Here is a 70467-nt window from a genome sequence, read left to right as displayed (position 1 = left end):
TTCCTGCACACCTGAAAATGACTTTGAACTTGTCCTTCTCCAGCCTTCTGCCTCGGTGTTCACAGAGCAGCCAGAGTAGACGAGTGGAAGAGAAACAAGCTCAGCCTTGAACTCCAGAGCACACTCACAGGTATGCCAATAATAATTTCAGCTCATTTTCTTTTCTTTTTCTTTTTTTGTCTATTATCAGGACACAGATAAACCCTTAACTGACTCCTACTCAGAACAATGTGCAGAATGCAGGAACAAAATTCAGTCAACTGAAGGAAGGACGAGGCAGCAAGATTTTTTTTTTTTTTTTGGTTTTTTGAGACAGGGTTTCTCTGTAGCTTTGGAGCCTGTCCTGGAACTCCCTTTGTAAACCAGGCTGGCCTCGAACTCACAGAGATCTGCCTGCTTCTGCCTCGAAGAGAGTGCTGAGGCTAAAGGCGTGCTCCACCGCCGCCCGGCTGCTAGATTGCTGGGGGCCTTAAACAAGATTATCCACAGCTGGGCGGTGGTGGCACATGCCTTTAACCTCAGCACTCTCTTGGAGTTCAAGGCCAGGACAGGTCTCAAAGCTTCAGTGAAATCCTGTTTTGAAAAAAAAAAGTGAGTTCATTGCAGAAGTAAATTATGAGCCAAGTGCATAAATAAGCAAATAAATGAATGAGTTTTAAAAAGTAAACGGATTCAGTGTTGTGAAATGAATTCACACATGGGTTTCTGATACTCACTCTAGGGTCAGAATTTTCTTTTCTTTTTTTTTTTTTTTTTTAGTTTTTCGAGACAGGGTTTCTCTGTGGCTTTGGAGCCTGTCCTGGAACTAGCTCTGTAGACCAGGCTGGTCTCGAACTCACAGAGATCCGCCTGCCTCTGCCTCCCGAGTGCTGGGATTAAAGGCGTGCGCCACCAGCTCCCGGCCTAGGGTCAGAATTTTCTTTGGTTCCCTCCCCCACCCCCCACCCCCCGTGGAGCTTTGGTTCTGTGTGTCTTGAGAAAGAAGTTCCACGGAAGATTAAATGGGTGGAGCAAAATCATCCAATCAGATGGCAGCTTTTGTTGGTGGTACAGCTAGCTGCTCAAGAGAGGAGAAAGGTGTTTGTTTGTTTGTTTGTTTGTTTTTTAAGACAAGGTTTCTCTGTAGCTTTTGGAGCCTGTCCCAGAACTAGCTTTTGTAGATCAGGCTGGCCTCGAACTCACAGAGATCTCCCTGCCTCTGCCTCCCGAGTGCTGGGATTAAAGGACACTGGAGCCAGAGAGGATACTCAGAACTCTGGAGCCTGTCACCACTGTCCAGATCAGGTAAGTCCTTCACCTCCATCAGGACAGCCAAACTGGTTCAGAGACCATTTTAGACACAAGACACACAGGGCATCCTGGAATCTGTCTCTTCATAGACAGATAGAAGACACTGGGCTTGAAAACCCAGGCCGGCTTTCTTCCCCGCTGTCCTCTGTGTTTCTTTGGTTTAGTTGTGGGGTTTAAACAGTGCTTCCCTTTGCTGCACAGACCCTCCTAGACCTGCCCAGGTAGTTGTGTTGGGATGGGAATAAATGTCCTCCTGCCTCAGCCTCCTGAGCGCTAGGATGACCTGCATGATCTACCATACTCTGATTTGTATCTAACAGTTCTTGTGTTTGGTTGGTTTAGAGACAAGGTCTCACTCGGTAAACCGTGTGCTTCAGTCTTCCAACATCTGGGATTCCTGTTGGGAGATATCAGTGTCTTGACTTAAGCTTTGCTCAGTGAACATAGAAAACTTGTGTTTCTTTGCTTTTTGAAATAGTCTGGTTCGATGGTCCATGTTAGACTCAGATCTACAGAAATACACTGGCCTGATCATCCTCAATGTGGAGGTCAAAACCTTAAATGTCCTTTAAAATTCTTTGTGGCTTTTGGAGACAAGAGAGCAACATTGACTATATTGGCCTGCAGATCATATGCAACACAGGATGACCTTGAACTGTCTTCCTGCCTCCCCTTCCCGATTTTGGAACAAACTCCTGGTAGCTACTGGCTGTGGCACAAGCCTTTAATCCCAGGATGTGGGAGGCAGGCAGGTAGATCTCTGTGAGGTAGAGGTAAATCTCATCTACAGACCTACTTTTCCTAATAACTTGTTTTTATTTTATGTTCACTGGTGTACTGCCTGAATGTGTGTCTGTGTGCAGGTGTCAGATACCCTCAAACTGAAGTTTACAGACAGTTGATGGCTGCCATGTGTGTGCTGGGGATTTAACCTTGGGCCTCTGAAAGAGCAGCCAGTACTCTTAACTGCTGAGCCATCTCTAGCCCCCAGAGCTATTTCTTAAAAAGTTATGAATTTTATTGGATGGAATCTCATTAGGTCATGAACTCTCTGTAACTCAGGCTGACTGGGAACTGGAAATCTGCCTCTTTGCACCTCACAAGAGGTGGGATGTAGGTCACCGGCCTGTTTCTTCATATCTAGCTCTAAAAGTTGTATTTTTGAGACTTGGTCTCAGGTAGCCCAGGCTGCCCTTGAATGTATGATCTTTTTGATTACAACTCCTCACTGTTGGGATTCTAGGTGCTTTTCAGGTTAATACAGTGCTGGGAATAGAAGCCAGGACCTCTTGCACCTCCATGTTAAGACCTTGGCTTTAAAATTATCTCCAGGGGCTGAAGAGATAGCCCAGCACATGAGACACCACACTGACTGCTCTTCTGGAAATCCTAGGATTCATTCCCAGCACCTACGTCACAGATCACAGTCATGTAAAGTCCTCTGCTGGCCCGGCACTGCATGTAAATAGTGCACATACATACATGCAGTCCCAATAACCATACACACAAAATCAGCAATATTTTTAATAATTGAAATAAAATTCCTTCAAGAGGCAGGCTGGAAATTTAGCTTTGTGTGTTAGTCTTGATTTGGTTAGGGCTTCATGCTTGTTTGAGTTTTTGAGCTGTAGTTTCTTTGTGTCTCCCTGGCTGTCCTGGAGCTCATTCTGTAGACCACGGTGGCCTGGAACTCGCTGGGCTCTGCCTGCCTTAGTCTCCAGAGCGCTGAGATTAAAGGTGTGTACTACCACCATGCAGCGAATTAGTTGGGTATTAATGAGCAATGACTGAGAGACTGTAATTAATCTCTATGTAAATTTTGCCCAGTTTTTTGAGGGTCTTTGGGACAAGACAAGAGTTCACAGAACCCACGATGGTCTTGTACTTCTGGCCTTCTAGCTCTGCCCCTGCTTCTCTGCTACACTGGTTTCAGTTATTATCTCATTGCTATTTAATGTGTTTGTAATCCCTGATATTATACTTCATGAGTTGCACTTATGTGCATTAATTTAAAAAAATTAGTTTTGTTTTATTTTCCAAGACAGGGATTTTCTGTGTAGGCCTGGATGTTGTAGAACTATGTAAACCAGGTTGGTCTGCCTCTGCCTCTCAATAATTGGGGTTAAAGGCATGTGCCACCCCTCTCCCCTAGCCGGCTTGTTGAAATAATTTGTACCAGTATCTTAAAAACAAGCCTGGGATCTACGGCCTTACCACCCTGAACGCTTAGCTTCTCGGAAGCTAAGCAGGGTCGGGCCTGGTTAGTACTTGGATGGGAGACCACCTGGGAATACCAGGTGCTGTAGGCTTAAAAATAAATAAATAAATAAATAAATAAATAAATAAATAAATAAATAAAATAAAAAACAAGCCTGGGGATGGTTTTATTAAGAAGGGACAGTGCCTGTTGAGGTGCAGTTGCTTCATCCTGGTCAGTTTAACAAGTTCACTCCTCAAACGGACATAAAATGAAGTCAGGTAGGCTGCTTGCACAATGCTGGAATCCTAGCACTAGAGATGTGAGGGAAACCAAATTCTTGCTCTAGGATGGCCTGTGTACATGAAGTGACTTTGTCTCTATGTAAAATAAAAGGAAATGATTGAGTTGAATGCAGCTCAGAGGTAGAATATTTGTCTAACACAGGCCAGGACCTGAATCAAACCCCAGCACCAAACAACCTCAGTCAAAATCACAGGGACTCATCAATCCATACCATTCCTGCTTATTTTTGGTTTTATAACCTCTACTACTGGCCTGGCCTCAAACTCAAAGTATAGACTAGACTATGTGGCCGTGCGGTGGTGGCGCACGCCTTTAATCCCAGCACTCGTGAGGCAGAGGCAGGCGGATCTCTGTGAGTTTGAGGCCAGCCTGGTCTACAAGAGCTAGTTCCAGGACAGGAACCAAAAGCTACGGAGAAACCCTGTCTCGAAAAATCCAAAAAATAAAAAAATAAGATAAAAAAATAAAAAATAGACTAGACTATGTGGAATCTTCCTGCATCTGCCTGTTTAAATGACACCACACTGAGCAATAAGGTCGCACGAGATTGGCGAGTGTCCAGCTCGAGGATCTTAGGGTAAGCTGAGTTCAGCCTGGCCTATATAGCTGGCTCTGGGCTGGTTACATAATGAGCAAAACCAAGTTGCTAGAAAGACATGAACCGCCACTGCCATCCTCCCAAACACATACCCAGTACACTCTATACCCCAAAGTAGTATGAAATAGCTAGTGTCGCCACACCAGATGCTCAATCTTTGAAAATTAAAGGCAGTGACCCCATTTCACAGATTCTCCTCAGTCCCTGCCAGGCAGGATCAGTTTGTTGAAATCAGAACATGAGTATGGTGGGCATGTCACATCTCCATTGTCTCTGAAAGGTGGTTAGAATCCTTTCTGCCGCGAGGAAAGGAGCTCAGATTTTTCCTTCCTGGATTCCTTCTTCCAAAGGGCTATGGACTTGAGAGTAGCAGATGGACTGGATGGGACAATGGTGAATGTGATTGTGAGAGGCTCCACAAGCTGCCAGTGTAGCGAGTTTGCCTTTGAGACCGCCAAATAGTGACTAATGAGCAAAGCCAGTCTCTATCAAGGCCAGAGTGGTGACAGGTGCTCACTGTGAGGGGAAAGAGCTTCATAAGAAAGGCTCTGAAAATATATTTTCTCCTAAATTCTTCCTCAGGACCATCTCCCTAAACATCCGTCAGAATGACCCTCCAGGCCCCACCCACACTCCTACAGCTGGGAGTGCAGAGCCTGGTGAGGAATGAGGCCTTGACCATCTCTACTCTGCAGAACCTGCCAATGGTGCTCTTTCCCCCACTGTTCAAGGAGGCCAACACTCAGAGACGAAAAAAGATAATCAAGGCTCTGGTGACAGACTGGCCCTACCCCTGCCTTCCTGCTGGGTTTCTGATGAACAACCCCAACCTGGAGATCTATCAGGCTATGCTAGATGGAGTAGACACATGGCTGCGACGGAGGTTTCGCCCCAGGTAAACAGTAACAACAGAATGCCAAATGGCACACTGGAATATATGGAAGGGAGGGACATCTGGGCTCAGGGAGTATGGGGTCAAAGATGGATCAGAAGCTTTGGCCAGTATAGAGGGGCTGCTGAGGCTTTAGCTCCTGTTGAATACTTGTAGCAGATGTCAATTTAGAAGAAGATACCTCTTGGAACAGATGCAGCCACAGAATGACCCTGTGCCTGTGTCTTCCCTGGGTAGTAGAAATAGGAGCCGACAGAAGTCCAGAGCAACTGAATGGAAGAACAGGATGGGCCTTCAGGTGCAGCTCAGGCAAAGTATTCATGCTTGACAAGCCTGAGGCTCTGGACTGGGAACACAGCACTGAAAAAAACACGAATATGAAGCAGACAAAACAGAGTAGGGAAAATCCCCCTCCAAAAGGGAGAAAACAGCTTTGGGTCTCGATTTACCTCCTGGCACTTCTCTTTTATCCACAGAGGACAGAAGCTTCGGGTGGTGGACTTGAGGAATGTCTGCCATGATTTCTGGGAAGTGTGGACAGGAAGAAAGAGCGTAGAGCCCTCAGCAGAAACCTTGCCTGAGAGGCAAGGAGTGAAGGGCCTCTCTAGCCCCACACTGAGGCGGCATTTGAAGATTGTCACTGAACTTCAGCTCCCCCAGGACGAACAGCAAGCACGGCTGTTGCTGTGGGCTGAGAAGAGAAGGGGTTCCCTGCAGGTGTGCTGTATGAAGCTGACAATTGGAACACTACCATTCTACAAGGTCAGGGGTGTCTTAAAATTTTTACAGCCAGAGTTCATCAAGGAGTTGGAACTGAATACAGTGTGCAATCTCTCCACCCTGGCACATTTTGTTCCTTACATCAGCAAGATGAGCCATCTTCACAAAGTCATGGTCATCCGCATCTTCAGAGGAAGGATTACCACTGCCATGGAAGACAAGTGGGTCACCAAGATCATGTCTGTGTTCTCCAAGCTCAGCTGTCTCCAACATCTTAGCCTGGATGATGTCTATTTCGTCAATGACCACATGAAACTCTTGCTTAGGTAAGAAAGGATGAAGAGCAGTTTCAGCTACCAGAGTAAACTTTTCTTTTTCCACATTAGAAAGTGTGGGCCCCTGGAATCTGTAGGCCCCTGAGCGTTTCACAGTGAATATGGAGGGGTGGTCTTCTTCCACGTTAACTGATTCAAGGGTCCACATGATGACACTCAGAAAGCCGAGCAATGAAGTGCGGTGGATTGTATGGTCTGAGCTGCCAGGGTTAGATTTAGTGAGGGTGGGTTGCAGTTTCCTCCACGCAATGCTGTCAGATCTAATGTGATGGAACAGGAAAAAGAGCGCACAGCATGGGGAGGACACAGAGCTGCATGGTTTCCCAGGTGAGCTCTGTGTTTAGATCTGGGGGAATACATCCCAGCTTGCCCCTAATTCCCAAATAGTGTAAAGGCTCTGTTGAGAGCAGGAGGGGGCTAAGTGGACAGGAAATGGAAAAGCTGGGGTTGAGAGTCAAAGTCACGGCTGAATAGTGAACAGGTGCAGACACTGGGGCAGAGTCCGTCAGTCATTCTTCAGGAGGCAACCTGATGTGGCCTTGTGGGCCCCATTTTCTCTGTCCTGTAGGCCCTTTAGCCTAATGGCCTTCTTGCAATTCTGGGTCCCTGCTTGTCACTGAAGATTAGAAAAGGTAGCTGTGGAATAAGCCAGTCCCACCATGAAGGTGACACCCTAGGGTGAAAGTGGTGTGTCCTGAGTGATTAGAATCGAATGGGCTGTAGTGTGTGCTCATTGCCATCCCATGGTCACATTGACCCTGGCTATGTGGTCTCTTCTCCCTCTGGGACAAACCCACCGCTGTGTTTCAGATTAACCCCTTGGTCTCTCTTTAGGTGTCTGAAGATGCCCTTGGAGTCCCTGTCCATCTCCCTCTGCCAGTTCTCACAGTCAGACTTGGATTCCTTTGCCCAGTGGACTCACTGTCAACTTAAACATCTGTACTTGAGGGGGGTCATTTTAAGTGATTTGAATTTCTTGCCTCTCAAATTTTTCTTAGAGAGTGTTGCGTGCACTCTGAAGACCCTGAAACTGGAAGATTGTAGGATGAAGGACCCTGACCTCAGGGTCCTTCTCCCTGCCATGAGCCAATGTTCCCAGCTCACCAGCATCAACTTCTATGATAATGACTTCTCAATTGACGTCCTGAAAGAACTTCTCCACCACACTGCCAACCTAAGCCAGCTGACCAAGGAGCTATACCCTGCTCCCAAGGAGGTCTACAATCACTTGGGTTATATCAATGTAGAGGAATTTTCCCAGTGTTGTGCTGAGCTGAAGAACACAATCGTCACAGAAAGGCAGTTCACGTCTATCCGCTTTGGTAGCAGTGTCTGTTATGACTGTGGTAAGCGTTACATCTTTGAACTGGAGACCACACTTTGCGATTGCTGACTGTAAATTCCTTCCTGACTGAGAAATGAGACATAGGGACAGGCCTCTCATCCAGGGGACACGAGAACACAGCTTTAAACATTACTTCGTGTGATGGAAATAGAATTATGTGCTGTGGGGATACAACACAAGGGTTGACATTGATGAGCATGTTGGATGGGGAGGTTAAGTGTCTTGTGGCGTGAGAAAGAGAGTTCTACATTTCCAAATGTAGCTTCCGTCAGGACTCTTCAGAGGCCTCCTCCTGCATACAAAGGAAAACAATAGACAGATCCTGAGAACCTGATATTCTCTCTGTATTGTACTGTTTAGTCATTAAATCTCACTCTGAAAGATGATGGTCGGGACAGTCTTTTGGACAGAGAAATGGAAAGATTCTGTCTTGTCTAAGCTCTAGTTGACTAAGACCTCTCAACAACCAAGTGAATTGAAGCAAATCTGCCAGTGTCTTCGCATATGGGTTATATGTAAGGTTTCAATGTAGCAATGCATGCAAAGTCAAAGTTTGAGGAAGGGAGTTTTGATGAATGAGCATCAGACTGCAATCCAGGGTACTCAGGCTAGGAGGAGCTGGGGGACAAAAGATGACTGAAGCAGAACAGAACCCAACAAAAAGCAAAGGAAGAGGCGATAAGCATCATTCTTTTCCATTCCTTTTAATGAAGCCCAGAGTGGCCTCGGACCCCTTGTTATGTATGCCCAGATCCATGAAGTCCCCCAAAAACCAACAAGGAGACCGAGTCCTGTGTAAAAGCAAAGAGCCTTTATTTTATGCAAATTTGCAAACTCAGTCTCTCCGCACGTCCAACATATTGGAATAAACAGAGCCCCCAGCTCAGTTTTTATAGCAGTAAAGGTGGAGGTGAGGGGTTTCTAAGGTTCAGGGCTCCTGATTGGCTGGCATTTGTCTAGATGTCCTGGTGAGTGTGCTCACGACAGGTGATCCTATCTACAACAGTTGGAATCTTAGGCCTTTTTCTTTGGATGGTCTGTTCTTGGGTGGTGCTCAGGTAATCTCAGTTTGTGGTTGTTCCCCGCAACCTGGTATTGTGTCAGAATACACTACTGAGACATCTGTGACTGAGTTCTACTCTGGCAGGTGATAATGGTTGGAAGTAAAGAACTTCCTTTGGGTGGTCTGTTTCTGTTTAGCTTATCATGACTGGCCCCTACACCCTCATCCCCTCCCCCCTCCCAGTTAAAGACTAGTGGGATCTCTAATAAATACCACCAAACTCAGCTTGTAAGTCACCTAACTGTGGGGCCCTATATTTCAAGGCCCCCAACTCTGACTGGTCAGCTGCACATGAAGACCTCTAGGAGATGAACAAAGGTTCCTGTGCTTTTCTAAAGTATTGCCAGTCCCTAAGTTTATATAATGCCCAGTGGACAACTGTCTTTTTAATTTTTTAAAATCTTTTTTTTTTTCTTTCGAGACAGGGGTTTCTCTGTAGCTTTGGAACATGTCCTGGAACTCCCTTTGTAGACCAGGCTGGCCTCGAACTCACAGAGATCCGAACTCACAGAGATCCGCCTGCCTCTACCTCCCGAGTGCGTGTGCCACCACCGCCCGGCCAATTTTTTAAAATCTTTATCATTGGGCTGGAGAGATGGCTCAGAGGTTAAGAGCATTGCCTGCTCTTCCAAAGGTCCTGAGTTCAATTCCCAGCAACCACATGGTGGCTCACAACCATCTATAATGGGGTCTGGTGCCTTCTTCTGGCCTGCAGGCATACACACAGAATATTGTATACATAATAAATAAATAAATTTTTAAAAAAATCTTTATCGTTTATACAGCATTCTGTCTGCATGTTTGACTGCACACCAGAAGAAGGCACCAGATCTCATCTTAGTGCTTGTGAACCACCATGTGGTTGTGGGAATTGAACTCAGGACCTCTGGAAGAGGAGCCAATGCTCTGAGCCATCTCTCTAGCCCAAACTGTCTTTAGTTTGTTAATGAGTCTCTGAGCCCAACCATTGTGTGTCCTTATGTCTGTATAATCAGATATCTGTAAAGAATTTCCTGTGGCACCTTTTGTTTTTTCTCCATTAGTTTTATGAAAATATGGGGTCAAGATTGCGTAGGTAAAGGGTAACTAGGGCCAACCTGGGCAATCTGAGTTTGATCCTGGATACCCACATAATGGAAGGGGTTGGCTGACTCCAACTCTACCCTCCACAAACAGGTAATGGCAAGAATGTTATGTCATGTGCAAGCACACACAAAATAAAATAAAGACACTGTAATAATCCCAAAATTGAATTTTTTATGAATGATTACTGAATACCATAAATCCTAACTGTAAAGATCCTTTGCCAATTATATGTATTTTTTCTTTTTAGATTCTAATAAAAATGATATATTTCTATCATTTATTTCCTAAAAACCCTGCCGTATATCCCTCATTGCTGTTCAAAAACATGACCACTTTCTCTCATTAATTGGTATTGCATGCATATATGTATATGTACATATACGAATATTCCTAAGTAAATCCTGCTGCGTCTGTTTAGTGTCACTTGTATGTTACATTTCAGGGCCACCTCTTGCATTCTGAACAAAAGCAGAAATGTCAAGAGAAGAGGGCTAGAGAGACAGCTGAGAAGTTGAAAGCACTTGTTCTTTTCAGGGACCAAGTCAGGTTCCCAATATCCACGTGGATGCTCAGAACCCTCTTTAACTCCAGTTCCAATGGATCAGACACTATAGGGCCCAGGCATTACAAGTCCAATAGAGGCCTGAGTCTCAGTATATTACCCTAAGGCAATACCTAGTTCCAAGAAAACACAAACTGAGACCAACCAGGCACCACCCAGGGACATACCTTCTTAAGGAAATTCCTAACATTCTAACCTTTGTAGATAAGATTACCTGCCAACACACACCCATTACTTTTCACCAGGACACCCCTAGACAAATGTCAGCTCTTCAGTGGTCCTGAGCCTTAGAAATTCCTCACCCCAACCTCTGCTATTGTAAAAACCCAACCCCGACTGAGCTCAAGGCTCCCCCACCACTCCAATACTTTGGTCACAGGAAGAGTCTGAGTTTGCAAACTTGTGCAAGAATAAAGGTTCTTGGCTTTTATATACAGTTCAAGGTCACCTAGTTGGTTTTGAAGGGACTCCGTGATCTAGGCATAGCAATACCTCTTAGTACCTCCATAGGTAGACAGAAGAGGCCTAGAGAGTTGGGAACTGTTAAGTTCCCAGAAACCAGGTCAGGTGAGTTCACAAATATTTGTATTCCTAGCTCCAGGGTATTCATGTATTCTGGCTTCCTTAGCCACCTGTACTCAGGGGCTACACCCAGTCACAGACAAACACATAACCAGTATTAAAATTCTAATTAAAAAATTAAGTCTTGGCCGGGCGGTGGTGGCGCACGCCTTTAATCCCAGCACTCGGGAGGCAGAGGCAGGCGGATCTCTGGGAGTTCGAGACCAGCCTGGTCTACAAGAGCTAGTTCCAGGACAGGCTCCAAAACCACAGAGAAACCCTGTCTCGAAAAACCAAAAAAAAAAAAAAATTAAGTCTTTCCAGGCTGTGGTAGCTCAGACCTTTAATCCCACCACTTGGTAGGCAGTGGAAGGTGGATCTTTGTGAGTTTGAGGCCAGTCTCGTCTACAGGAGCAAGTTCCAGGACAGGCCCCAAAGCTACAGAGAAACCCTGTCTTGAAAAAAAAAAAACAAAAACAAAATAAATAAAAAGTCTTGAAAAAAGCCTGACCATTAGACTAACAGCATAGGATTCTCAGACACAGTCCCCTTGCAGTGAGTACTTGCTAGAAAATGGTACACATTGTTTACAACACAAAAGCCCTCAGAGGCCAAATACCACAGACAGGCATGCGCTTTGCTATGTGACATATTTTGACACTGCCCAAGTAGCTTTATATTTTAGCTATGAGAGTCAGGTGTCCCAGCCCAGCATGTTCTCAGGAACTGTACTGTGTCAGGTGCACCGTGAGGCATAGGTAGATTGAAGAAAGCAGGCACTCCAAGATGAAATTGCAAGGTAGCAGGAAGATCCATTCTGTCTGATGACCTGAACCCAGAAGAGCCACGCAAAGGCATATTTATTGATGGTTACACAAAGGATTTCCTCATACCAAGGTCTCTAACCTAATTTACAAGTCTTCCTAAAGGAGAGCATCTCATGCCCCCAGGACTCTAGTCCTGTATTATGTATTGTTTTCAATACACAATAATACAAGAGCCTCAAAAGTGCCAGAGGTGTCTTGTGACCAAACTCATGGGATGGTGGCAATGCCCCTTCAGCAAAACAATCACTGTTTCCCACAAGAATTCTTCAAGGTCCAGGTACTTCTAGAAAACAGCTGTTCATTCTAATGCTTACCCCAGACAGAGTGCTAAACTTCTGATAAATTCTTACACCTCTAGAGAATCTCATATGTAGTCAAGCAGAGTCTTGGGCCTTTTGGGGGGGGGGGCTAATTCACCTGTAGAGAGATAATGGTCTTCATGCCAAGCTCTAACCTGGGACCCCACCTTCATGTGCTACCAAGGTTTTCAGGATAATAGTGATTCAAGTAGAACCATAGCCATGAGGACATTCTCCTCAGAGGGGCTATTGTCCTCAACATCTGTTTCATCTTTTCCGGGTCCAGCTCGGGCTAATGGTGCTGGATCTGAGACGTGAGCCTCTCTCTACCTCAGCTGATTGGAGCTGCTGAATTTTGCTCTGTAGTCTAATAGATAAAATGAAGTAATTAATATCTGTGAAACACGGTTTTGTGTAGCCCAGTCAGGTCTTTCTCCTCCCAAACTGTGGTACTATGGCTAAGTGTCAGCAACCCCCAGTTACTGCTCATGGGGAGGGACGTGAATGGGCTCCTGCCTTCACCCTGTCTCTAATCCTTCCACCTCTGAATGGCACTTTTAATGCAGTCAGTCCCAGACTATGTAGAACACCTGGAGGACGAGCTGGGCAGGGATTCCGGAATCTGATCGAAGCCGCTTTCAGAAAAGGTTTGTCGAGACCAAAGATTCTTGGGCGTAGATTGATTCATGGTGGCAAATACCTGCAATTCCCGCCTTTGCAAGGCTGGAGATAAAAGTCAAGGTCACCTTCAGTTACACTGTCTGTTAACTACGCGCGGGTAAACGTGACAGCCAGTCTTACTTCAAAACTATAAACACAAAATCAAGCAGGCAAGTGAGCAGAAATAAGCTTCAGAGAAGGAAATGGAGAATCTCAGAGTCCTAGAGGCTGGAGCCCCTGCTTCAACTCCTGAACATTTGTCACCCCATACAGACACCAAAGGAATCCAAAACTATGTACACAAATAGAAACTAGCTAAGTAAAATAAAACTGTGGGCTGGAGAGATGGCTCAGAGGTTAAGAGCACTGACTGTGCTTCCAGAGGTCCTGAGTTCAAATCCCAGCAGCCACATGATCTGGCGCCCTCTTCAGATGCAGGCTATCTACATAATAAATAAATCCTTAAAATAAAATAAAACGGGCTGGAGAGATGGCTCAGTGGTTAAGAGCATTGCCTGTTCTTCCAAAGGTCCTGAGTTCAGTTCCCAGCAACCACATGATGGCTCACAACCATCTGTAATGAGGTCTGGTGCCCTCTTCTGGCCTGCAGGAATACAGAATATTGTATACATAATAAATAAATAAATAAATAAATAAATAAATAAATAAATAAATAAAAAATAAAATAAAACTGTTGGGGAGTGATCCAGTGTATAGATTAGTGACTTTCAGGCTTATCTGGGTTTTTCACAAAAGGAAGTCTGTCAATCTAGACACTGATAAAAATGGATGTATTACCAGGGCTTTGTTGGTACACACCTTTAATCCCAGCACTCAGAAGGCAGAGGTGGACCTCTGTGAGTTCAAGGCCATCCTGGTCCATAGAGCGATTTCCAGGAAGGCTCCAAAGCTACAGAAAAACCCTGTCTTGAAAAACAAATAATATATATATATATATATATAATCTGTTGGGCCTCTAGCATCCAATCAGATGGCAGTTACTGGTTCTGAGGTACAGCTGCGGGGGGGGGGGGGGGGGGGGGGAGTTGTGAGGAAAAGGACCTAAGAGTCAGAAAAGACCCTGAGGGTCCTGAAGGCCAGAGTCGCTGTCTGCCCTGCCAGGTTCAGTGCCTTTTTATCAGGCCTCCTAAGCAGACAGTAACTTCCCTCCATTGTGCCATTCCACCACGTATAGAGACATAGACACTCGATGGCACACGGAATTGTGATCTGTGTGTCTTCGGGGGAACTAACTAAAGACATTGGTCCTGATTCTAAATAAAAATATTTTGATTCCTTGGTATGCTGTTTTTGAGACATAGTCTCATTGTGTTAGCCACAGCTGGCCTTCGACTCTCTATGTAGACCAGGCTGCCTCAAATTCATTAAGATCAGCCTGTTTCTTCCCCTGCAGTGATGGAATTAAAGTCATGTGATACCATTGCATGGTCAACATTACTTCTCCACCTAAGCTTTTCTGTGAACCTGCTCCTTTGGGTAGACTGACTGGCCAGCAGTCTCCCGGATTCTGTCTCTTCTCCCCCATGTCCTTCCCTCAGCACAGGGTTTGCAGATCCTCACCCTCATCACAGGTTCTAGTGTTTACCAGGATGCTGAAGAATCTGAACTCAAGTCCTCATGTTTGTGCAGGAGTCATGTTATGTGCTGAGTCATTATCAGCCTCAGTAATAACTTTATATATCTATAAATATAGATGTGTATCTATATCATATAGAGTGATAGGTATTGAATCCCTAGTTGCTGGGTTCCTCTGTCACCGATGCAATAAGCCAAATCAAACCTAATTAATAAATCCAGATTTAATAAACAGGGCAATGCAAAGGAGAGCGCCACCCCCCCTCCCCCCCGGGTGACTCTCAGGCAGGCAGAACATGAGAGCACACGTGACAGCTTTGTGAGCCTGGTCTTAAAGAGCCAGCAGGTGTGATCCCGAGCATCTCCAGGAGAGGAGCCAGCAATGGCAGATTTTCTCAGGGGCAGAGTCTGGAATGAGACTTCCTCCCACAGGAGATTCCAATCATATAGTTATATAGATTTATATCTATTTATGCGTATGTTTTTCCGTATGAGTATATATGCACCACATGGGTTTCATGCTCCTACAGAGGCAAGAAGAGGGATTTGATTCCCCTGGAACTGGAGTTAGATACAGGTGAGCCCCCGTGTGGGTGCTGAGAATGAAACCCAGGTCCTCTGGAAGAGCCCCCAGTGCTCTTAATCCCTGGGCCATCTCTCCAGCCTCCACAGTTCACTGGTGATGATGGATGTCTGATCTGGTGTTGATACTGTTATGCTGGCTTGATGTGGGAACTATCTGAGAAGCAAGAAATGGGGTCTGAATATTTGTTCAGTCTGTTTTCTTCAGGGCTTACAGGCATTCTGCACCCATGCTGCTGTCGTCTTCTGCAAATGGAGTTTCACGAATTGCTGCTGAGCCGGCCACCTTTAGAGAGATACTCAGGACTTTTGAAAAAATGGTCACTTGCCTTCCACTCAAGGTAAGGGGTGTTGAGACCACGCTTCCCGCCTCATGAGTGCAGTGCCTTGTGTGTGTTCCCTGTACTGTGAATGCACTGTGTGTGGAGGTCAGAGGACAACTTTGGGGAATTGTTTCTGTTTTTCCACAGTGGGTTCCAGGGACCAAACTTGGATCCTTCAGGCTTGTAAGGCAAGTGCATTCTCAACCCAAACAACTCTCTCGACCCTTTCTTATCCTTTGGTGATCATTTTGAACAGGAGTATTGAGATAATTGTAAAAGCTAGACAAAGCAGTTCTTGAGATCCCCGGCCAGGCAGTGGTGGTGCACACCTTTAATCCCAGCACTCGGGAGGCAGAGGCAGGTGGATCTCTGTGAGTTCCAGGACAGGCTCCAAAGCTACAGAGAAACCCTGTCTCGAAAAACAAAACAAACAAACAAACAAACAAAACACAAATGACAGCTCATCCTGGGGAGAATGTGGAGCAAGGACTCTCTTCCATTCTTGTCAAAAGAACAAACTTGTACAGTTACTTTAGAAATCAACATGGTGATTTCTAAGAAAATTGAGAATCAGTCGACCTCAAGCTCCAGCTACACCACTACTCCATCCTACCACAAGGACACTTGTTCAGATGCTTTTTGTTTGTTTGTTTGTTTGTTTATTTTCAAGACAGTGTTTCTCTGTAGCTTTTGGTTCCTGTCCTGGAACTAGCTCTTGTAGACCAGGCTGGCCTCGAACTCACAGAGATCCGCCTGCCTCTGCCTCCCGAGTGCTGGGATTAAAGGCGTGCGCCACCGCCCGGCTAAGCTGTTTTCATAATTGCCAGGAAATAGAAATAACATAAATGTCTGTCAATAAAAAGAATGATAAAGAAAATGTGGTATACTTACACAATGGAGTTAGAAAATCACCTATTAGATAAAAGATCAACTGGGTGATGTTGGCACACACCTTTAATCCCAGGACTCCGCAAAGAGAGTCACGAAGAGAGGTGTGGAGCTCTTGGATTCAAGGCCAGTCTGGTCTACTGAGCCACTTCCAGAACAGCCAAGGCTATACAAACAAACCCATCTCAAAAAAAACAAACCCATCTCAAAAAAAAAAAGGCATGGTGGTGCACGCCTTTAATCCCAGCACTCGGGAGGCAGAGGCAGGGGGATCTCTGTGAGTCTGAGGCCAGCCTGGTCTACAAGAGCTAGTTCCAGGACAGGAACCAAAAGCTATGGAGAAACCCTGTCTCAAAAAATCAAAAAAAAAAAAAACCAAGTCGGGCGATAGTGGTGCAGGCCTTTAATCCCAGCACTCGGGAGGCAGAGGCAGGCGGATCTCTGTGAGTTCGAGGCCAGCCTGGTCTAAAAGAGCTAGTTCTAGGACAGGCTCCAAAGCTACAGAGGAAACCCTGTCTCTAAAAAACAAAACAACAACAACAAAAAAAAAACCCAAACCAAGCAAACAGAAAACACAAGAAAAAGAAACATATAAATAAAAGTATGGGGGCTGGAGAAATAGCCCCATGGTTGAGAGCATTGGCTGCTCTTCCAAAGACCCGGGTTCAATTCCCAGAACCCATATGGCAGCTCACACCTGTCTGTAACTCCAGTTACAGGATATCTGATGCCAGTGCATATAACGTTAAATAAGTGTTTTTTTTTTTAAGAAAAAAAAAGTATGACATCATGAAGTTTTCAGGCAAATGGACGGAACTAGAAAAATATCATCCTGAGCAAGACAACCCAGACCCAGAAAGACAAATATGATATGTACTCACTTATAAGTGGATGTTCACTGTCGAGTAAAGGATTATCACACTATAATCCACACACCAGAGAAGCTAAGTAAGGAGACTCTAGGGGGAGATGGGGGACACATCGATTGATTTCCCTGGGAAGGAGAAATAGAATAAACTTTTTGGGTGGGCAGAGAACTGGAGGGGATGGGGACAGGAAGGATCAGGTGGGAGAGGAAGGGAGGAGGGAGACAGTATGGGAAAAGAAGCCTGGAATGGAGGGGCTTTTAAGGGGCAATGTGGCAACCCAGAGCACTGGTTAATTCAAATTAAAAAGCATCTTTTTTTACTTAAGAAAAAGAAAAACTCCGGCCTTTCCTGGATGGGATCTCTGTAAACTCAATGCTAAGACTGTGAGTTAACAAGGTGCATGTACTAGAAACTGGCTGTAGGGAGTACTGAGATCTGCCACTGCTCAGGCTAGCCCAGAACTCCTGGGCTCAAGAAGTGATATTTCAGCCTACAGAAGGCAGAAGTCGATTCTAGCCTAGTACCACCAAGAGCTTAAACTGGGGGGAAGAGAGCAGAGGTGTGTCAATCGAGGTTAGAGACTTACCAGATGTGACAGTCCTGACTCCAAGCTCCTAAACAGTTGTTACCTCTGGCTCCTCTGAGGCTTTCATACCCTGTCACTACACACACACACACACACACACACACACACACACACACACACCTTCACAGCTGGAGCTCCTAATACAAACTGCTGCAATCTGGTTAGACTTTTGAAATTCCACCCAGAAATCCTGCTACAGGATTTTGTTTTTCCTTGTATTAAGTGGTTGAAAGGGAAATACTCGGTGAAATTCAAGGGCCGTTTGTGAATTCACTCCACAAACACGGACACCTCCCACTGAATAAACACCATAGGTCAGAGAAATAGCACAGGGTTTGTTCTGTTTCTCTGCATAGACTGAAAAACAAAACAAAACAAAGCAAAGCAACAACAAAAAACACCAGACATGAAGGCACAGGCCTGTAGTCCCAATACTTGGCCTGTGAAAGTTAGAGGCCTTGGAGTTTGAGGCCAGGCTAAACTACATTGTGAGAGGCCAGCCTGGGTTACACAAAACTCTGTCTCAAACAACAGGGCCAGGAAGATGGCACAGCAGGTAAAGGTACTTTTTTTTGTTTGTTTGTTTTGTTTTTTTGTTTTTTTTGATTTTTCGAGACAGGGTTTCTCCGTAGCTTTTGGTTCCTGTCCTGGAACTAGCTCTTGTAGACCAGGCTGGCCTCAAACTCACAGAGATCCGCCTGCCTCTGCCTCCCGAGTGCTGGGATTAAAGGCGTGCGCCACCACCGCCCAGCTCAGGTAAAGGTACTTTATGCCAAGCCTGATTACCTGAGTTGGAATCATTTGATAGAAAAAAAAGAAAACAATTCCTTTAAATAGAAATAGGTACTGAGAAATGGCTTAGTAAGGAGCACTTTATGCTCTTCCAAGAGGACCCAGGTTCAGTTCCCGCCACTCACATGGCAGCTCGCAACCTTTCATAGCTCCAGTTCCAGGGGATCTGACTTCCTCTTCTGTCTTCTGCAGGTAGCAGACACACCATACATACATACATACATACATACATACATACATACATACATACATAATGCAGGCAAAACACTTATACACAAAAAGTAATAAATAAGAAAATCCCCAAACTTTATTTTTTTAAAAAAGATTTATTTATTTATTATGGGTACAGTATTCTGTCTGCATGTATGCCTATAGGCCAGAAGAGGGCACCAGACCTCATGACAGATGGTTGTGAGCCACCATGTGGTTGCTGGGAATTGAACTCAGGACCTTTGGAAGAGCAGGTAATGCTCTTAATCACTGAGCCATCCAATCCCCAAACTTTAAATTAACACTCTTTGACATCAAAATACTAAAAATATTCCACAGAGAAACAGTTTTATGAAGATAGCCATATCCACACTACAGAATGGCAATCCATGTAGCCACTATCAACTTTATGGTGTCTTGGTTTGTTTCAGACAGGGCATTGTTTACTAATTAATTTACTTTTGGTGTTTTGAGACAGGGTTTCTCTGTAGCTTTGGAGCCTGTCTGGAACTCACTCTGTAGACCAGGCTGGCCTCAAACTCACAGAGATCCGCCTGTCCCTGCCTCCCGAGTGCTGGGATTAAAGGCATGCGCCCACCACTTGCCCAGCTCAGACAGGGCATTGTTATATTCAGATTCGCATTCTGTTGGAAGTCAGCAGCTGCTACTGGATAAAGACTGTCTAAAGGTCAGACTTGAATGGTACAGCCTCCTTGTCTTCTGAGATTCAGCTCGCAGCTTGACCGGAACAACCGTTCCTATTTATCTGTTATCCCCACGCATACAAGAGTCACACGGACAGCGTCTGAGCCTGAATGGGCAAGCGGGAGTTACCTTTAACATCTGACTTAGTTATTGCAGTTTCTGATTCTCTTTCTTCTCTTTAAATGCCCAGTGTTGCGGCACAAGCACCCCAGTTCCAGCCCTCAGGAAGCAGAGGCCAGTGGATCTGTAAATGCAAGGCCATCTTTGTTTACATAGTGAGATCCTATCTCAAACATCACCTGTGTGTGCTGTGTGAGGTGTAAGACTGTAGGGTGGGGGTGGCAAGAGTGTCATTGCACATGAATAGAGCTCACAGGATATCCCGCACCTTCTGCCTTTGCACGGTTTCCTGAGCTCAAACTCCAGTTGCCAGGCTGCTCGTTTTACCTGCCAAATCATTTTGACAGCCCTCAGTTTCCCTGGACCAATTTTGTCATCTCTTAGCTTTTTAGAAGTTGATCCTTTTCGACTTGGTTTTAGATTTTAGAATGACAAAGGCAGGGATGGGGTGTGGCTCTGGGGCTGAATTTCTGCCAGCACACCTGAGGCCCTGGGCTCCATCCCAAGCTTTGCAAGGGAAATATTCCAATAAGATATCTCATGATGACACGCGTCCAAGTGAAAGCCCTTGTGTAACACGGTCACTTTCACAATTGGGCAATCTGTATACAGTTGAGGAAAACAGTGAAACGGAGGCTGGAGAGAAGGCTCAGCACCGACTGTTCTTGCAGTAACTGGGTTTGGTTCCCAGCATCCACATGATGGCTCACAACTGTCAGGAACTCCAGTTCCAGGGGATCTGATGCCTCCTTCTGTCTGTACACATGGTACACATACTTACACTCAGGTACACACATAGAAAAACAAATAATAAATATTTTAAAAATAGTAAAGTGTATTTACCCACCCCGTGGCCAATGGTGTCTTCATTCTTCTCCTGCCAACCCCATATTCCTATATTTCTTTTTCTTTCTTGTTTTTTGCTTTTATTTGTTCAAGACAGGGTTTCACTGTGTAGCTCTGGCTATACTGTATCTGACTCCTTAGATCAGGCTATCCTCAAACTCAGAGACTCACTTGCTTCTACTTCCAAATGTTGGGATTAAAGGCAGGCACCAGCACACCCAGTGATCTTTTCTAACCAGTTCTATAAATGACAAACAAGAATTCAAGATAGGATTAAGGGCTAAATGTCCACCAGGAATGCAAGATTGGCTTAACATCTGAACATCTACTGATAGCCAGCCAGATATGCTAGGGCTCATTGTAATCCCAGAACTCCAGAGGCAAGGCAGAGGGTTCAAAAGAATTTAATGCCAATACTCAGCAACTTTTCTTTTTATTGTTTTGAGACAGGGTCTCTCAATGTAGTGGGGGCTGTCCAGGAACTTGCTATGTACACTAGGCTAGTGTAGAGATATTTTGTTTGTACTCTAACAAATAAAGCTTGCCTGAAGATCAGAGTGCAGAGCTAAGCGACTAGTTAGCCATAGAGGCCAGGCAGTGGTGGCACATACCTTTAGTCCCAATACTCAGAAGACAGAGGCAGACAGATCTCTATGAGTTCAAGGCCAGCCTGGGCTACACAAGATTGGATTTGTCTAAAAGAGAAATAGAGCTCACACAAAGGTGATTCCAACACTTGGGATCACATGCCTTTAATCCCAGCACTAGGGAGGTGGAGATAGGAGAGATATGGCTGGGTGGAGAGAGGAACATAAGGTGGGAGGAGAAAAGCATGCAGATGCAGTCTGAGGATGCAGTCTGAGGTTCAGTAGAAATGGCATCCAGTCTTAGGTTTGGTAGAGATGGCATGCAGTCTGAAAATTCATAGAGATAGGTTCGCCCCTTCAGTCTGAGCATTGGTAGAACTCTCTAGTGACTGGCTGTTCTGCTTCTCTGATCTCTCAGCTTTCACCCCCTAATATATGACTCTGGGTCTTTATTATTAGCACCAGTTAAAATTTGTGCTACAGGTTAGCTTCAAACCTGCAAAGACCCACCTGCCTCTGCCTCCTGAGTGACGGGATTTTAAAGGCGTGCGCCATTATACCGGGCCTAATAAGAATAGACATTTTTGAAAAAAGGAAACAAGCAAGTGAGCTTGACTTGACTTGAAAATCAATTGTTCCTGAGCACAGTGGCAGTTCATACATGCAATTCAGGAAATGAAGGCAAGAAGATTGCCATCAGTTTGAGGCCAGCTGGGGCTATGTGTATGTTCCAGACCATCTGGGACCGTAGTATAAAATCTTGTCTCAGAACACAAACAAAAGAAATCACTTACTACACTTACCCATACCAATGAAAATAAATGTAACCTCACCTAGTCCAAGAACAGAATTTGGCAAGCTTCATTTGCCCGTTCGTGACTTTCTTTTCATTCCCCCGCCCCATGTTGTGTGTCAGGTAGTTCAGACTAGCTTCAAATTGGCCGGCTGGCCAAGGATGACCTTGAATTCCTGATCCTCGCACCCACCTCCTAAACGCTGGCATTAGATACTAGACTGCTATGCCTAGTTAAGTTGGTGCATGGAATTGAACCAGGATAGCATGCATGCTAGGCAAATGCTTTATCACTGGGCAATGTTTGTCATGCTCTCGTGTAGCCCAGGCTGGCCCAGAGCTTTCTGTGTAGCAGAGGATGACTTTTTTTTAATTTATTTATTTATTAAGGATTTCTGCCTCCTCCCCGCAACCGCTTCCCATTTCCCTCCCCCTCCCCCGATCAAGTCCCCCTCCCTCATCTGCTCAGAGCAATCAGGGTTCCCTGACCTATGGGAAGCCCAAGGACCGCCCACCTCTATCCAGGTCTAGTAAGGTGAGCATCCAAACTGCCTAGGCTCCCCCAAAGCCAGTACGTGCAGTAGAATCAAAAACCCACTGCGATTGTTCTTGAGTTCTCAGTATTCCTCATTGTCCGCTATGTTCAGCTAGTCCGGATTTATCCCATGCTTTTTCAGACCCAGGCCAGCTGGCCTTGGTGAGTTCCCGATAGAACATCCCCATTGTCTCAGTGTGTGGGTGCACCCCTCGTGGTCCTGAGTTCCTTGCTCGTGCTCCGTCTCCTTCTGCTCCTGATTTGGACCTTGAAATTTCTGTCTGGTGCTCCAATGTGGGTCTCTGTCTCTGTCTCTGTCTCCTTTCATCGCCTGATGAAGGTTAATATTCATGAGGATGCCTATGTGTTTGTCTTTGGATTCACCTTCTTATTTAGCTTCTCTAGGAACATGAATTATAAGCTCAATGTCCTTTATTTATGGCTAGAAACCAAATATGAGTGAGTACATCCCATGTCAGAGGATGACTTTGAATTCGTTTTCTCTTCCCTCTATTCACAAGCGCTAGGCTGATAGGTATATGTCGCTATTTCTGGCTTTTAAAGCATCATTTCTTATTTGACAAACCTTTCCATCATATACAATAAGGCTAATTAGCTTATCATCACCCTTTCATAATTCTCTTGGGGAGTTCTGGGACTCTCAGTTCAAGGTCAAAGGGATTTTAGATGGAGGATTTGATCTTGGGAAAGTTTGTCAAAAATGTCAAAAGGTTCAAGTCACTTAATAAATGATTATATCTGGATCATGGTGAAATAAAAGCCTTTTCCTTAGCCGGAGGGATAATTAGAAGAATTTAAAAGCTCAGACAGGAAGTTACATGATAAAGGAAGTAAGAGGATGTCAATGACAGCACTAGGGAGGCTGAGGCCAGAGGATTGCTTAAAGCTCAAGACAAGCTTGGGCCATAGAACCCCTGTCTCCACAAACAACACGAATCCTTTTAGAGTCCTTCAGAATCTGGTCCCTGTCTAGAAAATGTTTAATTTACTTTTATGTATGTACATGTGTATATGTGCATATGGTTTCCATGGTTGTCTGAAGAGGGCATTGGGTCCTCTGAGACTATAATTACAAGAGCCACCTCCTAATATGAGTGCCTGGACCCAACTTGGGTCCTCCAGAAAGCAGCAACTCTCTTAACCATTGAGACCTCCATTTCTCCAGCCCCGATCCCTTCCCATCTTAAATATACTTAATTTAAACACAGCTCTTAGAGGCTGGTGACCTGAAACGTCTAGAAGGCTGTTGCATTTTGAAATGACCTATTGAGGGAGCTGGAGAAATGGCTCAGTGGTTAAGAGCACTGCCTGTTCTTCCAAAGTTCCTGTGTTCAATTCCCAGCAACCACATGGTGGCTCACAACCATCCGTAAGGAGATCTTCTGGCCTGCAGGCACACATGCAGACAGAATACTGACAATACTGTATACATAATAAATAAATAAATCTTTTTTTTTTTTTGGTTTTTTTCGAGACAGTGTTTCTCTGTGGTTTTGGAGCCTGTCCTGGAACTAGCTCTTGTAGACCAGGCTGGTCTCGAACTCACAGAGATCCGCCTGTCTCTGCCTCCCAAGTGCTGGGATTAAAGGCGTGCGCCACCACCGCCCCGCTAAATAAATCTTTAAAAAAAATGAAATGACCTATTGAGTAATTTACCCCCAAATCTAAACATGTACATGATAATAGACTATTATATAGTGTCCTGCATGCCATTTGAGTTGAGTTTTATTAATGTCTTGAGAGCAAAAGATGAAATCCCACGAGTCTTGGGAGCGCCAGGTTGTTGGTACCAATGCTAGATTTGCTGATGAGCCTGAATGGTCAGGGTGTTTACTTTACTTGGGATGTGCCCTTTAATCTAGTTATCTTTTTTTTTAAAAAAATATTTATTTATTTATTATGTATACAATATTCTGTCTGTATGCCTGAAGGCCAGAAGAGGGCGCCAGACCTCCCTACAGATGGTTGTGAGCCACCATGTGGTTGCTGGGAATTGAACTCAGGACCTTTGGAAGAGCAGGCAATGCTCTTAACCACTGAGCCATCTCTCCAGCCCTCTAGTTATCTTTGTATCATGGAATTTTCTTGAGTCCAGCGGGTTTTGGTGGTAATTTTGCCAGTCTGTGATCAGTTTATGCTCACAAAAGAAACCTTATATTCAGAGACTCATGTCCCTGTATATGTTGATGACAATGTCAGGCCGGCCTCACACTTACAGAGATCTGCCAGCCTCTGCCTCCACAGTGCTGGGACTAAACACGTATGCCAACGTGCCCTGCTAATGCTAGCAGGTTTTAATTAGTAAACCCACAACCACCGCTGAAATACTTATGCCTCAAAAGATGTGCATCATAGCAATAAGCGGGCCAGGAGGGGATAGTGCATGCCTTTAATCCCAGCACTTTGGAGTTAAAGGTAGAAGGATCTCCAGGAGTTCAAGGTCAGTTTGGGGAGCTCCGTGAGCCAGAGTTACACAGAGAGACTCTGTCTCAAAATACAATACAATACAATAAAAACAACATAAAATAAAAGATGTTCATGCAGGCATGGTGGTGCACACCTTTAATTCCAGCACTCAGGAGGCAGAAGCAGGTGGTTCTCTTTGAGTTCAAGACCAGCCAGTAATTTACTTCACCACAGACTTGTACTACTATGTCTGGTTTAAGGGTCCTTTCCTTTGTTCTCTGAGATGGGAACTAATGCAGCCCAGCCTGGACTCAGACTCACTACTTAGGCAAGGCCAACTTTGAATTCTTTGTTTTATTTATTTAGGTTTTTCTTTTTCTTTTCTTTTCTTTCTTTCTTTCTTTCTTTCTTTTTTTTTTTTTTTGAGACAGGATCTCTCTATGTAGAGTTCTGGCTGTCCTAGAACTCACTATGTAGACCAGACTGGGCTCCAACCTTCAGAGATCCCCTTGCCTCTGCCTCCTGAGTGCTGGGATTAAAGGTAGGTGTCACCATACCTGGTCTTCTTTATTTTTTTATTATATGTGTTCATTCTGTGTCCCTGTGTGCATGAGTGTGGGCATGTGTGTACCACAGCTCCTGTATGTGGAAGACAGAGTCACTGTATGTTGGATTGATTATTAACTTATTCCCTACAATGATACAGAAAGTCTGACAGAGGTAGTCAGAACACTGACCAAGATTACACCTCAGGCTTAAGGCCTTCTATGCACAGAGTTAAATGGTCTAAAATGAAACCAAGGGTCCTCAGAGACCACCCTGTGCTTCTATAACTTCCTCCCAGTGCCATTGTTTTGTCAAGGATCCAAGCTTTTTTTGAACCCAGCTTCATGAACTGTTCTCCAAATGTGTGTGAGAGCTGCTTCTGATTCTATATTCTTCTCATTCATCTTTTGAAAAAGATAGTTGCACTTATTTATTTATTTATATCATTTATTGGTTTTTCGAGACAGGGTTTCTCTGTAGCTTTGGAGCCTGTCCCGGAACTAACTCTTGTACCAAGCTGGTCTCAAACTCACAGAGATCCTCCTGCCTCTGCTTCACAAGTGCTGGGATTAAAGGCGTGCGCCACCACTGCCCAGCTGCATTTATTTATTTATTGGTGTTTACTGTGTCTGCCATAATGTGCACGTGGAACTTGCTTGGGAACACTCTTTTTTTACATGCTTAGACATTAACCAGGTCCTTAAATGGGTTCTGTTAGTGATGTAGCTCCAGGCTTTCTACAAAGGACAGACTAAATCATTCTGAAAAGAAGCCAGTTGCCACCTGAGTTGATCAGATCAATAGTTCTTTGACTGAGTAATTGCCTTAAATAAGATCTACCTTCAGGGACTTGATGGTCTAGCGGGAGTTCCATAGACTTGAGATGTTAACTATCTCCGGGTTTAGGTGTCTGAAAAACTAGAAACTAGTTTATTGTTTCAGTTTTTCTCTGTGTGTTTTGTTTCGTTGATAGTGATTTATTTTATTTGGTGTTTTGGTAGTGGGGAGGGGGAGTGGGACAAGGTCTCTACAAACATCCCTGGCTGTCCTGGAACTGATTATGTAGATCAGGCTGATCTGGAACTCACAGAGATCCACCTGCCTCTCTTTCCCAAGAGCAAGGACACCATACCTGAGGATTAGTGCCAGATTAAAGGTTTGGACCACCAAGACCCCCTTTGTTTTGATTTGGTTTTGGGGAGTCTCACTATGTTTTGTTTTATGTTTGTGTGTCTATTTGTTTTTTGTTTTGTTTGTTTGTTTGATAGTCTCACTATGTAGCCCTGGCTGTCCTGGCACTCACAAAGATCTATCTATTTATTTCAGTGCTGAAATAAAAGGCTTGCACCATCACCCTTGGCTATTTTTACTTAATTGAGTTTTATTTTTTAATTGATTTTTAAAGTTAGGGTCTGGTCTCAAACTCTCAGTTTTGTAGAGGATGACTTTGCATATCAGGTCCTCCTGCTTCCACTTACTGAGTGTTGAGACTAAAGGCAGGTACCTAAACATTTTTGTCAACTGATCTACATCCCTAGCCCTCCTCTGCCCTCCTCTGCTTCCCCCCCACTCCCCTCCCCCCCACTCCCCTTCCCCTGAGCTTGTGTAAAGAAGGTGAGACAGTCCTTCAGGGTTCCTGCTTCATGAAAGAGTCTGCTACACATTCTACAGGACAGAGAAAAAAAAAACTGACCGACAAATTGCCAATATAGGCAAAATAGTCTTTCAAATTTTCTGTTTCATGAAAAAGTCTTCCACATACTATGAGCCTGTAAGCTGAAGATGGATGCCTCAACACTATAGAAGAACTTTGGGTGACTGTTCAGGCAGCAAGATGTCTCTGTCAATTCTGGAGTTTTAGAAGTTGCTTACAATGCACTTTCTGTTTACTTAGGTCATATTATTTCCTTCTGGGGTCTTTGGGGTTGGAGACTAGATTGTCATAGTTACTTTCCTCTCATTTCTTAACCAAGATGGTTTTAATATAAGACTTAGACTCCGTAGGATAGGATAACTACTGAAACATTTAGCCTATGTTTCCTGATTGATGTTGTTCATGCTGGCTGTAATTCTAATTTTTACAAATGTTTTTGTCTCTTCTTTTCCCTAGACAACACTTGTTTACTTTTGTGTTTGTTTTTTTGTTTTTTTGAGACAGTGTTTCCCTGCGTAACAGTCCTAGCTATCCTGGAACTAGCTCTTGTAGACCAGGCTGGCCTCGCACACACAGACTTCCATCTCCCTTTGCCTCCCAAGTGCTGGGATTAAAGGCATGCACCCCGACCACCTGCTTTGTACTTATTATTTTATCGTGAATGTTTTGCTGTATGTGTCTATGTACTATATGCATGTGTAGTGCCTGTAGAAGTCTGAAGAAGGCACCGCATCTTCTGGAACTGGACTTATAGTTGTCTGTGAACTACATTGTGGATGCTGGGACTCAAACTGGGATCCTCTGCAAGAGTAACCAATGCTCTTAACCATTGAGCCATCTCCCCACCCAAAGACAGAGTTTAATTAAGCAACTCAGGCAAGCTTGGAACTCATGAATCCTTGTACCTGCCTGTATCCTGAATGCCTGTACTGTACACATGTGTGTATTACCTAGACTAGGTGAAATATCCATGTTGATTATAGAGACGTCCATGTGCTGTCTGGTAAAGCAACAGCTCTGCTATCAGGGGCCAGCTGTGGGGCAACAGGGTGACAGACACTCCCTGTCCTGTTAAGGGGCAATCGCCATCCAGTAGGTTGGATTGTCATGGGGCAGGAGTGTGCGTGCATGTGTGAGTTTCCATTGCTGGCTGAATGGGTAAAGAATTTGGGGTCAGCTGTCACAAACGACTGTTTCCAGGCTGTGGAAAGATGTGAACAAACCTAAGACAGACAATTAGAACTTTTAACTTAGTGTAGGACTTGGTGGCGCACACCTTTAATCCCAGTACTGGGGAGGCAGAGGCAGGAGGATCTCTACAAATTCCAGTCCAGTCAGGTCTACACAGTGAATTCAGGACAGCCAGAGCCACATAGTGAGACCTTTTCCAAGAAAAGCAAACAAACAAAAAAGCTTCATGGAAATGAGTTGTCTTGGATTAGGGGAAGCAAGGATAAATCTCTAAAGCACTGAAGGTGTTTCTTTAAGTGTGAATTTATTTATTACTCTGTGGGGGGGGTGTGCATGTGTGTCCAGCAAGTGTGTCATGGCACACGTGTGGTCAAGGACAGCTATGTGGAGTCAGTTCTCTGCTGCCCTCCCATGGGTTATGGAGATTGAACCCCGGTCCACAAGCTTGCACCGAGCGAGTCTCGTTACGCACTGTGCCATCGCAGTGGTCCCGCTGAAAGCTGTGTTTGTTTGTGGCCGTCTCATGCAGCCCAGGCTTGACCAAACTCACTTGCACTGACCCTCCCGCCTCTACCTCTAAATGCTTTTTTGTTTATTGTTTGTGTGAGGCAGGGTCTCACTCAGGCTTGCCTAGAACTTTCTCCATAACCTCTGGGTTCAGTTTTCTGCGAGCAACACTCCCAGACTGCATAAGACGGAAAAAATGCTTGTGCGTTGGTATTTAAAATCTACCTTTTAAAAAGTTTCACTTGTTTTTTAGAAAGAAAACAAAGTTTAACATATTTTCATATACGTTGCATTATTTAAGAGAACTAAACTTCCTTTTTAACTTTAAGTGGCTACACTTGTTATTTAAAAGCAGCAAACTCCCTTTATAATTTTAAACAATGCACTGGGGGCACCCTTTAACCACAGTGCTTAGGAGGCAGAGGCAAGGGCAGCCTGGTCTGCATGGCGAGTCCTAGACCAGCCAGGGCTACAAAATGAGATCCTGTCTGAGAACAAACGTTTTAAGAGTATTCCTATGTAAATCACACAGAATTATTCAAATTATCCACCAATAGCACTCACATAATACACACACACATATAATTGTATATTAATAATATAGTATAGTGTGTATAATATATATATAATTTGAGACACACAGAGTGAAGGTGTTGCTATAGCCCTGGCTTGTCTGGAATTTACTGTGTAGACCAGTCTGGCCTGGAACTCATAGAAATCAGCCTGCTTCTGCCTCCTGAGCGCTGAGATTAAAGGTGTAGTTCACCATATGCTACTCGTAACGTTTTTTAAAATACTCTATAGTCCTTGTAATGTTACCATGTGCCACTTGGTTTGACCTACCAGAAGGTGGCGCTCAAACCCCATAGTTTGTAAATCTTTCTTAAGCTCACAAAAGTGGAATCTGTTTTGCTTTGGTGGTGAGCAGTGATTTAACAGTGGCCAGGGGTCAAAGCTCAGTCCCATTCTGTTCTCATGTCTCTGTCTTCCTCTTGTTTTATCAGAAACAGGGCAAACTGAATGTTTACTAAGCCCTAACCATGCATCAGTACATTGGCTCCTAGGCGGGCCTCATTGTCTAGATGTGGCGCATATCCTCATCTGATGTTGAAACTAAAGCTCATACTTCAGGTCCCCTGCCCCTAACCATCAGGCCTCAGCTGGGGAACTCAGTAGAAACCCTTTATTTAAAGGCACAATCAATCAATTGACCACAGGCACCTTGGTTTTATTCATCCTTATACCCTGTGTCATCTCTAAACCAGCTCCAGGGGACTGGAGAGATGGTTCAGTGGTTAGGAGCATTTGGTGCTCTTGCTGGGGACCAAGATTCAGTTCCCAGAACCCAAGTGGCCTTTCCTGTTTGTAACTCCAGTTCCAGGGGAATCTGATGCCCTCTTCTGGCCACTGTGGGAACTGCATGCTCTATGGCTGGAGATGCAGCTCATTGGCGAGCATGAATACCTAGGTTTAGGCTCAGTCCCTCGCAATCACCATGTGGTGGCACATGCCTGTAATCCCAGCACTTGGGAGGCAGAGATCAAAGGATGTCACAAGTTCAAGATATCTTTGGTTTGGGAAGTAGAAAGATTTTTCATTGATATGATCGAGTCCCCCCAAAAATACAATATTGTAACAGATACTAAGATCACACAGGTATGGAAGACTTTGTGTGATCTTAGTATCTGATTCCAAGGGAATCTAGTTGTCTTTACCAGCCATAACTAGTTTAGGCCAAGAAGGGTTGCAACCCAGAAGGAGGGAAGGCATGGTTTGGGGAGATCTAGCTCTAGCTAGCACTCAGCTCCACATTGGGGAGGGTTAGTGTGTCCTAGTGGAAGTTACCCGTATTCACATGGATTCAGTCATGTCCAGCCCTACCAAAATGGAGCCAGGAGATAAGGACAGAGCCCTGTGCCTGCGAGAATTCTTCAGAGCCACTCTGTCCCAAATAAGCCCCCTTCAGGAGGTTTGTGTGCCTGACTGCAGCTCCTGCCACAGGCCCCTGGGACCAGTGAGCCTCCCCCCTCAACGGGTAACTTGCATTTCTGTTTCCTTTAAACACATCCCCTCCACCCCTTGGATACACTCACGTACATACATCTCAGGCTGCAATCCTGTTATTCCCAATCCAACGACTCTGGAGAGGAGATTCATGGCACATGTGTGTATGAACTCAAAGAATGGGCACCAATACCCAAGAGAGGAGTTGAAAATGCGAGTTAATGAAACAACGTTCCCGGCCAGGTATGGTGGGTGTACACTCTCATAACCCACACTAGTGGTGATGGTAGTGGGAGCTAAGGCAGGAGGAATACCATGAGTTCAAGTCTAGTATGAACCACAGATACCAAGACTTCTTGCTATCCCAGCTCCAAGAGGCAGAGGCAGGCAGATCTCTGAGACTTTGAGGTCAGCCTGGTATACAGTGAGTTTCAGGGCAGCATGGGCTATGTAGACTGTCTCTGAAGAAAAAAAAAAAACAGAAAACCAATTTCTTTAACACACATTTATTTTAAACAACGAAAATTCCCCTAAATCCAACATATACCCCAGCAGTGCAATGCTTTAAAGATTCACAGCGATAGAGCGTTTGGCTACGTTTAATCCCCTAGTAGTATTACTAATAACCACCCACCCACAGTGCACTAGGACTAGTCAAGAGGTTGTAACAGCTGTAGACCCAACACAGGTCAGATGAAGACCAGATCTGGTGGTGGTGGTCAACTGTGACCTAGGTACCTTTAGACTAACAGAGATGTTTCTTAACTACTCTGTCTGCTTTACTGTTTATCTGCCCTGGCTGTCCTAGAACTCACTCTGTAGACCAGGGTAAGCTCAAGCTCAGCTCTTCCTGCCTCTGCCTCCTGAATGCTAGGATTAAAGGCGTGTGACACCAACATCCGGCCTTGCTTTACTGATTTTCAAGCATGTGTATGGTTGTTGCCTATTTAAAGTTTAAGCCTATCCCTTGCTACTTTGTGGTTGCTGCCGGTGGCTACTGGGGCCCGCAAAGCTACCACAATCACAGTGTATTCCACTCACCCTGTAACATCAAGGAGAGAAGAACACACTGGCCATTTCTTTACTCAGTCCACATCATAGTCAACAACACCCTCAAGTGTTTCTTCATCTGGATTCTAGAAACGTCACCTCTTATTCTGAATGTGTGTGTCCTAAAGGTCCCATCAATTCTCAGGTCAACATTTCTCTCTGAGGTAGCCTTTGCTGCTAGACCCATCCCTTCCCCACCCCCGCCCCTAACACCAACTGAGACCACAGGTTCTGTGTTCTCTTCGGGATTCACCTATACTATAAGGAACCTGCTTCTAAGAGTTAGAAGGAATCATTTGGTACCCAACTGGATAGGACCAGATGCCTGGTACAGCTTGGGTTCTGACTCACATGGCTTAGTAACCACGAGGTGGACAGGGAATGATGCTGAACCACACTGTCCTGGTGTGTTTCAGGGGCTCCATTGTACTGCTCAGCTCCTCACGAAGCTGTTCTAGCCTCTTGTGGTGGAAAGCACCCTGGGCACCATAAATCTCCCACGGGGTAGAATACATCTCCAAGGTTAAGCGGCTCAGCCTGGCAGTGTGGCAGAGCAGGCGTTCCAGAACAGCCACAGAGATGGGATTCCTTAAGTAGTTGAACGTGGTAAGCTGGGAGCAGCTGCTCAGGGCAGGCAGGAGGGCACTGAGCTGGGAGTCCATAATTCTACAGTTCTCCAGGTCCAGGGTCTTCAGGGTAGCTGCGACTGTCTCTAGCAGGACTCGGAGGGGCTTGGGATTTATGTTGGTCAGTATGACACCACTTAGATCCAGATGTTTGAGCTGACGGATGCCTGGACACTGGGTCAGGGACTTCAAATCTGATTCCGAAAGCTGGCAGTCAGTGATAGACAGAGTCTCCAAGGGGACCTTCAGGCACCTAGGGAGAGATCAAGTGGTTAGTTTTCTATAAGTAGCTGTGGTTAGGTTAGGGACTCCTGGGGTAGGATGGATGTTTGTTTTAAAGTCATTCCGGCTACTATATAAATGCCAATACCCAGTAGGCTGCCCCTCAGAGTATGCTCACTCAAATTACCCATTCTAACTCAGGGTCTGGCACCATCACTCTGTGTCTAGCTCCACCCACTGCCCTGCAGCTCCTTCCCCCACTGTTAAAGCAGGACACCCCAACTCTAGCTTTATCACTAAGTTGTTCCGAGAGAAAAGGCTTTGCTGCAGTCTTGAGGGAAAGCTCTCCATCTTCCCTCACCTGAGCAACCGGTCCAGCTGACCTTCAAGGAAGGAGATCGAGTCCAACGAGAGCTCACGGAGGTACTCCAGGTTGTGAAACTGCGAGGTAAACTGGTCGATCAACTTCCCCTTCTCCTCGAGGGAAATGGGGACAGGGATGCAGACATGAGAGAGAAGGAACTTGCGGAGATTGCGCATCTGGCCCATGTAGGGAGCAAAGCTGGCCAGGGTGGACAGTTTCCAGGTGCAGCACACTTCCACTTCCTCCATATAGTCCAGGTCCAGCATTTCCAGAACCTTCACGATGTTCCGGAGAGCGATCGTGGAGATCTTCAGCTTCTTACAGCCCAGTAAGCCTGTCCTCCCTTCCACCCACAGCAGGAGGTAGGACATGCACGCATCCAGGGCTCTTGGCTTGAGGCACATGTCTATAAACACCTTCAACGACTGCTTGGCCATTACCCTTGCACCTCTGTCTTGTGTTTTCTTCTTACGCTTGACTTCCAGAGAGCCGGCAGCTGTCTCATCCCCGGCCCACACGTTCCAGAAGTCCTTGTGCATAGCACGCAAATCCAGAACTCTCAGTTTGTGGCTACTGTTGAGGAAATAAGTCTTAAGAATTAAGACAAGAACCCACCTTTTCCCCATCATACTTCTTTTCTATTTTTTTTTTTTTTTTTTGGTTTTTCAAGACGGGGTTTCTCTGTGGCTTTGGAGCCTGTCCTGGAACTAGCTCTGTAGACCAGGCTGGTCTCGAACTCACAGAGATCCGCCTGCCTCTGCCTCCCGAGTGCTGGGATTAAAGGCGTGCGCCACCATCGCCCGGCTTCTTTTCTATTTTTTAAAATAGGGTCTCGGCCAAATTGTAGCCTGAGGCCGAGGGCTGAAACTATAGGCTTGCAATATGAAACCAGGCCTGAACCAATTTTGATTCTTACTCCCAACATCACTTCCCTCCCTCTCTAATCCTTCTATTCATCTTGATGATCTCTAACCCTTCCTCTCTAATCTGGCCTGGTCCCACTTCTAACGCCTATGGAAAGAGGCAGGGGTAGGCACAGCTATGTGTCATGGGAACTTTTTCTGGGTTGTGCTCTGATATCCAAGGGAGTCAGGCATTGGTTCAAGAGGCAGGATTCACATTCAGCTGGCCAGAATGGATCATGGAGTTCCTTGGCGGGCTCGAGAAGAGAAAGAGGCCCTCGGAGGAGAAAGCGGTGGGGCCAAGGGGTCGCGAGGCCTTTTTGAGCTGGGAAGTAGACACTTGTGATTCTCTCAAGTTTATATCCTTAATATTTATCCCCAGGTTTTATTTTTTAAGAATGATAAAAGAGGGCTGGAGAGATGGCTCAGTGGTTAAGAGCACTGCCTGCTCTTCCAAAGGTCCTGAGTTCAACTCCCGGCAACCACATGGTGGCTCACAACCATCTGTAATAAGGTCTGGTGCCCTCTTCTGGCCTGCAGACATACAGACAGAATATTGTGTACATAATGAATAAATAAATAAATAAATATTTAAAAAAAAAGAGCATTGACTATTATTCCATAGGACCTGAGTTCAATTCCCAGCAACCACATGGTGGCTCACAACCATTTGTAATGAGATCTGGTACCCTTTTCTGGCCTGCAGGCATACATGGAGGCAGAATGTTGTATACATAATAAATAAAATCTTTAAAAAAATGATAAAAGAAATCACAATAACTATATCTGTCCTAAACAGTCCTGAACACTAAAGTCCTAGACGGCTCAGCAATGATCCAATGGCTTCTGAAATCCTCCCAAAGCCACCAGAAGCCTCTAAGCTTCCCTCTGTTCCCTATTCTCCTTGACTCTAGCTCTCCCTACCCTAGACTCCCAAGCCTCCCTCCTAGAGTACCTGGGGTGAACCTTCTGGTCAAGCAGTATGTTAATCCCATCCAGTATGATTTGTAAGGTCTCCAGGTAGGATGCCTTCATCTTCATCAGACCTCCCAGTGGGAGACAAGGGAAAGGCCAGACCTGCACCATCGCCTTCAGGACCACAAACCGTTTGTGGGTGAAGGCCTCCTTGAAGAGCGGTGGGAAGAGCTCCACGGGCAGGTCCTGCAGACCAGAGACGGCCAAGGCCTCGTCCCTCAGCAGGCTCCGCACTGCCAGATGCAGGAGTGTGGGTGTGGCCTGGAAGCTCATCTTGATGGATCTGCAGGGAGATGATGCTAAGGCAATGTCCAAGAAAAGACGTCCAGGATTAAGAAGCCCTTCTCAGCCAGGTGGTGGTGGCGCACCCTTGGGAGGCAAAGGCAGGCAGATCTCTGAGTTTGAGGACCAAGTTCCAGGATAGGCACACAGAGAAGCCCTATCTCGAAACCCCCTCCCTCCGACAAAAAGAAAAAAAGAAAAAAGAAAGGAAAAGAAAAAGAAGCCCGCCCTTCAACTCAGAAACCAAGTCAGGCCCACAGCTGCTGCTCTGGCAATGATTCCCCTTACCCATCCGTTCCCAAGCAGGATCCCCTTGCACCGTGTCCTCTCACCTTCAGTATGGTCCTAAGAGCCTGAGAGCTTACTCTGCTTTTTAGGTAAGATTTCTGTCATCACCTAGGGCCCTGGAACAAAGGTGGAGTATGTCCTGTGGCCCAACGGTCACATTCTCAGTTCCAGCAGTGATTCTGGCTGGGAACAGTTTAGGAGGCTGAAAAACCAATTGCTATTTTCGCATTAAAAAATAAATAATTAATAGCCAATGGATGATGGCGCACACCTTTAATCCCAGGACTCAGGAAGCAGGGACAAATGGATCTGAGTTTGAGGCCAGCCTGGTCTACGAAGCAAGTTCCAGGACAGCCCGGGCTACACAAAACAAAGCAAAGGTGGCGGTTCCTGTCTTCCTCACCTGTGACAGCTTCACAAAGTCACATGGTTGGGAAGGCAGTCTTGAGAGGCATGGGAAGGATCAGGGAGCTGGTGGGGATGGATGGGTAACACAGAGGAGGAAGAGAAGGTGGAGGCTGGGTTTGGATGGTTTGGGTTGTGTTTTAAAAGGGAGAAAGGCCATGGTTTTTGGAAGCTTTGGGAAACAAGGGTTATAAGAGTTAATCAGTCTTTTTCTACTGCCTGGGACTTTGGCCAGATCATCACTCAGCTTCTCCCCATCTGCAAATGAGGCTCACAACCACACTGCCCCGGATTAAAGTTGCAGACCACTTCCCCTGGGTCTTCAAAACACCTTTTAAAAATTATTTTATTAATGTTATTATTATAGGTAACTTCTCTTGGGTTCCAGGTTGTCCTCAAACTCACGAGGTAGCCAAGGACGACCTTGAACTTCTGATCCTCCTGCCTCTATCTCTCAATTGCTAAAATTACAGACCTGTGCTACCATAAATGGATTTATGTGGCACTGGGGAATCAAACCCAGAGCTTGTATATGCTAGGCAAGTACTGTACCAACTGAGACAAGAGTTTTCCAGAAAAGGACCACCAGGGACCCCAAAGTTCTGGCAGTGAGCAGGACCTCTCATTAGCTCATCAACTTACCGGAGGGTTCCCAAGCTGTCTGATGGAGTCACCAGAATATGTAACCAGGATACTCTAGCTAATGGTACCACCCGCCAATGAGCAAAGGCAGGAACTGAGTCTTCGGGTTGCAATATATGCAGAGAGCCAGCGATCTGTGAAGGCAGAGGGTTAATGTTCCCCCTAAGACACCAGAAAACAGCTTTTCATCACACAATCTCCAGCCAGCAGTGGGCGAGGACAGACAATCCATCATTTCAGAACAGGCCAGGTGCTCAGTCACATTTTTGAGACTGATTATGATGACTGTGTTTCTTTAGGTTTGTTTTTTTAAATATCCTTGACCTGGAGCTCTCTCTACAGATCAGACTGGTCCCAAACTTATAGGAATTTACTTGCTTCCTCCTCCTGAGTACTGGGATTAAAAGTGTAGACTACCACAGCTGGCTGTTTAAAAGATTTTTTTTTGTTTTGCAAAAATAAACAAACAAAAAACAATAACAACAAAAAGAAAGCCGGGCGGTAGTGGCGTATGCTTTTAATCCCAGCACTCGGGAGGCAGAGGCAGGCGGATCTCTGTGAGTTCGAGGCCCACCTGGTCTACAAGAGCTAGTTCCAGGATAGGCTCCAAACCTACAGGGAAACCCTGTCTCAGAAGGGTTTTTGTTTGTTTCATTATTTGAGACAGGATTTCTCTGTGCAGCTATGAAGTCTGTCCTGGAACTCACTCTGTAGACCAGGCTGGCCTCGAACTCACAGAGATCTGCTTGCCTCTGCCTCCCCAGTGCTAGGATTAAAGGTATGGGCCACTACCACCTGGCTAAAAGATATTTTTAATTATATTATTATTATTACTATAAGATAAGATCACTTGGGTTCCAGGCTGGCCTCAAACTTACCAGGTAGCCTAGAATTGAATGTCTGATCTTCCTGTTTTTATCTCCCAATTGCTAAAATTACAGGCATGTGCCACCATGCCCAGTTTTATGTGGTGCTGGGGATCAAACCTAGGGCTGTGTATGCTAGGCAAGTACTGTACCAACTGAGCCACCTCTCCAGCTCCCAGATCATTATTTTATAGCACATTGCTTTATACAAACATTGCCGGACGTAGCAGCCTACACCTGAAATTCTAGCACTCCACACAGTCTGAGGGAGATTGTGAGTTTGAGGCAAGTTTGGTTACACAGTGAGACCCTGCCTCAAAACAAAACCAAACTGTCTGTAACTCCAGAGGCTCTACCGCTTTCTTCCCTCCTCCACAACCACCAGGTTCTCACTGGGTACACAGACATACATTCAGGCAAAACACTAACATACAGAAAACAGAGAATAAAGCTTTAAAAAAAGATAAATGTGAAGCAGACTGGCTGGCCGGTGGTGGCTCACGTCTTTAATCCCAGCACTTGGGAGGCAGGCGGATGGATCTCTGTGGATTCACAGCCGCCTGGTCTGCAGAGCTACAGAGTTCCAGGACAGGCTCTAAAGCTACAGAGAAACCCTGTCTCGAAAAAACAGAAAAGAAAAAACCAACAACAACAAAACAGACTGTGTGTTGGGCCAGTCTCATGCAGACCGCACTGGATGCAATAGGGGGCTATGCAAGCTGGATGTGGGAACAACTTTAAAACCAGCACTCAGGAGGAGGCAGAGGCAAAAGGATTTCCATGAAAGGTGGGGGTGGGGGTTGGGCGGGCGCGGAAGGCGGGAAGGCAGGCGGAAGGCGGGCAAAGCAGGGACAAGCACGGATCCACACACCCTTAATCCTGGCACTCAGTGGGCAGGGCAAGTGGATTGCTATGTGCTCAAGGAGAACCTAGTAGTTCCAGGAGCCGGCGGTGGTGGCGCGCGCCTTTAATCCCAGCACTCGGGAGGCAGAGGCAAGGGGATTTCTCAGAGAGTTCGAGGCCAGCCTGGTCTACAAAGCAAGTTCCGGGGCAGCCTGGACTGTTATACTGAGGAATCCTGTCTCTAGAAACCAAGAATAAATAACTATAATAATAAATATAAACGAATAAAATTTAAATTAAACAAAAAAGCAGAAGCAGTGGAAGCGCTAGGCAAAGTGGCACACTTAAACTTGTCTCAAAAACAAAGAACTAACCAAACAAAATAAAAGGAGCCAGGCGGTCAGGCAGTGAGTGGCTTACACCAATTCTCCAGGTTTGGGCAAATGCCTTCCGCGAAGTTTGCTTGAGGTCTGCGACCCATTTCTCAGGACGCACGCGCCAATCCTTAAACTACCCCAGACTATTGTGGATCTGCCAGAGAGATGGGGACTCTTTACGCTGACACCTGCTCTACCCTGGAGAGTTGTGATGGCTTTGGGATGGTCATAAATACCTGCAACGAAGTCTCTGCGCTGAACTCCAGAGGCCAGGGTTCTCCTACTGAAACATAAAAACCGCCATTGTACTGCACTTCCTGGACTAGGAGAGACTGAGCCTCGGTGGCCTCCGCCTCCCCCTCTTCTATCCTAGCCCCGCCCCTTTCCCCGCCTCCCCTCGTGGCTGCTGGCTGAGGTCTCTACCCCGAGGGCTTCCAGGCTCACCGGCCCATTCAAGGGCAGGAATGTTTTAAAGTGTCCAATTGTAACCAACCCTCCGAAGAACGCTGAGGCCCTCTCTGCGGAAAGAACAGCCAGACAGGCTTCAGGTCCTGGGGGTCGCGTTACTGGGTTGGTGGAGCAAGGGGCGACGGTTTTACATTTTAAATTTTATTTTGAGGAAGGGTCTCAAACAGTCCAGGCTGGCCTCAAACTCACTGTGTAAACCAGTAGCCTTAGCTCCAGATTCCTCTGCTTCCATCCAAACGCTGGGACTGCAAGTGCGAGCCACTGAGCCAGGTTTACACCGAGCTGGGATTGAATCCACGTGGGGGGCTGGGTGGGGGAGGGAACTCTGCAAATACCAGGCCAGCAGAGTGTGGGGATGAGAGGCCAGACAGAAGTGCAGTTTCAACAGGTCTCAGTAGTCTGGTTCAAACTTTGACACCCAGTTTTTTTAGGCATATTTAAGCACAGCACGATTCGGAAGACATTTTCTGGTGATAATAAACAGAATCCTGTGTGCGCAATAAATAAATAAGGGATGGCTACATCGAAAACTCTTTGTGAAGTATGCCTGACATCTTAAGGATCTGGGGGAAGATCTGGTGTGGTCTCACCATACATATAGTGCACAGGTCACCGGGATATTAACCACCCCCACCCCCACCGGCTGCTCCTAGCCTTCTGGGCAGAAAACAGGTTATGCTTCTTTCCCTTTGAAGACATAACCCTTGCCGGTTTAACATTCCTGGTTTCCCTAGTGCTTATCCCTGAGCACAAGAACTGTGTCTTCTACACCCTCGGCCTTGTTCGTGCTAGGCACGAGCTCTAAAGCTGAGTTGCTGAGTGGCTTCAAAGGGAGCCTGACTTGTAATTGAGTGGCCCTGGGCAGCACTGGGGATGGAGCAACTTGACTGATAGTTTGCATAGATAAGGGAAAAAGCCTGCTCCCCAGAGGGGGGATTCCTGGAATGTTAAAAGGGAGAGAAGACCCTCCCCCCCCCCCCAGTGGAGGGGTTGACTTGGTGACGGGGTTCCTATAGCAAGGCTCCCAAGCTGTGCCTGCCTGGGGAACCTGGAAGTTCCCAGTCTAGGTGAAATCAAAGTTCAGAAGGCAGGTGGGATTAGGAGTCCCTGGGGTCTGGCTTCCCACCCACGTTTAGGGACCTCTGAGAGACCTCCTTTCCCAGATGACAAAACTAAGGTGGGGGACATGACAGCAAGGCGGAGACCTTGTGGGCTGACGTCTCACCTGGAATTTGTGTGTGGATTTCCCCAGCCGCAGTCCATCTAAGTTCACCTCCTGCCACACCTATTATCCAAGAACAAAACAGTCACTGAGGTGGGGTGAGTTTACGTTGGGATTTTTTTTTCTTCCAATTTTTAGTTGGTTTCGTTTATTTTGTTTGAGATGGTCTCTTGTAACCCAAGCTGGTCTCACGCTAGCAAGGATGACCTTGGACTGACTCCTGACCCTCCTGCCTCTGCAACTTGAGGGTTGCGACATCGTGGGTGTTCCGCTAAGCTCGGTTTGCCTCCGAATTTTTTGTTGCACCTGTTTTCTAGCGTTAATACAAGGCACAGAGAGATTCCAAGGCAAAACCCAGGTAGCCTGTAAACTGGTGTCAAGAGGGCCACTAAGGGCAGTGCAGGCAGATGCTAGGGTTCTCCTCCCACCTCCTACAGCCTGATTCTCAAGGAAATTTCTAATGTGAGGCTCTATAGCCAAGATGCCACTGTACGCTGGCAGAGGGGACTGTGTCAGCAAAGATTCCTCCATCTTGCCTCAGCTGCAGCCATCTTTGGTTTTCTGCCCCTTGTCCTGAAAAGTTCTATGGGAAAGTGGGAAGGCACCCAACCCTGTCCTAGAACTCAGGGCAGAAGAGCCCCAGCAGACAGCATCTCCTTGGCGCTTGTTAAATTGCTGGCTTGCTTCCCTGCATCTGCCAACCTGGATGTAGCTTTTCTGTGTTCTTTGTCTTTAAGAGCTCTCTGGAATATGCAATCGGGGCTGCTCTGTGAGAAGTGTTTCTCTCTAGGCATTCACAGCCCAGCTTAATCCTGACTCTCAAGTAGAATTCTGGTCGTGGTCTTTGGGTCTTCACCCATAATGGGCATAGCTACTTGTGAGTGGATTCTGCCTCTAGGTCTGGGCCATCGTTCATGCCCTGACCATTTTCTCTGCCCCTGCCCCCACCTTAAAAAAGAAAAGACAGGTTCTCACTATGTAACTCTGGCTGGCCTGCTTTGGCCATGAACTCACTCAGATCTGCCTGTCTCTGCCTGAAAAGGCTAGGACTTGTTAAGTTGAACCCCTGGTTATTGGGAATCTGCCACCACCGATGTAATAAGCCAATCCAACGAAATTAATAAATCAAGGTTTATTCTGAGCAAAATATTCCTGATAAGAGCACGAGGGAAACCCATGAGGTTTTTTAATGCCCTCTGCAGGGAGGAGCCGCCTATGGTGGGCTTTTTCAGGGACAAAGTCTGGACTGGGAGAACTCCAGGAGAGGGGGTTTGGGGCGGATCTTCCACCAGAACATCCCAGACACTCTGGGTACATGGATGCCGGGGCTGGAGTGAAACTTTCACCTGAACAGGACTCAAAGGTGTGTGCCACTCCCCACCCAGGCTCTTTTCTTTGTTTGTTTTTTTGTTTTGTTGTTTTGATTTTTCAAGACAGGGTTTCTCTGTGTAACAGCCCTAGCCGTCCTGGAACATGCTGTGTAGACCAGGCTGGCCTTGAATTTACAGAGATCTGCCTGCCTCTTCCACCCAAGTGCCTGGATTAAAGATGTGTACCACCACCGCCTGGCTTGTTTGTTTGTTTGTTTTTAAAACAGGGTTTCTCTGTGTAGTCCTGGAACTCACCACGTAGACCGGGCTAGCCTCAGACTCTACCTTGCAAATGCTGGGATTAAAAGCGTGCATTACCACTGTCTGACCTAGGCTGTTTTTCTTTACTCAGCCTATAGTCTTTACATATCAAACATTAGCAGCTACTACACACAGGGATTAGTATGTGCCAACTTTGGGCTCTGTATTAATTACCTTGTGCCTTGCTGTGACAAAAATATCTAACACAAACGTTTTTTTTAAAGGGGTTATTTATGCCTCAGTTAACCCAGTCTGGAAACTACTTCACAGTCGTGTTCACAAGGTTATCTCTAGATGATTCTAGTACAGGTCAAACTGACAATTTGATATTAACCACCACAACCTCAGTACTTTCCTGGCTTTTCCTACATAAATACATAAAACAGAAAATAGAGGGTTTTTTTAGCTTAAAAAACTGAAAGAGGTCTCACAAACTTTTTTTCCCCTGAAAGTATAAAACATGAGAACACTGAGACCGAGGATGATACCACAGGCCTGAGGCAGGAGAAGCTGGATAAGGATCGATTTCTCTCCCAAAGCCTGGGCCTCTTAGGGTCTCTATCAGCAGCTGTTCTGGAGGGGAGCTGCACTAGGGAAACCAGCCAAACAGCTCTCCTCTCAGACAGGGAAGAAAGGGGGAAGAGCATTCATGAAACAAACACTCCCTCCTGCTCCAAACTGAGGAAGAAAGCAGCATCCCTCCCCTAGCTTTCCGGGGCCTGATGTCGCTTACCTGGCATTTACCAAAACCCATCCAACTTAATCCCTAACCAAAGTCAGAAGGTGCCCAAAATTTGTTGGGGAGGGGAAGAGGCTGGTGTGACACCAAACAGATCTTTATCTGAAGCCATGATTGGTGCCATTTCTTGCTGTTTGTTTGCTAGCCGGCTCTTCCAGCTGCTCGGCCAGTTGCAGGGCCTTGCTGACTTCTCGCCTGGCCAAGAAGTGCTTGGTCTGCCGCGCCAGGGCAGAGTCTGCTTCCTTCACAAAGGTCTCCAAGTCATAGTCTGGCTGATCAGTCATCACCGAGAGCTCAGGTCACCTTGGTCCTTGCTGTTTGATCTCCCGAGCTCCTCCGTGCCTCTCTCTTCCAGCTCCCTGATCTGAGTCGTGACTTCATTAAAGCTGGACATCTGGGAAGACAGCTCCTCCTCTCCCTTGAAGAAACTGACTGCCAGCGAGGTCCCATTAGAATTGGCTTCCATCTCTTGTGTTTCCATTTGAACTGGCTGCTCTCCACTGGACCCACTGTGGGGCTCAGCTCCTTGACTCTGTCTGCATAGCTCAGCAGATTTAAAGTATATCCACACAGGAGCTTCCACCTGGTGAGATCACGGCAATCATGCGTCCTAGAGTTCTCCCCAAGGAATGAGCCCTCGGCACCAGTGTCAGCTTGCTCTTGCTGAATGAGGTGGGAGCCTTGTTCTGTCCCAGAGCCCTGCTGCACTCTTTTGGAGCTAGGAGAGACTTGTTAATCTCTGCACCCTCCATGAGAGTCAGCACTAAAAAGTGTAGGCCCTTCATTCATTCCCTGCCAGGTCCACCAAAGAGAATTTGCCATGTAATCTCCCTTTGGCTCGAAGAAGAAGAATCTGGAAGTAGGCATGGGAGCAGGAGGAGTTGGCAAACGTTTGTCCAGAAGTCCTGCAGGTGCTGCCCATGTTGGTCATCTTGATGACATCATGAACACAGTTGACCAGGTACAGTCCCACAGCCTGCACCTGCTGCTTGCTCTCCTCCAGGACACGTAACTTGGCCTTCTTGTTGAGCAGACCAAATACCTTTCCATTGTAGATCTCGAAGACTGTCACATAAACTTCCAGGAGCAAGTCTTAATAAGGAAGACATCCCGGGAAGCCATTGGATAGATCCCCTCAGATGCATTCTGGGATTTACCAGTCAAGTCTCCACCCATTGCTTGAGTGTTCCCACTGCCGGTCTGCCCATAGGCAAAGTAGGTTGCTCTTCCCCCTTCAAAAATCGTCTGTAGCCGGGCGATGGTGGCGCACGCCTTTAATCCCAGCACTCGGGAGGCAGAGGCAGGTGGATCTCTGTGAGTTCGAGACCAGCCTGGTCTACAAGAGCTAGTTCCAGGACAGGCTCCAAAGCCACAGAGAAACCCTGTCTCGAAAAACCAAAAAAAAAGTGGCCTTGCAGCAAGCTTGTGGACAACTTCACTGGGAGCTGTTTCATCAAAGGCAAAGATGAAGAAGACCACCTGGTTCTCCAGACACTTTGTCAAGTCCACTTTTAATTTGGTTCATGCTCAGAGGAAACACTTGCTGGGGCAGAAACCACATCGATTTCTTTCTTGGCCAACTCTTGTTTATTCAGCGAGTGCTTCCGAACACAGGCACGGATCTGTGCTCTTCCATAGGATCAGTCACAGTGAGTGGGTGACATTCCAGAAATTTTTTAATCATTCGGGCAGATTCCCGTTTTGGAATGCTGCTGTCGTATTCCTGAGCTCGCTTTATTCTTAATTCCGAGTTCTGGGCCCTCTTCTCTTCACGCTTGTTCTTCAGTTTTTCCATTTCCTTCACAATTCCTCAGAATGACAACTGAAAACTGCTTGAGTTTGTAGCCACAGGCAGCTCCACCTGTTTCATTTTCCTGAGTGTCCCTGTCCTCACCATTACTGCGATGGATCTTGATGGAGAGACCAGGAAACAATCGGGCGTGAAGAGACTCCATGGACTTGCGAACAGAAGCAGGAAAAACAAATGCAAGAAGCTTGGAAACTTCGGCTCTGCTAATACAGCTCAGTAATCGGGCTCAGTATTCTTATCTGAGTTAGAAATGACTGCTGTACCCATTTGATAAATGAACCCAGCGTCAGCAGTTACATTGTAGAGTTATACCTCCTACAGCTGGGGAAACCTTCAAGGATATCTGGTTTAGTGATATATATGTATATGTTTTTCCCTGTGACAGGGTCTCATTGTAACAGGGCAAGACAATGCAAAGGTTCCTCCATCTTGTATTCTTGATGAGGCCATTTCATGTTTAACCAGAATTTTATCCTCCTGATGGAGAATTCCATAGAAAATTACCCAACTCTGTTCTTGGAACCAAAGGTGAGGATGCCCTAACTAACTTGTTTCAGCCTCTGTTAAACTGCCCATTTGTGTGAAAACGCCCCTGCCCCCAGCTAACTGATTATTTTAACTCCTATTAAGATTGCTTGCTTCAGCTGGGCACTTAGGAGGCAGAGGCAGGTGGATCTCTGTGAGTTCGAGGCCAGCCTGGTCTACAGAGCTAGTTCCAGGGTTACAGAGAAACTCTGTCTCAAAAAAAAAAAAAAAGAAAAGAAAAGAAAAGAAAGAAAGAAAAGAAAAGAAAGAAAGAAAAGACTGCTTGCTTCAAACTGATTACTTCTACAAAGCCCCCCTGTAGCTGCCGAGCAAGACATCAGGAGGCGGTTTTTGCCTTTAAAAACTTGGCTAATGGTGTCTGAGTGGTCATCTCTGGTGGGCTGCCCATGACATCAAGTAGCCCAGGCTGGCCTCAAACTCACTGTGCAGACCAAGATTTCTTTGCTCTTCTGACTCTCCTGCGCCCACTGGCTGAGTGCTAGGACCATTGTTGCCCACAACCACGGTCGGTTTATGTTGTGCTCCGAACATAGCCCAGAGTTGGACGTGTGCTGGGTGAGCACTCTCCCAGTGGAGCTCCGTCTTCAGCCCTTGCTCCGCTCACTGCAGAATCCATTGTTTCAGAGACAGAAATTTAAATGTATGAATACATATATAAACCAGAGAAAAATGGGCCTCTAGGAATAATTCCAAACTGGTGCGGCCATAGCAGCCTCTAGAAGATTTGTTCAAACAGCAATGACAGTGACTCACCTTTATCCTACAGATCCAGACATTTAGGGGTGGGCCAATGACCTCCCCCCACCACCCCCAGGGCATTCTGATGCTGGCCAAAGTAGAGCCGGGGAGTGGAGGAGGAAGGGCCTCCCTGGGTGAGACTTAGATCCCACTCTGGTCAACCAGATCACAGACTGAGACGATCTTACTACATAACCCTGGCTGGCCAGGAACTCATATGTAGGTCTGGCTGTATTCATAGAGATCCTCCTGCCTCCGGACTCCAGCAGGTGCCTTGCATCAAGTCAAATTATTCTTAGCATGTTTGACTCTTTTTTTTTCTCGGGGAGGTGGGGGGTTCGAGACAGGGTTTCTTCGTGTATCCCTGGCTATGTTGGGACCAGCTCTATAGGTCAGGCTGGCCTCAAACTCAGAGATCCACCTGCCTCTGCCTACTGAGTGCTGAGATTAAAGGTGTGCATCACCACCCAGCTTGTTTGATTTTCTTTTTTTTTTCTTTTTCTTTTTCTTTTTTTTTTAAATATTTATTTATCATGTATACAATATTCTGTCTGTGTGTATGCCTGCAGGCCAGAAGAGGGCACCAGACCCCATTACAGATGGTTGTGAGCCACCATGTGGATGCTGGGAATTGAACTCGGGACCTTTGGAAGCGCAGGCAATGCTCTTAACCTCTGAGCCATCTCTCCAGCCCTTGTTTGATTTTCTTAAAGGGTATTGTATGCATGCGTGTTGGCTAGTTTTATGTCAACTTGACATAGGTTGAAGTCATTGAAAGGAGCTTCAATTAAGAAAATAATCTCCAACCAAGTAATGGTGGTGCACACCTTTAATCCCAGCATTCAAGGAGGCAGAGGCAGGCAAATCTTGGTGAGTTTGAGACCAGCCTGGTCTACAGAACGAGTTTCAGGACAAACCCTGTCTCAAAAAACCAAACAAAAGAAAGAAAGGAAGGAAGGAAGGAAGGAAGGAAGGAAGGAAACCTCCAGCTGAGCAGTGGAGACACATGCCTTTAATATCAGCACTCAGCGGCAGAGGCAGGTGAATCTCTGAGTCTGAAGCCAGCCTGGACAGTCTGAGGTCCAGACAGTCAGGGATACACAGAAGACAATACCTTCAGAAGATCAGGCTGTAGGCAAAGCTATAGGGCATTTTCTTGATTAGTGATTGCTGCTTGAAGACCCAGTCTATTGTGGGTAGTCCCATGCCTGGGCTTGTGGCCTTGGGTTCTATAAAAAATCAGGCTGAGCAGGCCACAAGGAGCAAGCCTATAAGCAGTGCTCCCCCAAGGCCACTGCAGCCGTTCCTGCCTCCCTGTTCCTGACCTGTTTGAGTTCTGTAAAACTTTAAGACAATTCTGAAGCCATTTCTGACAATTCTGAACCCTTTCAGCCTCTGTGCCTTAGTGCTTACCCTCCTCCCCTGGGAAACAAGGACCTAACAGCTACATACGCACGTATGTTCTCCAGAAATTGAGGCAAGATGACCTTTAAGATGTTGACTCAGTTCCTGAACAATTACCCATATACGCATGTTTTGATTCAGTCCCCTGGGAAACGGGGTCAAAATGACCTCTTACCTCATCTGATCTGGCAACAGCTTTCCAGCCAATTATTGGTAATAGCCCTTTCGAATAAGCCAATCATAATAGTCAAAGAACAACCTCCCTCTTGATTCCGTGGCCTTCTTTAAAAGTAGCCTGTACCAGCTATTCGAGGTCTCTCGGCTTCCCGAACACTGAGGGACCCTGTCATGACAGAATTAATAAAATCCTCATGCTTTTGCGTCAGCTATGGTGTGAGGGGTGGTCTCTGGGGGCGACTCATCCTCGGTGTTTGGATTCTAGGGTCCAACAGTTCACGTCCTTACTCCCTTCGCTGATGAACAGCAATATGGAAGCCAAATAAACCCTTTCCTCCCCAAGTTGCTTTGGTTGTAGTCTTTCACCATGGCAATGGAAACCTTAAGACACTGCACATGTGTATGTTAGGCAACCATAGTCTCCAGAACCTAAGGTCAGTTCTCCCTACCCCAGAACCATCTTAACCAGCTGGACAGGGCATGGCATAATGGCCCAGAGAAATTAGGAAAGGGATTGTGAACTGTGGGTGAAGGTGTCCCTGACCGGGGCAGGGGTGATATGGGTGGGGGACCCAGGGCAGGGACCGCAGGGGAAGAATTCATCCTGAAACCCTGCAGAAGGAATGCAGCCCTCTTGACCTCTTGTTTTCTAGAAGTGTGTCTCATCACCAGGACTGTAAGAACATAGGTGCATATCCTTTTAAGGCAATGGGATGGTTGTGTTTTGTTACAGTAGCTACAACAAACACATTCTACCTTGCTGAGCTTTCCACAGCTGCTAAGCAACTGACTAGGGCAGAGTGTTCTTAGATGCTCTTGCTGTGGCCTGAGCTACCCTCTCCCTTCCCCTCTGTCCATCCCCTCAGCTTTGCCACTTTGATCTACACATCTTTCCCTAGGAAAATCTCCCTTGGCCCTACATGGCTGGATCAGACATCTCCATCATGGACGTCATGACTCCCATTTACTCTGGCACACCTTCATATCTTCCCAGGTCTCAAGTCCCATAGTCCTGTTCTCCATCACCCGTGTCGGGTCAGTATTTAGTAGACCTCCTCTCCTGCTGAACTGAGATTCTGTGAAGCCAGCACCTGCTCTATTATAGTTTTGTAAATTTTTATGGACTGATGGGCTGGGAATTAGAAAAGATGGAGCACTGTCTCCCAGAGCTCTCGTGGCCTTCCAGCATCCCTGCTTTCTTTTAGTCTTTCAACAGATGTTTACCAGGCCATTAGTGTATGTCAGTGTCTAACTTCTGGACTGTTGGGAAAATAAGGAAGGAGCCGGTGCTTGCAGGGTTACCCTGGAGCGAATGGCCGGAGGCCGGAAGGTGTCCTGTGGAAGGGATGACACAAACTTGGGCACTAGACTTTGAGTCACATTATTGCCTGCAGTGCAAAAGTCGCACATGCACACACGCACGCACGCACACACACACACACACGCCTGTGAGCCAGGCACAGAGAGGACCCTGGGCATCTTGTGAAAAGGGACAAGGGCTCCATGAGCACGCTTGTGGCCATTTGCATGGGTTCAGTGTCTGGTGCTGGCGTCAACAACTGTGTAACCTCAGGTCATTTGATGAATTTCATCTGCCCGTTTCCTCCTTATCTGTAAAACAGAAGAAGCCCAATGACTCTGAACCTTGGAATGCGGTGGTTAGTCAGCTAGATTGTTTCCCCAGGCAGAAGTCAAGCTCATCCACAGCAAATGCTGAACTCAACTCTCTCTGTGTTTTGCAAAAATTTAAGAACAATTTTCTATTTGTTATTTTTCTGCAAAACAGATAAATAGTTGCCTTTGTTTGGGTGGGAGACCACCTTAGATGACCTAGTGGAACCAGTTGTACTGACATTGCTGGGATGGATGGATGGATGGATGGATGGATGGATGGATGATGGATGGAACAGAACTCCAGTGAGGTATACTCAATATTCTCCTCGATAGGCAGAAGGGGTCCGAAGGAGACGCTTTGCTCTGACGCTGTAGTGGGAGGATCTGAGTTCTGGGAAGAGCAGGGTTTTCTGAGACTAGAGTTAGCAAGTCCTTGTGAATTGCACCGGAACAACAGCAGGACAGAGACGCAAGGATTAAAGTAATGGCCCAAGAGGGGTCCCCAAAGACAACAGGTTATTCGTACACACTCAATAATCCATCATCTTTTTATTTGTTTGTTTGTTTTTTTGTTTTATTTATTTATTTTTTGAGACAGGGTTTCTCTGTGTAACAGCCCTAGGTGTCCTGGAACTAGGTCTTGTAGACAAGGCTGGCCTCCAACTCACAGAGATCCGCCTGCCTTTGCCTCCCAAGTGCTGGGATTAAAGGCGTGAGCCACCACTGTGGTTAGTAAAGCATCATCTTATACAGGGCACAGAGCCCACAGTAGTGGATGCCAACAGCTGGAGCAGGGGTAGACGCACATAGCAGAGGAAGGCTTTTCAGAGAAAAACTGGGCTAGCCTGCTGACCTGAGTTCAGTACCCGAACCCCACATGGTAGAAGGAGAGAACTGACTCTAGTACATTGTCCTCTGTCTGATCAGATGCACTGTGGTGCACACATGATCACCCCCATAAATAAATATGAAAAAACACAGTACAAAAGTGCTAAATTAGAAGCCTATTTTCAACTTGTGACAGATCGCCATGGCAGGTGGAACCCTGCCCTGGATGAGCGCAAGACTATAGTCTTTTCTCAGGAAATCTACCTGTTGGATGGAAGCTTCACTCCAGCCCCGGGGAATCCAAACCTGGATTTATTGATTCGGCTTGATTGGCCTATTACATCAGTGGCGGTGGATTACCATTAACTAGGATTTAAACTTAACACTACTCTCTCTCTCTTTTAAGATTTATTTTTCTGTGCATTGGTGTTTTGTCTGTCTGTCTATCTGTGTGAGGATGCCTGATCCCCTGGAACTGGGGTCACAGCCAGTTGTGAGTTGCCGTGTGAGGGCTGAGAATTAAACCTGAGTCCTCTGGAAGAACAGCCAGTGCTCTTAACCACTGAGTCACTTCTCCAACCCCAAGAAATCTGTTCTTCCAACTTTCTTCAAGCCCTCTTCTGTGAGCCCAGAGGCAGAGGCCAAGGTCCAATGGCGGTTCCCTTTGCACCAGCACACCTGCCCTATAACCTTAGCAACAGCAGTGAGGCGGAATCCTTCCTTATCACCGGCTCTTCTGATCCTGCCCTCAGGCCACTGTCCCTGGTCTCTGCAGCTCCCTCCAGGATCTCAGCTGAGTCTGCTTTTCACCCTGAGTCACCTGATTTTTGACTCATGACTCAGGATGCTAGGCGACCAGCTGCCTCCTGCTTCTGTCGCCCTGTCTTCCCCAGCACAGTAGGCTGGCTGTACCCCGGAACTGTAAACCAGAAGTAACCCTTCCTCCCTTGAGTTATTGTCTGTCAGATCTCTGGTCACCGTGACCAGAAACACAATCGGCTCAGGACTCTCTATCTCCTGCAGGGTCTGGTTGGTCTCTGTACACACGTGGCTTTGCGGTTTTGCAGTAGTGTAAAGGAATTTTAATTATCGGATGGAAACAACAACAATCTATGAGTTTAGAGAGAAGGTCCTATAAAACACAGATCATGATTCCAGGACACCCCCCCCACACACACACACAACAATGGTCCATAATTAATTCTTGGGCTACATCTGCAGATGCTTGCTGTCTGACAAGTCCAACGAGTCCGTGGGTCTCCGGCTGTCTCTGGCTGGATTGCAAGTGGAGTGGTAGTTCTCAGAAGCGTGGGATGGGATGCAGCCGAGGGGGAGGGACCGGGATGGCATGCTCCCTCCTGGACATAGCGCACACTGGCAGACTGGGGTAGGATGTGGTATAAATGCTTTCCCTCAGACCAGTCTTGGGCGCGAGCCACTTTTGCTTCAGTTGCTCAAACAGTCCGTAGTTTGTGGGGGGCGCTGCAAGAGAAACCAGGTTTGGGTGACACAGGGCGGTTATGAGCAGACACACAGGTGCCACATTGGCCACCCAAGCAAAATATCTATCTGGTTCTGGAACAGCACCCGGAGGAGCTGCTGGGGTGGGGCGCAAGAGTGAGCAAACAGGAGGAGCAATTGTCTTCCACTCCTGCTACATTTTCCAGACTGTTCTATAAAGAACCAAGGCTGGCAGGGTGAGCAGAAGCCAGAGAGCACAGAAAAAAAAAAAGTTCTCAAAGCTGGATGGTGGCAGCACCGCCTTTAACTTCCAGCACTCGGGAGGCAGTGGCAGGTCTATCTCTCTGAATTCGAGCCCAGCCTGGTCTACAGATCTAGTTCCAGGACAGTCGGGCAAACACAAAGAAACCCTGCCTCAGGTGGATTTCTGGGAGTTCGAGGCCAGCCTGGTCTACAAAGAGCTAGTTCCGGGACAGGCATCAAAGCTACAGAGAAACCCTGTCTTGAAAAAACAAAAAACAAAAACAAAAAAACAAAAAAAAACTGCCTCAAAACAAAACAAACAAACAAAACTAATAAATAAATAAATAAATAAAAGAAGTTCTCAAATACACACCCCTGTCTGGATCTTGTTTACTCAATCTTATTATTAATGAGTCTCTTTCTTGGATCATCAGTTCCCTCAGGCAGAAACATTTTGTGCTTGTCACCACTGTGTCTCCCCAGGAACCCCAAGGAAGAAGATTCAGTTACTGTGCCTAGAGAGAATGCCTGGCACGAGAGTACGGAGTATGTTGCTTCCAGCTAGCTCTGGTCCTGGTGTACAGGTGAGGCTGTCATTACAGGATTGTCCCTGATGTCAAGGGAAGAAGGCAGGGGCAGCCCTGAGTGACAAATGAGGTCATTTTCCTTGACCTCACCCGACTGCTCCTGTAGGTCTTTGTGATGGGAGCACACCTCAGCCCTGTGCATTTGTGGTTCCCTTATAGACAAAATACAGGAGAAATTCCCAATTATAAACGTACCAACAAGGGGAAAGTCGGACTTCTCTGGCAGCCACAGCAACTTTTGTCCATTCCAGGAACGCAGGGCAGGCACGCTCGGGTTGTAGTTGTGACGGTTGTAGTGGTCATCATAGGTGCTGATCAGATAACGATGCGAAGGCTCCTGGTGGTGAGTGATCAGATGCTTGTATGGGAGACCCTGGAAGGACACACACGTGGCCACGTTACCAGCCCGGGGTGAGGCACAGTGACAAGGAAGCCTGCACTGGTCACCAGAGACCTCACTGGGGTCACATCCCTCTTTCAGTTGTGAACCCCAGCTAGCTGCTTTCAGTTCTCAGGCCAAGTCTATTCGTCCCCAGGGTGAGCTACCACGGTAAATTAAAATTAAAGTCAGGATGCTCAATGAATGGAAACAGCCAGGGCCACTCGAGGTGCAGCTTTGGGATCTGACATTACATCCTTTGGTTCAGTCTTGTCTTGTTCCCCCCAGCTGCCTGTTTGCAAGGTAAGCAGCGTTTGGGCCTCATATTTCCTTCAGTTACTGTGGGAGAACCAGAGAAGTCCCTGTAAATCTTCCTCCCCCGGAGGGATTTACGGCCCCACAGCTGCAGAGCAAGGAGCTGTTTCTTTGGCGAGGAGTTATTCACCAGGAAGAAGAAAGCTGTGTTTTTCTCTGTCTGGGATTCCTGTCTGAAACCAGGGTTTTCCGAAGGAAATCCTTCCGACTTCGAAGAGAATCCCATGGCGCTGGACTGGTTGAAAGGAGGTCAGTAGACACCCTGCACCCCAAACTTCTAAGGGTCATTCCATAAATAAGTCAGAGCACAAAGCCAGAGACGGACAAGGGTTTGGCCTGCAATCCGATGCACAGTTCCCAAGATCTGCACCACTAGGGGCCAGGAGTCCCTTTCTAATCCAGCAGTGAACTGGTGGCATTCCCTGAGTGGCAGACCCTCAGGAGAGGGACCAACAGGGATTCTATTGGCATTTCTTTGGGTTCTGTATGCGGCCCTGCAGTCTCAAAAATGACTCTTAACTTTCTGTTCCCTCACGAGGAGCATGCAATGCCACATATGGCCACATGAGGCAGCAGAGCACCAGCCAGGGACAGCTATTAGCTCTAGAGGGCAATGGGGCTTCGTGAGTGAGCCCTTAGGAACAGAAAGAATCTTGAGGAAGAGTCTGTTTGTTTTTAGGTTTTGGGTTTGTTTTCATTTTTGGTTTTTCGAGACAGGATTTCTCTGTGTAGATTTGACTATTAAGTACCGATTTATTTTTATTTCTATGCACGTGTGTTGAGGGTGGGGAAGAGGGAGTCAATCCTTCCGACCTGCAGCTGGAGTGAAAGAGGGCTGAGTGTCCGCAGTCATGGGTGCTGGGGACGAAGCTCACGTCCTCTGTAACAGCAGCCAGGACTCTTCACTCCTGAACCATCCTTCCCACTCCTGGGATGTATTCATTTTAGCCATATTAAGCCATGTCTTGGGGTCAAGGTTTGCAATGAGTCCAAGGGTCTCTTTAAATGATAGCCAGTCCTCTATACGTAATCATAGCCAAAGGCCAAGAAGCTGTGACGTAATGATCTGATATGTAGCAACAGGGATAAGGGTGGTTGGGGACTGGGAGCCCCAGGCTCTGAGTTCTTATTCTGACTTCCTTCAGTTAAAGTACCTTTGCGTCTTCCCTGACGAAAGCAGTGGTGAAGTTCAAGAACCCAAGAGTATGCCCTGGAGATGCTGCACTGTCTTGGGATACCAACGCAGCCAGGAATGGCAGTGAGGACTAGAGATGTGTGCCAGGTCCGGGGATGTCAGTGTAGCTGTGTCTCAGGGGTGCCAGCACTGAGTCTGACATCATTAATGTCAGTGTGACTGTCCCAGAGATGGAAGACAGTCGTCTCTGGAGTGTCAATGCAAAACCCAGCTCTCATCGCAAAGGAAAAAAAAAAAGATAGTTTATTCTGAACTAACTAGGAGTGATCAGGGCTCGGGAGCACAGGTTCAGGTAGCCAAGAATAGCAGGCTGTGTGTAGAAACAACTTCATGATTCTTTTGAAAGAGTCCATAGTTTTAATTGCTGTTTTGCATTTATGTGAAAAGGTCAAACATTTGTTTGTATACATGCATGCATGCATGCGAGTGTGAGTCTGTGTGTGTGTGTGTGTGTGTGTGTGTGTGTGTGTGTATAAGCATGTGTGGAGATCAGAGGACAACCTGCAGAAACTGGTTCTCCCTTCGCACCAAAGAACATTCCAGGGATTGAATTCAGGTTATTATGTTTCGTGACTTGAGTCATTGGCCCACTGAGTTTTCTTGCCAGCTGGCCAGCTGGCCCTCAGGAAGGTTTGTTGCATTGTTGGAGTGAGTTTATTTGCTTTTATTTCTTGAGACTGTGTTTCACTGTGCAATCCCGGCTGGTCTGGAATTTCCTAGGTAAACCATGCTGCCCTAAAATTCACAGAGTTCCCCCTGCCTCTGTGTCCTGAGTGCTGGGATTAAAGGTGTGCACCACCACACCTAGAATCTCGTGAAGTTTTCTGGTAGGTACAAAATAAAGTCATAAAATAAAGCATTTTTCAAATATACTAGTGGGGACATCAGGTAAGTAGGCATGTTTTAACAAAGTGGAGAAATGCCTGCTACAAGTCTCAGATGCTGTCTGAGGACATTCTCAGCTTTGGGTAGGTGGAAGCTAAGTTACCACGTTTTAAAATTTTTCAGCAGATAGCAATGGGTCAAACACAAAGTCAGGGAATGGCTACCAAGAGGACAGAAGATAGCCCCCCAATAATTTGGCTCTCAATCTGCCATTCCAACCCATTATACTTAGGAAGTTCTGACCAGTCACTCAGGCTTGTAGAATCTTTCTTTAACACAGGTGTGGCTTGGGCTGGAGAAGGCTCAGCTGGTAAAGCTGCTCGCTGCCAAGCCTGAGGACTTGAGGTTGATTCTCAGGTCCCATATGTGAAGGAGAGAACCATTTCCTGCAAATTGTCCTCTGGCCTCCACCCATGCACAGACGTCTCCCACAGCAAACTGACAATTTAATGTGTTTTGAAAGTCTAAAAGAAGCCTGGTGGTGGTGGCATCAGTGGTGGTACACCCTTTTAACTAACCTCAGCACTCAGGAGGCAGCGGCAGGCTAATCTGAGTTCAAGGCCAATCTAATTTACAGAGTGAGTTCCGAGACCAGAAACCACACATTGAAAAACAAAACAACAACAACAACAACAACAACAACAAAAAACAAGCATTAAAAACTCCCCAAAACAAAACAAAGTTTAAAAGAGAAAGATGCACGCACTGTCTCTTGTTTACAGGAAAGCCACCTGCTCTTGCCCTTCCTGTGGAGCCACACCCTTTGGAAGAATTGGTAGTCTGCCTTTCCATTTTGAGCAGTTGGTCTCTTGGGCCCCTCCCCTCACTAAAATGCTCTGCTTCTCACAAATCACACCTCGCTCCTGCCTACCACTGGCCTGAGTTTAAACAGGTGTTGGGGGACACGAAGTGACATGGGAAGCAGAGACAACAGGCTGGCCCAAACAAAACACTCCCAACTCTCACTTGGGATTCTCAGAGCATGGTGGCACACAGCACAGCTATGCCCTATGGACAAAGGGTGACAAGCTTTCTATCCCCATCGCGAGCCTGGATGGAGGGAGACATCCAGAGGAAATCGTGTAGAAGGTGTCCTTCCCTGCTGTACCTGGAGGTGCTAGGATTCTAGAGCCTCTGGCACAATCCCACCTGATAATCAAGGTCACTTACCTCCACTCTCCTTTTCCCATACCACCTGGAAATATTGTCTGGTCTGTGACCTGGGAAGGGGACATATTCCTTTCTGTAAATGCACTGGGGTGTGTGGTCAGTGGCTTTGGTGAACTGGAAAAGAACACAATGGCCGTGAGAACATCTGAGATGCTGATGCCTTTCTTACCCTTGCTATGTCCCTCAGCTACCACACAGGGACAAAGAGAATAAGAACCCAGGAAACCAAATAACACAGAAAGGGCATGAGCTAAGGGGCTCAGAGTCACACAGTCGTGTTGTATTCAATCCTTTCTACTCCTCCCCCTTCTCCTTTTAAGAAACATTTTTAAAAATTAACTTTATTCTCATTATTTTAATTTTTTTCTTTATCTTATGTATATGGGTGTTTTGCCAGCCTGTATGTGTGTGCAGTGCCCTCAGAGTCCAGAAGAGGGCATCAGATTCCCCTGGAACTGGAGTTACAGGTGGTTGTGACCTGATGTGTGTGCTGGGAACTGAACCCGTGTCCTCTGGAAAAGCAACCAGTGGCCTCAACCACTGAGCCATCTTTTCAGCCCCTCTGTTGTGGAATGTTCCTTTGCACTGTGTGAAGATATGTCACTGCAATTGGTGCAACAAAAAGCTAAGCAACCAATAGTAAGGCAGGAGGTATAGGCAGAACTTCTGGACAGAGAGAACTCGGGGAAGAAAAAGCAGAGTTGCCCGCCAGATGTAGCGGGAACAAGACATAGAGGAGGAGAGGTAAAGGTCATGAGGCAAGTGGCAACAAGTTGTCTTTAAAACTTACCTTTAACACATTTCAAGCTCTACCTTCCCACCTGCCTCCCCACCAGCAATCACGTTGCTAAAGTACACAATACTATAAGGACCTATCTGATGGGCACAAAGCCAGCTGTAAGCAACTTTCCCAACTAACCCCAATGTCAGTGTGCTGCCAATGTAAACAAAAATCTCAAGAAAATAGAAACTACAGTTTATAAGAAGAAACATGAAAAAAAAAAAAAAGAAGAAACATGAACAACATAAGAATGGTTAAACTATAATCTACCTGTCTGCAGCTACAAGTCTTCTCCAGACTCTTATTACATTTTATTATTTAATTGTGCAGCTGTGAAAGCTGAGGTTTGATGAAATAGATAAAAGCAACATTTAAAAAGTTCTATTGCATGATTTAATTGGTTATTTGGTAAGTTTCCTAAGATGAAAACAAGAGTGTGTATTTTAAATACTTAACACATTTTACTTATCTAAATGTTTGGGGGGGGCAACATGCCATGGCACACATGTGAAGCTCAGTGGACAACATGTAGGGGTCATTTCTCTCTTCCCACCCATGTGGGTTCCAGTGATCAAACTCAGATCATCAGGCTTGCTGTCAGGTACCTTTGCACACAGAGCGATCTTGCAAGTCCTGTTTATTTCATTGCTGTCACACGTTACATCATAATGAGTTGTGTGCTCATCTGGATAGAAATGCAACTTTTATCAAGTTTTCTAAATCGTGTAGGAAGTAACAGGTAGTTACTAATTTTAAATTATACAGTACCGGTTTTTATCTTTGTCTGTGTGTTTTCATTTAAGTGGGCTAGCATCCCTTCATTTTCAACTTGAATTTCAGTTTCAATTTGAATGATTACCTCAAAGGCAGGTCTCTGGATCTCCAGAGCTCCGGGTAGACAACCAGCCTCGACTTTTGCTTGTCTGGAAATGTCTTCATTACTTTCTCAGTTTTGAAGGAGAGTTTTGTGGGCTATAGAATGCTCAGCTGACAGTCTTTACTTTTTATTATGCTTTGAATTTATGACCACACACCGCTTCTAGATTTTTGCTGAAAGCCTCCACTGACATGCCCTCTGATAAGTTATTGTTACTGCACTGGACAAACCATTGTCCATGTTATTATTTTCATGTATTTATTTTCCTATCTTTCTTTCTCCTTCCCCCTTCTGGAAAAATTATTGTTTGTGATTTTTATTTTCATTTATTTTTCTTATTTTTCTCCTCCTCCTCTGTTGTCTTTTGTATATTTATTTAGTCTATGAGTATACATAAGTGTTGTGCCTGCATAAATATCTGTGTACCACATGAATAGCCTGGTACCCTTGAATGTCAGAAAAGGGCATAAGATCCCCTGAACTAGAGTTACAGGTAGTTGTGAGCCACCATGTGGGTGCTGGGAATTGAACCAGGGCCCTCTGAAAGAGTTCAAAAGTACTCTTAACCTCTGAGTCACCTCTCCTGCCCATGCTTTTCATGTTTTTTTTTAAATATTTATTTATTTATTATGTATACAATATTCTGTCTGTATGTCTGCAGGCCAGAAGAGGGCACCAGACCTCACTACAAATGGTTGTGAGCCACAATGTGGTTGCTGGGAATTGAACTCAGGACCTTTGGAAGAGCAGGCAATGCTCTTAACCACTGAGCCATCTCTCCAGCCCCGCTTTTCATGTTTTTAAGAGTCCATGTGTCTTTGATTTCTAATAGTTTGATTGTCATGACTATCACCAAAGTGTCTCTCTGTACATTTATTCTCCTTTGAATTCCTGTAACTTCTGGGGTTCATAAAGCTATGTCCTTCCTCAAGCTATGATAGTTTCAGCCATTATATATTATTTTTGAAACAGGATCTTACTCTGTAGGCTAGGTTAGCCACAAACTCACAGAGATACACAAACTTACACAGATCTGCCTACCTCTACCTCCCGAGTGCTGGAATTAAAGGTATAAACATCGGTACTCTTTGTTTCTTTAGGAAGGTTGCTACCTTGTTTATTTCTTTGGCATGCTTTCCTTTCCCTTTGTATGCCTAATGATTTTTTTCATTGCTGAAAAAAAATAAAAATTAAGAGCACCAACTCTTCCACGCTTTGTTGACTATATATAGGCAAGGGGAGGCCTTTTTTTGTTTTTTTTTTTTAAGCTAGCTTGTCTTTGGAGCCAGTCATCATGAAGGCTGAATTGATTCTCAGGGATTTTCCTGTTGCAATGGATATGACATCTGCATGCAAGTGCACACACGCGCGTGTGCGCACATACACACACACACAGATTATTGGTTTTAAAGATTTATTCAGCCGGGCGGTGGTGGCGCACGCCTTTAATCCCAGCACTTGGGAGGCAGAGGCAGGCAGATCTCTGTGAGTTCGAGACCAGCCTGGTCTACAAGAGCTAGTTCCAGGACAGGCTCCAAAACCACAGAGAAACCCTGTCTCGAAAAACCAAAAAAAAAAAAAAAGATTTATTCATTACCTCGATTTTACATGTATGAGTATTTGCTTGCATGTATGTAAGTTCGTCGTGTTTATACAGCCCAAGGAAGCCAGAAGAGGACATTGGATCCCCTGAAGTTTTGGGTGAGTGCAGCTATGGGGGTGGGGCTGGAAACCAAACTCCAGTCCCCTACAAGAACAGTAAGCACTGAGCCATGTCTCCAACCCAGTGAAACACTTTAAAGAAGTACAAAGATGGTGGCACATGCCACCTTTAATCTGAGCACTTGAGAGGCAGAGGCAGGCACATCTCTGTGAGTTCAAGATCAGCCTGGGTTAAACAGTGAGTTCTAGGACAATCAGGGGTAAGTGGAAAGAATCTTACCTAAAAAAAATAAATAAATAAATAAAATAAAATAAAAATTAAAAACTAATAAATAAATAATAAAAAAATTTAAAAGAGCAAAGGTATTGAGGAATATTCTGCTACCTTGAAATAGTCCAGTTACAACGGTGCTAGAGGTACAATTGTATCCATATCCCTACTATGGTGTCTTTAAGACATAAGGAGGGACCTTAATTATTGCGTGAATGCATCTTTCCTGTGTAGAGCATGAAGACCATGATGTTCAGACTTAACTGTAGGCTGCCTCCCATTTGAGAAAAGCGGACTTCACTTCTCCCTGAGTTATTTCCCCACGGACTGTCCCTTCTTACCTTCCTGCTTTCTTCCACCCAGTTTCCCACGAGCACTCTTGTTGAGTACTTCTTCTCAATCTGCCAGCCTGGCGTGGAAAATGCCTGAGGAACCGCTGAAGTCACAAACATGGTGAGGCTCCTCCCCACGTTCCTTTGACTGGGCAGATTCAGGGGACAGAAAGGTATTTGGGGGTTATTCGAATGTTCCTTTCCTCATCTACCTTCCCAGAATGGGTAGCAGGTGGCCCTCTGTCAAGCTCAGGAAATTTAAAACAAAGTCTGGAGAGCTCACTTTGGAGAGTGATGTGATCTTGGATTCTCTTTGTTGACTGTATCCTTGGTGACAGACACTGGCTGCAGACTCTTCACTAGGCAGCAGTTGATTCTGGAGGAGCAGAGTTGGCCCCACATAAAGAAGCCAGAGTAACGGTAGTGAAAGGCCAGGTATCTCTTGTTACAAGAGGGACACCACCCTTGCTGGACTCTTTCATGAGCGTGAGTTTAATTTAAATTCTGCTTACTGCTGATATGTGAGCCCATGCTAAGACTCTGAGGTACAGTTCACCCTACCGTATTATTCACGAGCGGGGCAAGGGCATGGAGATTAAAGGAACACACAAGAGACATGGGTCATTCGTGAGGAAAGAAGGCCGAATGCCGTTTATTCAAGCTTAGGAAAAACCTTATATACCTAGCTGCTGCATAATGAAATTCTCCCCAGGCAGGTAGGAAATTACCAAACCCAAAATGGAGTAAACAATGGCCCTATAGCTAACCACCAGAGGGGCAGAGGGAGCACAGGAACAAACAGGATGTTTAGCCGGAAAATGGAACAAGATGTCTGGCCAGAAACTGTTCTCAAGATCAACCCTGGGAGGAGGGCTAGACCCGTGGTCCCTACACATTCCCTCACAGCGCCTCTTGGGGGCTGGTACCATGACGGTATCTGCTTTGTACTTGAAGACGCGGAAGCACACAGAGAGGTTCAGGCACCTAATGTCACCCAGCTAGCTGGTGGACACTTGAGACTTACATCAGTTCCAACTCCTGCTTAAAGCTCGAGCTTCTACCTGTCTGTAACTCTGACTAAGGGAAGAACCCTACATTGTATTTGCAGCGAACACAATATGGTTCATTCATTCAGTCTTCATTCATTCATTCCATAAGCACTTACTTCACATTCTGTGTTTTAGGGGCTAAGATGAGGTTGCGATGTATTCATGAACAGACCTCGGCTCAGCTAAATGGGACAGAGCTTAATATTTTGCTTATTCTTTAGTCCAAAGGATCATGAGCCAACCAAGATATCTATCTACAGATGGCTGCTTCAGTATGGTGGAGGATGTCTACATGACGCAATGTTCTGGAGCTCTTATGGAAGCCTGGGCTAGGGCAATGTTATGCAACTCAGTGGCAGAGCACTTGCCTAACATGTGAAAAGTCCTTTAGTTTAAACCCTAGCAAAGGAAGGGAGGAAGAGGGTGAATAGGAGAGGGAGAGGAAGAGAGAGAGGAAAGAGGCAAAGAGAAAAGGGGAGGGAAGAAAGGAAAAAGGAAAAGGGCTAACCAAGAAAAGATGCCCTAATAAATAGAGGAAACTGTTTGAAATTAAGTTTTATTTTGTTTCCTGCATCTGGGCATTTTGCTTACTTGTGTTTCACATCCATGCCTATTGCCCATGGAGGTCAGAAGAGAATGTCAGATTCCCTGGAAGTGGAGTTATAGAAACCTAGGGGTGCTGGGAATTGAACCTGGGTCCTCTGGAAGATCAGTCAGTGATCTTAACCACTGAGCTATCTATCCAGCCCTAGAAAAAACTTTTGTCTGAAGTAGCCACAGTACAGGCACAGTCATACCACATGGGTGCAAATGCTACATAATCTTAGAAAGGTACACACACACACACACACACACACACACACTAAAAAAAGATACATCTTCACGCTGGAAAGATGGTTCAGAGAGTTAAGTGTTTACCATGCCAGCTGAATAATCAAAGTTTGATTTCTGGTAGCCACATAGGTGGAAGGAGAAACTGATTCCACAACTGGCTTCAAATCTCCTGGGACTGGAGTTACTGATGGTTGTATGCTGCCTGATGCTAGGAACTGAACCTGGGTCCTCTGTGGCACCAACAAGCACTCTTAACTGCCGATCTATCTCTGTAGTCTGAGGTATATTATTATTGTTGTTGTTGTTGTTGGCTTTTCGAGATAGGGTTTCTCAGTAGCTATGGAACCAGTCCTGGAACTCATTCTGTAGACCAGGCTGGCCTCGAACTCACAGGGATCCGCCTGCCACTGCCTTCTGAGTGCTGGGATTAAAGGCGTGAGCCACCACCACTTGGCCTGAGGTGTATCTTTAATACAAAAAGACTCTAAAACTTAAGAAAATAATATATTTCAGAATAAATAATATTTCCCAACCTGGGACGATGAACATGTGATAGTTGTAGGTCCATTTAAAAAAGTTTGCACGGGGAGGGGCCAGGTGTCAAAGGTTAAGAGGAGAAGAGCATACAGGTTGGTAGGTTCTGAGGCGTTCGTGAGCAGTGATGTGCACAGTAGCTTCTCACTTGGTCTTCCTAGCAGCGTCCTTGACTGCTGGTTCGTGGTTTAGCAAGGCCACTTGCTAGGCTTCAGTTAGCCTAGCACTTATTACCAAAAAGATGGTATCATAGATGTGGCCTTGACAGTCAGCTGTGGTTTGGCAGAGTCTCTTGGTATTGTTCTTTTTAATATGGCATATGCACGGGGACCCTTCATCCAAGACACCCAGCTTCCATCTGGTTAGTGTTTAAAATAATAACTCCGGGCTGGAGAGATGGCTCAGTGGTTAAGAACATTGTCTGTTCTTCCAATTCCCAGCATCCACATGGTGGCTCACAACCATCTGTTATGAGGTCTGGTGCCCTCTTCTGGCCTGAAGACATACACACAGACAGAATATTGTATACATAATAAATAAATAAATAATAAATAAATATTAAAATAATAACTCCATTTTGCTTTTGACAGCTTCCACAAGGCAACGTTTCCTGTTACTGGGTGTAGTTTTGGAGCTATATGAACAAATACCACTTCATAACAGACAAGAAACAGAGAAAAGCGCACAGAGAAGGAGACCAGTACAAAATAGAGCCCCAGAAACAGGCCCTCAGTGACCTCCTTCCCTCAGCGAGGGGCCACCTTCCTCGTTTCACCCCATGACAGATCCCTCAAGGGATCAATGCTTGAGAGTCATCACAGCCACAGCCAGGGAGAACTTCACTAATCTCCTTGATATTTTAAAATTAAACCAATCAAGTTGACAATCAGGACTAATGACCACAGAGCCATCTCCTGATGCCGATGGATAGCCGTTTCCCTAGAGCAGGGGTTTTCAAACTGTAGGGTCTCCATTTTTAAATAAAGTTAATTTTTAAATTGTGTGTATGTTTGAGTGCCTGCGCACATGTGCACGCACACACTCACATGTGTTCAGGTGCCTATGGAAGCCAGAAGACTGGGTAGAATCCCCTGGAACTGGAGTTACAGACACTGGCGAGCAACTTCGTGCGTGCATGCTGGAAACTGAACCCGGATCCTTTGCAGCAGCAGTCAGTGCTGTTAACCGCTGGGCCATCTCTCACCACCACTCCAGAACCTCGTTAGAAACATTATATTGAGTGGAACTCCAACTAGGCTGGCTGTGACCTCCTGTGAGAACAGCTGCCATCTCCTCCAAATGCTGTGAAATCACATCCGTGGCTAAAATCTGTCACAGTGCAAATATTTACGTCACAGAATTGGCAGACGCTGTTGTGAGGATTAATTTGGGTTGTCAATTTGATCGGATTGGAATCCACCAAGTGATATGCCTCTGGGGGGTGGGAGGTGATTAGCTGAGTGGGGAGACTGTCCCCCACAGTGGGCAGGACCACACCTGCCAAGCCTTCACTTCCTGCCACCGAGTGCCATCTGTCCATGGTTGCCACTGCCGTGCTCTGCTACCAGGAGAGCCCCGTTTCCTCGGGCTTCCATCCAGTGGCTCTCCAGGAGTTTCCCAGGTATTCGGCACCAGACTGCGGCATCCAGCAACATGGACTGAAGGGTCAACAGGTTCTCAGCCTCTTCAGCATGAAGACAGTCACTGTTGGATTATCCAGCCTGCATCACGTAAGCCAACCTGACAAATCCCCTTTGGTTCTATTGGTTGTGTTCTTCTAGAGAGCCCTGGCTAAAACAACTGTACGTTGGGGTGTATTGGCTGACTTTTTATTTCTCAGGCAGCTTCTTATACTTGTCATATTCAAAACGGAATCAGAAATCTTACAGAGACTTACTAATTTTGAAATAGGAAAAGCAAGTGACATCATTAACTTTATTTCCTCAGACAAGAATGTGTGCGAAGAACGGCATGACTTTATGTGTTTATTTTTTGCATATTTGTATAATGCCTGCGTTTGATAAGAATCAGTTGAATCCTCACTCGAATTCTGCTTCCATCTTTGGGACGGCGTTTGTTCAAAGAAAGGAAGCAAGCTTCACGCCCTTACATAATTAATTACTCATATAGATGATGCATACTTAGAAGAGAGAGAGAGAAGCCCTTACAGAAAACCCGTGTAGGTAACTGCAATTTTTGTTTTGCCTTGAGACCGAGTCTCACTCTCTAGCTCTGACCGTCCTGGAACTGGATGCACGAACCAGGCTGGCCTTGAACTCACAGAGATCCACTTGCCTTGGACTCCTGAACTCTGGAATTAAAGGCTTGCCCCACAGCATCCGCAGATGTGTTCTTTCCTGACCTTGTGATATCTAGGTGTGTACATCCCCAGCTCCTGAGGCAGATAGAAGAAGCTTCCCCCTACCGCACTTCATCGTAAATTCCTTTCAATCAGTTCCGACTTTTTACGCCAGTGAGCTGACTGGAGGTAGAGTCAGAGCCAAGGGGTCAGAGGTCAAAGGCTGAATTAACCCACAAGTAGCTAATGATGTGTTCAGCATTCCTATAAGGCACCTGAAAAGCTAGAAATGGATGCGTTCAGAGAGCTTCCGGAGTGGCAAGATACCTCCAAACCCCCTTCCCTTGGATAGAAACAGCTGCACTGTGGGCCCTTCTGGATCTGGTCCAAATGCGTGATCAAAAGAGCTACAAACGGGCCACTGAGACAGCTCGGTGGGTAGAGGCACTTGCCAACGGTGGCCTGAGTTCTGTCTGAGGACGGCTTGGTTGAAGGAGAGACCAGATGGTCGTGTTTATCCTCTGATTACCACACTTTCTTATTCCCTCCTGTGTCTCTGACCTCCCGTGTGAGATCATCTTTCTTTTCTCCTGAAGAATAAGCTTCCTTTTCGATTCAGTTTTGATTGCAGCAAACTCCCCTTGTTTCTGTTTTATCTGAAAACATCCTGCTTGCTCACTTTTATTGAGCACCGAATTCTTCTTGATGGCTAATTTTGCTCACACTTTGAACAGATCATTCCACTCTTTCCTGACTTTACCCTGCCAACATTTTATCCACTAAGTCATCTCACCAATGAAGTAGTTGGGTTTTTGTTTGGTTCAATATTTATTTATTAGTTTTTGGTTTTGAGACAGGATCTCTCTATGTGCCTCCTGGAATTTGCTCTGTAGACTAGGCTGGCTTCAAAACCACAGAGATACTCTTGCCTGGCCTGGAAACCACTGAGATCCTCTTGCCTCTCCCTCCCAAGTGCTAGTACTAAAGGCGTGTGCCATCGTGTCTGGCCCAACAATTGTTTTCAGTCTTCTCTCTTGGGTTCTCTGCAGCTTCATTCTGGTATGTGTTGGGGTGAATTGCTTTTTGCTACTTGTGTACTACTTTGATCTGTGGGTAAAATTTTCAAGTGTTCACGAAGCTTTCGGGTGTTGTCAAGTATGGAATCCACCCTCCTTCCCCTCCCCTTCTGGCAGACAATAGGCACCTGTTATATGCCATCACTATGCCTGCAGTGCCCTGTGCCCTTTGATATTGTCTAGTCCTCCATCCCTTCATACTGATTCAAACGCTTCTACCTAAAGTCCACCTCACATACATCTTCTTCAGATACATCTAATACGAAATAAAGCCCATAAGCACCCAAGTATCTGGTACATATCTGTAATTCCCAACATTTAAATGACCAAGTCAGGAAGATAACAAGTCTAAGAAAAGCCGGGGCTAAATTTTCCAAAAAAAAAAAAATAATGTTGTGGGTCTTTTTAATTATATTCTTAAGTTTTAGAATTTCTGTTTGATTCATGTACACACTACACACACACACACACACACAGAGAGAGAGAGAGAGAGAGAGAGAGAGAGAGAGAGAGAGAGAGAGGAGAGAGAGAGAGAATTTGCTATGTTGCTTTTACAGTTCTACTTTTTTTGTTGTTGTTGTTTTGTTTTTCTAGACAGGGTTTCTCTGTGGTTTTGGAGCCTGTCCTGGAACTAGCTCTTGTAGACCAGGCTGGTCTCGAACTCACAGAGATCCGCCTGCCTCTGCCTCCCGAGTGCTGGGATTAAAGGCGTGCGCCACCACCGCCCGGCAACAGTTCTACTTTTTAATTGTTTGTTTTACTTTCCAAAAGTTCAGGTCACCATTTGTAGTCCTATCCTAGTTTTCAAGGTCAGACTTTACCTTCTTGGGCATGCTCAGATGCTCAGCAAGCCTGTGAGACAATTGTGTCTTTCTTCTTCCTAACTGCAGTTCCCCTCTCCCCACTCCTTCCAGTCCCCTCTGCCTCCCCTCCCCCCCCCGGTTCATTCCTTTCCCTTGGGGTGGGGGGACAGGCCTTCTAGGGATACCAACTGAACATGGCATCACGAGTTACAACTCGGCCCAAACCCTCATATCAAGGTTGGATGAGGCAATTCAGCCCCAGGCACAGCCAAAAGAGTCAGAAGCAACCCTACTTCCCACTGTTAGGACCCTCACAAGAACACCAAGTAACACAACCACACCTTATATACAGAGGACCTAGCAGAGAGTCACACAGGATCTGTGTTTAAGAAGCTTTAATTTTATTTTATGTATGTGTGGGTATCTGCATGAATGTATGAGCCTCAAGTGTATGCAGTTACTACAAAGGCCAGAAGGAGGCACTGGATTCTCTGAACCCAGGGCCTAACCCAGGTCTTCTGCAAGAGCAGTTTAAACTCCTAACTGCTGGGCTGGCTCCCCAGCCTCTTCCTCTTCCTCCTTCCCTCCCTCCCTCCCTCCCTCCCTCCCTCCCTCCCTCCCTCCGTCCATTTCTCCCCCTCCCTCCATTCCTTCCTTTTCTATAATTTCAGCAGATTCATATTACCAGCTCCCCCCTTTTTTCTCATCTGCTTGATATTTTAAATATTTATTTTATTTATTTATTATGTATACAATATTCTGTCTGTGTGTATGCCTGCAGGCCGGAAGAGGGCACCAGACCTCTTTACAGATGGTTGTGAGCCACCATGTGGTTCCCGGAAATTGAAGTCAGGACCTTTGGAAGAGCAGGCAATGCTCTTAACCACTGAGCCATCTCTCAAGCCCCTCTGCTTGATATTTTAAAAGTTATTCATGAACACAATTTAAGGTCCAGAATGATACTATCTTCCTCCAGAAATGATTTTTCAACCATCTGAGAAGTTAGGGGCCACTTTAATTCAACCCAGTTACTGTGCAATTAGAAAAAACATGTACTCAGGCCTGTGGAAGAGGTACCACAGAGTGCCATGCAATGCCCCTAGGGAAAAACCCACCACTGCTAGGACAGAGACAGTTCAGAGAAAAAGAACATCTACAGCAAGCCCTAAGGAGTGAGTACTCCATTGACTTCTTCTGCTCCTTGAGGCCTAGAAAAGAACCCATTCACCCCACCAGGGGCTTTGCTGTAAACCTGATAGACAGCAGCTCTGGAACGGAGTCTGCTGAAAACACGGACTCTAATCACAGCTCCCACGGAGTGAGTAAGCATTCCTGCCAGGAACATCAAGGTACGCTAGAGATGAGCCCTTCTATTGCCAAGCAGGGAAACTGAGAGCTCGACAGGGCAAGTAAATGATCATCTGCCTCCTGCAGGCCTTGCAAAAACAGCAAGAGACACACGAATCCATTCTTACCACCAGCACCTTCTTTTTCCCTCTTGCATGGCTTAAACTCATTATTTAGCCAAGGCTAACCTAGAGCACCAGGACCTCCTGCCTCTGCCTCCGGGGATTACAGGTGGGCACCACTGTGCCTGGTCTTATTTGGCTATGAGACTTGGTGCACACTGGGCAAGTATTCCAGCAACCAAGTCATGTCTGCAGTGCCAGAATATGTCTCTCCATGAATGGTTGGTTCTGTTGGGGCTGGAGAGATGGCTTGGTGGTTAAACATGTCCTGTTCTTGCAGGGCACCTGAGTCCAAGAACTGCCTGAAACTCCATGAAGCTCCAGCTCCAGGGAATCTGAAGCCCTTGGCCTCCAATGGCACCTGCTTGCACCTATGCATAAGCTCCCCCCACCCCATACACACAGTTGAGAATAATAACAATAAATCTTTAAATGGTTTTGCAGTTTTGACATAAGCTGAATGTTGTTTCATTTTAATAGAGACTCTCCCCACCCCCAGGTAGTTTTTCTTATTGTTTGTGAGGTTCTGTTTTTTGTGCTGGAAATTGAACCCAGGGCCTTGCTCTGCCAGTGAAACAGCAGCTCTGTCCTTATTTGAGGATTTCCCTAGAAATAAAAATACTTAGAAACTGAACCCCAGGCCCTCTCTTACTTAATCCAACCTTGTATGGCAGTTTTCAAAACAAGACAACCGGTTGTGGCATTAGTGGGTAGGAGTTCAGGTCAGAGAACAGAACAAGCCCTGGCAGATAGCTTCTGCAGGCTGGAGCTGGCTCACTGACTCCAGGTGTCCTTTGCTCCGGAGGTAAAAGCAAGGATGTCAGAGGTAAAACACTAACTTGTTTATTTGAGTTAGGGACTGTGATAAGAGAAAGGGGATTAGGGTTGGGGAGGTGGCTCGTTGGTTAAGCACTTTCTGCTATTCCAGAAGACCCGAGTTTGTCAGACAGCCTTTAACTCCAGCTCCAGGGGATCCCAATGGCTTCCTTGGGCACCTTTCTCTTTCTCCTTCTGATCCCCAACCTATAGAATGGTGTTACTCGCCCTCAGCTACACTAGTCCAGAAATCCTCTCCCAAACACGCTCAGATAACTGCTTCTATAGTTACTCTAAATCTCACCAAGGTCAATCACTGGATCTGGTGAGACGGCTCAGTGGGTAAAGTCCACCGCTGCCAAGCCTACAAACCTGAGTTAAGATTGTCACAGTCTCCTAACTCAAATAAACGGTAGTTAGTGTTTTACCTCTGACAACCTTGCTTTTACCTCCAGAGCAAAGGACCCCTGGATGTACATACCAACACACAGATACATATATAATTTAAAAAATAATAAATGAAATTAAGATAAATATCTTTACTAAATTAGATTTCTAAGATAAATTGTTGGCTGAAACAGCACAAGACAGACAACAGGTAGAGAATAATGTATTTTAGGCAATTGTGTTTGTCAGTCATCTCTCAAAATGATATAGATTTTCTATAGGTACATATGTAAATATGGAGAAGCAGGTTTTTTTTTTTTTTTTTTTTTTTTTTTTTTTTTTTTTTTTTGGTTTTTCGAGATAGGGTTTCTCTGTGGCTTTGGAGCCTGTCCTGGAACTAGCTCTGTAGACCAGGCTGGTCTCGAACTCACAGAGATCCGCCTGCCTCTGCCTCCCAAGTGCTGGGATTAAAGGCGTGCGCCACCATCGCCCGGCGAGAAGCAGGTTTTAAGAGATTTGTAATATCACATTTAAAAAAATCAAAGCAGCTGGGTGTGGTGGTGGTGGCAGGCCTTTAATCCCAGCCCTCAGGAGGCAGAAACAGGCAGATCTCTGAGTTTGAGGCCAACCTGGTCTATAGAGTAAGTTCCAGTATAGCTATGGCTACACAGAGAAACCGTATCCTGAGAAAACAAAACAAAATTACATAAGTAAAATAAAAATCAAAGTGGGAGCCAGGTATAGTGGTGCATACAGAATTTCTCCCTAACACTCATGCAGGCCAGTTCACAAGTGCCTGTAACTCCAGTTCCAGGGGATCCGATGCCCTCTTCTGTGCCTGCCTCCAGGCACTGAACTTGTGGTGTACATACATATTTGCAGGAAAACATTCATACAGGTAAAAATGAGTAAATTTTATTTTTTAAAGTAAAGGCTAGCCATATTTATAATATTTTAAGGTTTACATGAAAGGAAGCTGTATTTCGTGAGTCACTAATGTAATTGGAAAGTGCTTGGCTTTGGTCCTGCACCTAGGGCCTCCTACATGCTGGACAAGCCCCCTACAGCCGATCCACACCTTCTGTCTTCAGGTCAATTTTATTTAAAGCCAGGAAATTGGGACATTCTGATTTCAGGAATACCAAGTTCTAAATTTTCTTCCCTTGGGAAGAGTTTGCATCTCTGTCTCATTGAGGTTAGGCTTGGCCATGTGAGCAGAAGCCACACTCGTCTCTCAGGGCAGAAATTTGGATAGATGGGTGAGGATTACCATACTCTTTTCCTTTTACCACAAAACCAAAGATATTTTGGCTAGAACCTGCCCCTTACCCTATTGGGGTGGCTGCGGGTGGGAGTGGAACTCCTCTTTGACCTACGAAGGCCCTGCGATGTGAAAAATAGATTACTGCTGTCATAGCCTCAGGGACTGTGGAGCCATTAATACAGCCTGACCTATCTTTGCTAACCCTAAGGATAAGATGATCAAGCAAGCAGTGACTTGGAGCAGAGTTCAAGGGGACA

General features: G+C 46.0%; 3 protein-coding genes and 2 pseudogenes across 4 annotated transcripts; 2 read left to right on the top strand and 3 right to left on the bottom strand.

The window, feature by feature from the left end:
* Positions 1 to 3490: 3490 nt before the first annotated feature.
* Positions 3491 to 3599, top strand: LOC121441835 (annotated as a pseudogene).
* A 1400-nt stretch (positions 3600 to 4999) lies between these two features.
* LOC121441730 (preferentially expressed antigen in melanoma-like protein 7) lies at positions 5000 to 7731 on the top strand. Its single transcript, XM_041642980.1, has 3 exons — positions 5000 to 5286; positions 5760 to 6329; positions 7173 to 7731. The coding sequence occupies exons 1-3, from the start codon at positions 5000 to 5002 to the stop codon at positions 7729 to 7731; spliced, it is 1416 nt and encodes a 471-aa protein (XP_041498914.1).
* A 24177-nt stretch (positions 7732 to 31908) lies between these two features.
* Positions 31909 to 34914, bottom strand: LOC121441758 (PRAME family member 12-like). The gene is made up of 3 exons (XM_041643039.1): positions 34622 to 34914; positions 32762 to 33337; positions 31909 to 32431 (listed from the first exon to the last, which is right to left on the bottom strand). Exons 1-3 carry the CDS (start codon positions 34912 to 34914, stop codon positions 31909 to 31911), a joined length of 1392 nt encoding a protein of 463 aa, XP_041498973.1.
* Positions 34915 to 42502: 7588 nt separating this feature from the next.
* LOC121441757 lies at positions 42503 to 45248 on the bottom strand (annotated as a pseudogene).
* Positions 45249 to 50821: 5573 nt separating this feature from the next.
* Positions 50822 to 59799, bottom strand: LOC121441726 (uncharacterized protein C1orf158 homolog). Of its 2 annotated transcripts, XM_041642973.1 has the most exons (4): positions 59689 to 59799; positions 55757 to 55870; positions 52008 to 52185; positions 50822 to 51003 (listed from the first exon to the last, which is right to left on the bottom strand). In XM_041642973.1, the coding sequence occupies exons 1-4, from the start codon at positions 59797 to 59799 to the stop codon at positions 50822 to 50824; spliced, it is 585 nt and encodes a 194-aa protein (XP_041498907.1). The 2 variants fall into 2 exon arrangements, with proteins under 2 accessions (XP_041498907.1, XP_041498908.1); XM_041642974.1 differs by lacking the exon at positions 55757 to 55870.
* Positions 59800 to 70467: the final 10668 nt, after the last annotated feature.

The sequence above is a fragment of the Microtus oregoni genome, unplaced genomic scaffold (assembly GCF_018167655.1).
Source record: "Microtus oregoni isolate MIOR12 unplaced genomic scaffold, Mior012 000081F_ref0000091, whole genome shotgun sequence".
NCBI classification, from domain to species: Eukaryota; Metazoa; Chordata; class Mammalia; order Rodentia; family Cricetidae; genus Microtus; species Microtus oregoni.
This window is presented reverse-complemented; position numbering and strand designations above follow the sequence as displayed.

Bases quoted from the DNA above. Each gene is read 5' to 3' on its own strand.
- LOC121441730 (XM_041642980.1), top strand. From the start codon at position 5,000: ATGACCCTCCAGGCCCCACCCACACTCCTACAGCTGGGAGTGCAGAGC. The intron at 5,287-5,759 runs GTAAACAGTAAC...TTTTATCCACAG, and splicing joins CGACGGAGGTTTCGCCCCAG to AGGACAGAAGCTTCGGGTGG. The intron at 6,330-7,172 runs GTAAGAAAGGAT...GTCTCTCTTTAG, and splicing joins CACATGAAACTCTTGCTTAG to GTGTCTGAAGATGCCCTTGG.
- LOC121441758 (XM_041643039.1), bottom strand. From the start codon at position 34,914: ATGAGCTTCCAGGCCACACCCACACTCCTGCATCTGGCAGTGCGGAGC. The intron at 33,338-34,621 runs GTACTCTAGGAG...TTTCCTCAACAG, and splicing joins GACCAGAAGGTTCACCCCAG to TAGCCACAAACTGAGAGTTC. The intron at 32,432-32,761 runs GTGAGGGAAGAT...ATCTCTCCCTAG, and splicing joins CAGCTGGACCGGTTGCTCAG to GTGCCTGAAGGTCCCCTTGG.
- LOC121441726 (XM_041642973.1), bottom strand. From the start codon at position 59,799: ATGTTTGTGACTTCAGCGGTTCCTCAGGCATTTTCCACGCCAGGCTGG. The intron at 55,871-59,688 runs GTAAGAAGGGAC...GTTCTTTTCCAG, and splicing joins GGGTGGAAGAAAGCAGGAAG to TTCACCAAAGCCACTGACCA. The intron at 52,186-55,756 runs GTAAGTGACCTT...GTGTCCTTCCAG, and splicing joins ATGGGAAAAGGAGAGTGGAG to GGTCTCCCATACAAGCATCT.